The sequence below is a fragment of the Pangasianodon hypophthalmus genome, chromosome 14 (genome assembly GCF_027358585.1).
Source record: "Pangasianodon hypophthalmus isolate fPanHyp1 chromosome 14, fPanHyp1.pri, whole genome shotgun sequence".
NCBI lineage: Eukaryota > Metazoa > Chordata > Actinopteri > Siluriformes > Pangasiidae > Pangasianodon > Pangasianodon hypophthalmus.
This window is the reverse complement of record NC_069723.1, coordinates 5,120,778-5,191,676: the sequence shown is the minus strand read 5'-3', so window position 1 is coordinate 5,191,676 and position 70,899 is coordinate 5,120,778. Positions and strand designations below refer to the sequence as shown.

Here is a 70,899-nt window from a genome sequence, read left to right as displayed (position 1 = left end):
AAGAACCAAATTCAGGTGTCTACAGAAACTAACCTTGACGTACCTTAAGATATGCCTTAAGATACAAGACTGTTTGCAGCTTGAGCCGAACTGATCTTCGCTGTTTTTTTATGCCCTCTTGACTTTGGGGAGAGAAGATGCAACAGCAAGAGAATTGATGACATTTCACCATCCCATCCTAGGGACAAACTGTATAGGTTAGCCAAATAAAAGTAGGATTAAAATGCAAGAATACATCAATTTCTGAAATTAAGTTTTAAAACAGACCACAGCTGGTCTCAGGTTCAGGCTGAAGTGCTGAGAGCAGCTCTTCAACATATGCATTTGGGGGGAGAGTCCTGCAGTCAGCAACTACTTTGGGCTTGAAATATGTAGGCCACTTCGCCAGGAATTTTCCAGACATCTCATCTCCAAACATCATGGAGAAATTCCAGTCAATCTTTAAAGAAGAACACACAGAATTCTCACATATTTCAATATATAGATTCCTTTCAGCTTCATATTAGGTAGGATTTAGAAAGAACAAAAAGCTAATGTTTTCTCACCAATCCAGGCACATCTAAGAAGTGAGGAAACACATCCAAGATTGAAAATGAAGCATCCTCATCATGAACCAGTTTCTATCTATGCTCAAAAGTTGCTCTCCTTCTTCCTTTGATCGAGGCATCATCATCAGAGTGAGTCATTGTAGATAATGCCTTTCTGCATTCTTCACAGAAGAGCAGTTCATCAGTTAAAAGAGATTCTTGATGGCTCTTTGGGCTATCCAGATGAATAGGCCTGGAATGACACTGGGAGACAACTGATGTGTTTCGCTGTACTGCCTTGATCTTCCATGCAAGATAGCCTGTATTACCCTGCGGGTCATAAAAGTGTTCCTGTATCACACCATGAAACATACACATGCCTAAATAGTAATGATTCAGAACCCAAGTTATCTACAAATAATAGCAATTTATACACACATTTTGCAAAAACTTTATAGCCTGACATCATGTAGGCAAAATAGAAAATAGAGAAAAGACTGAAAACTGTCAGAAAATCCATTCTGCACTCTAATGCATGAGAATGAATTAATAAAAACTCACATATCCATTTTTAGAATATAGATCTTGTAGATATGGAAAAAGAGTCACGATTCACAATGCATGATTACTTTGCACACTTGATGGTGGAATCCTCTGTCACTGCTTGAATCTGTAATCATTTTAGATGAAGTGCAGGTTTTAAATAATGTTTAAGTGCAGATTTTTATGAATTCTTACCCATGTGACTCTATCATATCTGCTACCAGAATGTTAACCATCAGTTTCTGTTTTGCTTCTGTTAGTGTTTTGGTTTTATCATACTCCATGAAGATTTCTTCACTCTTTGGATTATCATTCAGAACAGTATCAACCATCTGCAGAATAATACAACATAATGGCATGGAGACAGAAAACATTTCTTTGACCCTTCTATGTCAGGAGACATCTCAAAACAAGATGAGGAGTCTGAATGTGGTTTAGAACCCCATTTTTCAGACAAGAAAAACAGGATGCGGAGTCTCAGAAGATGTGTCTGGGTAACAAGTCAACAAGGCTGGGTAACTGGACATTAAGGGGAAATTCTAAGAAGACAGACGATGACAAAAGGTCAGTAGGAGGAGAAAAGTCAGAGGATAATGGTAAATAGTGGGAGTGTATGTAAATTAGGATAGGACGAGTCAAAATGGTTTAAACTGAAGATAATGGGAAATTATTGACATAGGCGGACCAAAAGGGGGTGGCGCCAGCAGGCGTCTAGGTATGTATGCAAGGGAATTTGGAGGACTTGGGGCACTCAACTCTCCTGCGTGAGATTGTGGTGTCACCGCTGCGGCAGTTCACCTTCTTTGAGCTCATTGGAACGTGCTGTGTTGGTACTGCAATAAAGAAGTTTGCTTCTCCTCATCCAAAGACTGAAGACTCTTCATTAAGTTTTATTTTTCAGTGAGTAACAATAAGTGAAATATAGGGAATTGGCAGAGAGTACAGTCCACCCTTGAGTGTGTCCACTCAGAGAGGGACTCTGAGTTCTGACACCCTCCCGAAGAAAGAGAACACAACTGCTAAAACCATTCAAGGTGATTTAAAAAAAAAGACCAATATTTACCATATTTTACTTTAGAATTAGTTAATTAAGAATGTCAATATATTTACTCAAAGTTTACCTGCCTTGCTTCATCTCGATCCATAGAGGCATAGAGGCTGTTGGACTCCTTTTCCTTCTGGTTGATTCCAGGATAACTGTAAAATCTGATCAATTTGATGAAACTAAGGACAGTAGAGTGCTGAAGATGATGATTCATCAGTTAACAGTTCAACATGCAAATCTACAAAATATCATCCAAGAACCAGGACAGCTCACATTATTTTTTTTCCATTTAAATCAGAACAAAAGCCATAAAATGGATTAAAGATGATAATCTCTAAATTAGTAAATGAAAACAGATTGTAAGTTTAAATGCACTGTTTTTGAAATGATTTCATAATGACCATGACATTTATATAAAAATTCTAAATCTATCAAACGTCCTTGTTTTCCTGAATATTCTTACCTATTACAAGCTGTCCAGTAGAGACCTTGAAGATCAGGGCACCTGATTTTACAAGCTCATCAAAGATATCTCCATCTATTTCTGCTCTGGACTCATCAGTTAAGGAGCTCTGACCCTCCGTCACACGTTCAGGCTGCAGACTAAATTTTGCTCTAAATTTTGGAGTAAGAAAGCAAATAGATGTTGATAACAGCACTGCTGGAGTTGATTTTGAAACAAAAGCTGTAACACTCCGTTTGGACGCCAACTTTTTATTCACAGAGACTGAAATAAAACAATTTAAACTCAATCCAGATTTATAGATTAACTCCAATTTGAGTTGGATTAACTCTGTACACGCAGACTTTTCAACAGCACCGCAATTTTAACTCTGCTTAGCATTTTCAGACCCTGAAGAGCACACGTGTTTTAACATAGACATGTGAAAAATGTCATGGAAAAGCAATTCATGCATGTGCATATATGCATTTGTTAGAAAAACTACCCTGGCAAGCTCCTGCCGCCCTGAAATTCTCTAAATAGCGTTTTCAGTGCCTGATGCGCACACTTGAGTTAGCACATAGTGGCTTGAGAAGAAAACAGTGTGTTAGTGCATATTTGGTGAATAATGACTTTCTAAGTATTATTTTCACAATTTTGACTTTTTCCACGCATCAAATTATGCATGACCCTGAAAGAGGTACATCAACAGTAACATTTTAATAAAACATTCCCTTCAAAAAAAAAAAAAAAAAAGTAAAATTCATTGAGAATTCATCAGATACAAAAAGCTGATGATCTCAAAGTCAGCAGTGCTATGTGAACCAGGTCAAGATAACAGGATAATACGATCCCAACAACTGGTAATGCAGGTGACATGACTTATAAACTTACATAACATTTTCAAAAAAATACTTCAATAGTTAAGTCCAGTTCTTTAAGAACAGTGCAATACAATGAGTTGATGATCAGAAACATCAGTGCTCTTCTAAATGAACCATACTGACACAATGTAGAAACACAATAACAACAATGGTAATGCAGCTACTGAGTTAAACTTACAGTATAAAATTAAAATATTTGGACTAAAAAATATTGCTCATGTCGTGGAAATCCACCTATAAGAATTTGAAGAGACAGAACTCAGGCAAAAGACATATTACTGTATTAGTATGATTCTTGAGAACTGACAAGCACTCTGTGACAAGTCAAGAGCACTTCTGCCAAAGCTTCATTACAGAGGCTATTTATTGGGTTTATTAGGCATTAGTCAACATCATAATCACTTATGTGCCTTTTAGACAAAAGCAGGACATCATGTATCTAACAATGCTTACTTGACTATATATAATCACAAATAGAAGAAGAAACAGAAAAGAGAAGTCTGAGAAGTCTGGGTAATTTTGTTCCCAATGTATCAGAGGGTTAAAATAGCAGGAACAAGGCAGCACTTACGGCCTTTGATTCAAACAATAGTACATTCATGAGGTGGATATATGTTCAACTACTAGTAACAATAATCACTTACATAATCAAAGAATTCCACGGTAAATTTTATCATCACATTCCTCCCTTTGGTAAGTATTCTCTGGAGGATCATAATCACCAGGGAATGGAAATAGATCAGTATATTCTTCATCTTCAGGACAGACACGAGAACGGATATGTACATACTGAGAATTCAAAGATTTTATGATGATTCGTTAATCAGGGCTTGAATACATTGTACGATACATGGTCCACAAAGGAATATCAGCAAAAACACAACAGTAGGAATAATTATAGACATGTAAGGTGAGAACCAGCCAAACAACCAAAGAAACCTGGCCAAGCGTTATCTCCATGTTCATCGTTACGTAACTCATCGGTTAGTGAACGTAGTTGAGTAAGTGCAATAGTGATATTACTATGAGCATCATCATTAGGAGGTATGTAGCTACAGCATCTATCACCTACCTACAAGATGGCATACCCCTCCTTCTTCAGCTAACAGGATGTCTAGAGCCATACTTTTCTGTAATGCAGTTAAACGAAGGGCTGTCAGTTCCTTTTAATACCATAGATGACCTGGGAAGTTACGTTTGGAAAAACGACCAGACAATAATGAATTTTTTCATTACCGTTCTACCGTGCCACATGATGAGAATAATGAAGTCCAGAAACGGTGCCACTTAGTAGTTAATCTATGTTCTGGAGGAACAACATCTATGAAAAGTTTACTGTGAGATCGTTTTGGAGCTATAAACTCAAAAGGTGCTAACAGCTTAACTAAAGAGCGATGCCCTGACCAGTCATATGGCAGGGAAGCGAAAGCTCTAGTGCCACAGACCCAATACCAATCTGTAACAGAATTAGTTCCATTTCTCCCAGGATGAGACCATGAACAGTTTGCATTTTTTGTACAAATACAGTTAACTCAAGAGGCCTTTCGGTCACACTCAAAATATGTAGTTATACAATTACTGGTAAATGTCCCACTTTATGTGTCCCTTTTTGTTCAAAGCAGTAATGATATTTTATTTTGCTAGGTCGCACCAGCTGCAAAAGGGACATGGGATACATAGTGAAGTTATCATATGTAAGCATCTGTATCAAAGGTACCTTGCCGAGTCATATTGAATCGCTCCTTACCTCTTAAATAAGGGTTACGGGTCCAACCTAAAGGAGTTTCATATTTATCCAATGATCCTTCACTTATTAAAGCCACAGTGCAAATGGAATAATTAAGTGAAGGCTCAGCAGGCACCAAGGCAAAAGAAATCTCTGCATTTGCAGGAAGATGTACACAGATGTAGCATTCTTCAGAAATCAGATGTTGTTTAACTGTGAAATTAACAAATTGCCAGAAAGTATTGTGAGCATAAAACTGGTTAGATGCCATGGATCTCATAGGCAGAACAGCGTTGTTAACATGTAGAGATTCATTGTACCAATAAGGGTTGTGTTTCTTTGTTCGGGTCACAGCAACGACAGTTAGGAGAATGGCCAAACAATCTACAAAACCAATTTTTTGGAGTGTTTTTAGTTTTGATGATACACACTTTTCCAGCCTTCCATGGAAGGATTTCACCTTAAACAACAAAACAATGCCACAACTTCTCTAAAACATTGACATCACAAATGCATGGTATGTGCATGTGGAATGTCAAATATAAGTTCTGAATTCAAACTAAGAAAGATTATCCAGTTCATTGGTCCCTCTAAGGGATTTTTATTTCTTCAGCAGTGGAACCTCCACTAGTTCACTGTCCAGAAGAGGAAGGGAAGCCTTTTTGCAATGTGTGAATCCAGGTGTCCTTCTCTGCCACTTGCATAGCGGTAGTTGTTTGTCCTTTATTTCTGTAGTGCAAGTTGTCACTTGAGGCCTGATTTCTTTGTCTGAATCTGGGTCCACAAGCACAAAGTTGTCTGTCGTAATGAAGTCATCTTCATATGGCTTACGCAGGAAGGCTGGACCTGTAAGCCAATTAGATTTCATGAGCTGAGAAGCTTGGATAGACCTAGAAGTCACAGTAGAAAGTAATAGCATCGGGCTGGAAATCAATCTCTTGAACAATGAGTTCTGCTATCTCCACTGCTTAAACCGCCACACAAAGCTCTAATCTGGGTGTGGTAGGCTCATTTTGTGGTATTAGTTTCGCTTTTTCAAGAATGAAGCCAGTGCTGATTTGATTTCATCTGCTGTCCTGAGATATGCTACAGCTCCTATGGCTTTAGTTGAAGCATCTGGGAAAAGGCATATTTCCTTGTGCTTTGCTTTTGAAAGAGAGCTGGGTGTGTAATAACGAGGGATGTGAAGGTGTTGCAAGTCCTTCAGTGAATCTCTACACGATTCCCACTCACAACGTTTCTTTTCTGGAAGTGGTGTGTCCCAGTCTGTTCCTTTGATTAATAGCCCTCAAAGTAGAAACCTTCCTTGCATAGTGCAGGTTCCACAAGACCAAGAGGGTCAAAGAGACTGTTTATTACAGAAAGGACACCACAGCGTGTGAATGGTTTGTCTTTGACTGATACTTGAAAGGTAAACGTATCTGTTGCAGTGTCCCAACTCAGACCAAGGGTGCGCTGTGTAGGCATGGTTGTTCTACTGAGATCTAGGTCTTTGATGCCTTTCACGTGATCTTCAGCGATTCAGTGATTTCGTGTGATCTTCAGATTGCTACTGCCGGGGAAGGGCTGTTACCAAACACGTGGGCTTTCCTGTACTCAACCACTTCTTTGTTAAGGTCATTATCACGGTGCCACAGAAAATGCAAGTAGTCTCTATGGTCTTCCCTCACAACAAAACAGTAAAACATTTGTTGTATGTCTGCCATCACAGCCACACACTGTTTCCTGAAATGCATCGGGCACCAAGGGGCCATTATTACTGTAAGATCTTGTCCCATGAGGAGTACACTATTGAGAGAGATACCTTCGTGTTGTGCGCTGGAGTCAAATATTACTCTGATCTGATCTGGCTTTTTGGGATGATAGACTCCAAATAATGGTAGGTACCATCACTCAGTTCCTTTTGGTAGTGTAGCTGCAGGTTTTGCATGGTTGTTGTCGAAGAGTTTCTGCATGAAGGTCACAAACTGTTCTTTCATATCTGGTTTCCGCTCTAAGGTACGTCGCAGGGAAGAGAGACGGTTTAAAGCCTGTTCTCTGTTGTTTAGAAGAACTGGTCGTGGAGACTTAAAGGGCAGAGGTACCACCCAACTGTTGGAATCATCCTGAAAAACCTCTCCATTGTCTTCAAAAAGACTTCATCTTCGACGGAGGGTGCAAGCTTACTGTCATTCTCCGCTCTTTTAAAAAGAGTACAGCCAAGATTATCTTTGCTCATGTTCCAATGGGTTGTACAGTTATGAGGAGTATGCAGGGCCATTGAACTGATGGTGATTTTTTTCTTTAATGTATATGTGACTTGTACAAGGATTAAACAGTGAGGGTCTTCCATTTTCTAAGATATTTGTCTTGAAACTGGAAACACTAGGCTTGTGCACATCCCCTATGCACCAACCAGAATCCATCCTAAGTCCAGTTTCTGGCCAAAGGGTGTGTTGTGTGGGCCATTAATTTGTTTTCTCACCTTATGAACTCTGATTATGTCTCACCCAAGCAGCAGGAGGATGTGGGCTTCAGAGTCCAGAGCTGGAATTTCAGATGCAATATGCTTGAGGTGAGGTTGATGGAGGGCAGCTTCTGGCATTGGAATTTCATCACAGTTGTTGGGTATTTCATCATATTCGATTAATGTTGGAAGCTTGAGACTAATTCCACAATTAGCTGCTTCAATCTGATAGCCACTTGCTTGAACTTGCCTCTTTCCTGAACACTCAATCAATCCAGCACGTTTTTAGGCTGTAAGGGGATGCTTTGCTGTTGATGTTGAATAAGTCAAAAAATTCTGACCTGACTAGAGACCTGTTGCTTTTGATCATCGAGCACAGCATACATCTTTACTGCATTTTCTGGAAGCCCCTCAGGAAACAGTTTAACAAGACATATCTTGGTGCATGAGTTCATAGAAAGACCACGCTGCAATAGGGGATTTGGGGTTTTGGTTGCCCATGAGGGCAGAGCAGGATGCAGAGCTGAGTTTTGACTTTCAGTGTTGCACTCATCACACTTTAGAATGACTTTCCAATCATGAACAAAATGTGATGATGAAGAGCAGCACCTGAAGCAGATCCCTTGCTCTTTCAGGTAAGCTTTCATTCATTGATGGTCTTCAGTCTTAAGCCTCGACATTTCCTTAATGGGTGGGGTTTATTAGGGATGGGACAATATTTGGCTGGATCGTGTTTAGATGGTATTTTGTCTTGAGATGCGCCATGAGAGATTTCAGTTTTGTGTACTGACACTGGTGTCTTAAAGTTGCATCTTAGAGGAGGTTCTTCATACTGTTGACAGTAACTACTGGAAAAGGCAAAGCTGGGATCATTACGAGTTTTGGCATGGTTACAAATGAACTGAGTAAAGAAGGAGAAAGAAGGGTAAGGGACACCAATCTCTTCTTTGAACTTCGAGCCTTGAGAAATCCATTTCTCTTGTAAGGTGTAAGGCAATTTTTAAACTATGGGCCTGATGCCACGAGCAGTGTCTAAATAAGCTAAGCCTGGTACATAACCATCTTCTTTTGCTGAGAGAAGTCCCATTAAAAGATCTGCAAGCTATCTTAAATTAAGGCTGAACAGCCCTGAGACGTCTCACATATTCTGAAGATTCTTTGCCGAGCCACTTTGACAACAAGTCTAGCTCTTCACTGGCTGTAAGACCTAAGTCTTTGATTGTGTTACTGAAAGAGGACCTCCAGGCTCTGTAACTTTCAGGGCGATCATCAAATTGTGTTAAGGCACTGCTCAACTAGCTCTCGACGCGCTACATACTTCACTAGATCCATCGTGCCAGAACTTTCTGAGTGTTGAGCCAAAGGACTTATTATACCCAGACCCCACCAGTACTGTTTACTGCTGAACATCCAACACTGCAAAGCACAAACCAAGCAACAAGTACCGTGTTAGGACATCCTATACCATTGAACTTGGACGGTTGCTGCCATCTACTGGTCAACTTCTTTTTTATGTCTCCTGGGAATTTTACCTTTTGTATTTTTGACTGTCTTGGAGATGAAGGCAAAGGCCATGCATCAAGTGCAACATACTGGGTATCGTTTACCTGTACTGTATTCTGTTCACTTTGAGAGGTAAACTGGTTCAAATCTGTATCTTGGTCTAGTTTGGATTTGCAATCCTGAGATCGATTGGTGGGTAAGTCAACCTGCTCACTGATGTATGTGGCTTGGTCCCTGACCTGCTCGTTTGTGCCTTGTGCTGTTGAAGAGTGACTTTTTCTGTCATACAGCTCTTCACCCTCGAGCTCTGCTTCTGCTTCTAATATATCTGCTACCATGCTAGCCGCTGCAGCCTCTTTTTCAAGATGCAGAGCTTCCAAGTTGGCTTCTAGTCTAGCTTTGTCTACCGTAATTTCAATTTCTCTGTCCGCAAAAGTAGCTCGTGCAGCTTCCGCCTTAGCTCTTGCCCTTGCTGCAGCAACACCAACTGAAGATCGTGAGGATCCTGACGTCCTTGTGGAACTTTAACTTCTAGGAAATGCGTCAGATGTTCTGCTACCCTTTCTCTGTTTTTTCTCTGGGGCGGTGTCTTTCGGATACTTTTCGGCCATGATGCTTGCTACGTTCCGCTATGTGCTTCTAAAAGGATGTTCAGCCAGCTGAGTTTATGTCATTTCACTATACTGCTCTCTTTGTGTGTTTCCTTATGTGTGAACACAATTCAGCAGCAAGCCAAACTCCATTCAAATAAAGACTGGAGCCAGGGTATAGTTTCCAAAACTCCTGATGTTTACTCCAAAATGCTTTGAATGAGAGTGAAATGACAATGCTTTTGAAGGCTTGAACATTACAAAATAACTGGAGCAGCAGTCACATGGAGCTTAATGCTTCAGAGAGCTAAGCAAACTGAACTGAAATGGCTGCTCTTTTGCTTAATCAGATAATTTTCAAAATAAGAGTCCCCAGCCAGAAGCTTAAAATACTTATTCAATGGGAAGTTTTTTTTTTTTTTTTTTTTTTTTTTTTTAATGACCACACTGCAAAAGCAAATACACATCAGCAGCTCGTTTTTAACCTTAAAATTATGTAACAGCAGTGGGTTTCTACACAGCCTTGGACAAAACAGTCGCAAAACGAACACATTTTTGGCAGAAACACTACCTCATAGACACACTTTTAAAATATACCCAGACCCCACCAGTACTGTTTACACCAGCTGAACATCCAACACTGCAATAGCAAAGCACAAACCAAGCAACAAGTACCATGTTAGGACATCCTCAGACCACAGCGACAGTTCTCAGCCATTATGACAAAACGGCATCGCGCCTCAGACTAAAAGGCTTCGGGACTCAGGAAAAACTGAGGTGTCAGGTGTCGTACAGTTAGGCCTCGGCCAAAGCAGTGTCATATGGTTGAGAACTGACGCTGAGGTCTGATGATGTCCAAAACAAATCATTCTCTCTCTCTCTCTCTCTCTCTCGCTCTCTCTTTCTCTCTTACACACACACACACACACACACACACTTAAAAATTCAAATAAAAAATAAAGGCATTTACACATATTTGCACTCTGTATGAAACAGCGCTCATAAACAAATAAAGTTTGTTTTGAAAAAAAAAAAAACTTTTCGAAATACACACGCTACAGTAAGAAAGAGAGGTTCAAATAAACAAAGCGATGTGATTGGACTGGCAGTTAGCGTATTCCAAATCATGTAACTAATCTGACACATCCCACTGGTTAGAATAACTCCCAGGCTCTGTACAGTTAATAGAAATGATTAGTTCCCTACCCGAGTCTCTTCTCCGGTCCGAGTCTTTCGTTCATTTGTCATGTGACGTGACAGCCACATATAATATATTCTGTATTGGATACAGAAATTAGTTCCCAGCCTTCCTTACAAACAAGCTGGAGTCGCATTTTAATTTTATTCTTACAGTTACACGACGCGTTTCTGGTCTAAAATTTTAGCTTTTTCATTTCTTACAGTTTATAAATTTGTGAATTTCTGTCATGGCGGTTCTTTTCCATAACATTGAATTAAGTAGACGTCTTGGGGGAATTTGGCTATTGGGGGAAATGACTTAGATAAAGATTCGTTCATTTTGCTGAACGCGATTCAAAGATCCAAGTCAGTAAAATGATCCGACCTTTCCATCTCACTATTCTGCAGTGTTCCGCTGGCTCACAGTGACGTCAGCGCCCTGGCCCACCTGCTTAGCGGCAGTTTCGCCCCTGAGTCTGACGTCATTTCCTAACTCGGCAGTCCGCACGCGCGCCAGCCCGGCTAAGAGACCGCTGTCTGTGGTGCTGAAACGGTAATGACGAGCTGTTCTTTGAAACGTCAACATTTTTCCTTTATATGTAAAACAATATTTGCTTGAGTAAAAAATGTACTGCTCTGTGTTGAGACGCTGAAGGTTTGCTTGAACAAATTAAAGGGGAAAAGCTCCTCACTGTTCCGCAGTTCTGTAACAGAAAGGTCGCTTTTTCCGCTCCACGCTTTCCCACAGTTACCGAGCAGCTGCTCGATGTTTAATAACCTAAGCTTTTATTTGCCTGAGAATGATGGTGAACTTAGAGGAAAAGTCTTTCCTAAGCACTGCGACTTTATCATATAGACGCTGTATGTACTGATTTCTGCAAGATCGCTTGCTAAAGACTAATATATATCCCACATGATTGAAGTATTATATTTAAGTTATAATTTGGCAGTAACATTGTACGTGGGTGTAATGGAGTGTAGACAGGATAGAACTTACACAGCACGATTTATGAGACTAATTTTACTTCCCATGATGGAACAAATATGTGTGAGGTTAACACTCATTCATTAAAGCAACAGTTCGACCAAAAATTAAATGTACACAAAACTACAGCCTAGACATGCATGGTGCCTTTCATTTTGGTCATGTTGCCATCAAATAAAGGATGCTTATAGCCTCCAATTTAGCATCATGCACTTCCAAAGACATTGTTTTGAGGTAACATTTGCACACAGTTTCCAAAGAACAAAATAAGTCTACTAAAAATAATATCTAATTAAAAATAATTATACCAATAAAATAAATACAAATAAAATTATATTATAATCTGAATCACTTCTAACACAAGCTCTGCATTCTGACAACCCTACCCAAGACTAGGTGCTGAGGAAGAAAGTGATTTTCAGCGTGAGTGTTTTTCTCTCTCTGACTTCTGTCCATGTTTGTAGTCATCTGTGTGTTATACAGAGTTAGACACACATCACCGAGTCTGTCTGAGACACTAAACACCACTGTGGGAGGAATTACATACTCATATGTAATGCTCCATACTCCATGCACTTCTTGTTAGTAACATTAGCCTTTCCTAAGCACTGGAGAACTAAAGAAGTGCATCCAGTGCAGAACTAAAGAAGTGAACTAGACATATAACAGTCTACATATGATTAAACTAAACAATTTAGGTATTGAAGCAAAATTAGGAAATGGTGCAATGTAAAATCTATTTTTCTCTTTTTCCTCCATCTCTTTCCTCAGAGTCTCCATGCTGATGGATGAAGAGTGTGTGTCAGGTGCGGTCCGACCGATCTGTAACAGTGGCTCAGAACCGAGTTCAGTGCTGCTGGTGTGTGAAGGTCATGGTGATCAGATCCTCAGTGTTCTACGCGCATTCCGTGACAAAGGCACGCTCTTTGACTTCCGCATCCACGTTCAGGATGAGATCCTGCCGTGCCATCGCTGTGTCCTCGCCGCTTGCAGTGACTTCTTCAGGTTAGAAACTTCTGCAGAACCTGTTAATAGAAACATCTTACAATCAGCCAATAGTGATTATTTGCTATCCAAAATGTGGTGGTTTATAGCTAGGTTAGAGTTAGAAATGCCTCATATTTAGAGTCGTTTATCAGCTTTTATTGCTGTAGAACGTGTTCAAAACACAAATAATAATCCTGTAAATATCATTAAATGGAGATTTAGTAAGTATGCACTCAATTGCTTTATATTGCATCCAAGTGACAAGACATGATTATTAGTCAACAGCACTTGGTTTATCGTCAAATATACAATGATAATTGTGCCATTTTTCCATCACAGGACCATGTTTGAGGTGAACATGCGAGAGCGTGATGGTGGCTCGGTCACACTGAGTAATCTCTCCCCGCAGGCTGTACGCAGCTTTCTGGACTTTGCGTACTTGGGCCAGATGGAAATCATGGAGGAAAACGTCGATATGCTTTTCCAGATGGCGTCTTTTCTACAGGTGACACTTTATAAAGTACAGTGTTGTGTGAAAGAGTAACTATCCAATCCCACTCAGCTAGTTTAGCGGTGCATGCCTGCTCAAAGAGACCAATCTAGATGATCCATTTTTCGGACACTACTGAGGTCTCCATTCGTCCTTAAGCTATAAGGAGTTTCCACACTGTTCTCAGTTAATCAGCAACTTCAGCTGAGCCGCCAGCTTGTCCACGAGTGCAATTTTTAAGAATCATCTTTAAATAGTGTAATATGATATACAGATTTATTATTTTGCACATTTATTGCACTGATTTATTTACTTTCATTTTTAAGAGCATCAGAGCATTGAAGCTGGAAATGTAATAAGTAGCCTGTGTGTAGCTGTTAACTGATGCGCGGTTTGACATTTTATGTACAAATAAACCAGCCTAAACATTTTTTGCTTTAACTATGGAAAAGATGTCTTGTCGACTGCTTTCTTTCTTTGTTTGTATAATTAAATCTTCAGCATTGCCATTTGACCTTTTCTGATTTTTATGTGCAATATCAATAGCACTTTCTATTAATATTATTCTATATAAAAACTACCTGTAGCTGTATGTTTGAGCGACAGTTTAACTGATGAGGAACTTCGGCAGGTGTCACGATTTTCATGAAAAAAAAATGTATCTTAGATCATTTACAACCACTGATAAGATTTTTTTAAACTCCCTGGGCAGTAAATGAATATAATCACACAGAGAAAAACAGATTTTTCAGGAAATTCATATGTAAAAATGTCAAGGTCACTTTAAGATGTGATTTGTTGTGTCTAGCTCAGCATTGTTTTATTTTGTAGTATGTTCCTATTTTGATTCCAACTGATTAAGATGCAATTTTATAAGACTGATTATTTAATGAGATTTACATGGAAACATATTCATGCTGTCTTCATTCCTCTGTTCTTCAGTTTCATTAATTCTCCACTATGTGAGAACCCTAACAGTCAGATTGGATTTATTAATTGAAAAGCTTACTGTCTATGAAGTCATCATTCTACATAGACTTAAGTTGTTAAAATTTTTAATGTATGAAATGTTTCATCTCTAGAAAACAAAACCGTGCCATAACACACAACTATTTTTATCCATTAATAACATTATGTCCCAAAGGTTATTTATTGGCCAAAATGCTGAAGCTATTTGTAGAGATAAATAAAAATCTTTCATGAGTATTTTGTGTTACTTAGTGCAGTTTGTTAAAGTTTCATTATTTAATCATTAATATTTGTTTGCAGGTGAGTGCACTCTCCCAGGCCTGCAGTGATTTTTTAATCCAGACACTTGACCTCTCCAACTGCCTTCACATGTTGGCCATCGCTGAGGGATATGGCTCGTCTCACCTTCTGCACTGCGCTGCTGAGTTTGTGATGGCCAACTTCCATGCACTTTCCTCTAGTCCAGACTTCCTGGAGATGCCTGCAGGAATCCTGCGTCGCTGCCTAGCTTCAGATTCACTCAATGTCCCAGACGAAGAAAGTGCACTGCGATCTCTGATCCTGTGGACTGAGCATGACCTGCAATTTCGGCGTAGTTTACTTCCTGAGCTTCTCTCGCACATCCGACTGCACCATCTTCCCCCTGCCAGGCTGGAGGAAATGGGCCAGTCCGAAGCACTGATACTGAATAGTGAAGAATGTTCAAGAGCAGTGATGACAGCATTGGCACAAGTGACAGAGTATAGTGGCCTTTTTCCAAACGCCCGTCCATCCACAATATCCAGCTACATATATGTGCATAAAACGGAGGAAAACGGCGAGAAGCACCACACATTCTGCTATGATGTGGCAGCCAACCACTGGCACCAGCTGCCATCCTCTGAGCTTGCTGACCTCCCTGGCTCATCTATTACCAGTTTTGGAGAGAAGCTGTTTGTCTTTGGAGGATGCCGAGGCAAATGTTGCAGGACGGTGCGACTTCACATTGCAGAGCCTGAGCATGAGGCTACGAGGGAAGCATGGTGCTACTGTCCTGTCACTGGAAAATTTGTAGAAATCCAGGCAATGCATTTCCCACGAACCATGCATGTCTCTGTCTCCACCCTGCACCATATTTACGTCATTGGTGGTAAAACTCTTGGAATGCATGGCCTCTTAGATGTGGAGTGCTATGACCCATTAGGGCACACATGGAAGTCTGTGAGTCCATTACCACGCCGGATCTACTTCCCAGAGGCAGCAGTGTGTGGCACCATCATCTACACTCTAGGTTCCGAGCTGGAGACCTCTGATGCCTTCAATCCATCACTGGACTGTTTTTTCCGCTACGATACTGAAGCTAATCAGTGGTGCCAGCTGGTAGCAGAGTTTGGCCAATTCTTTCACGCCACTCTTGTTAAAGCTGTGTCTATTGGAACGACACTCTACCTGTGTGATCTGTCCACATATAAGGTGTACAGATTCTGTCCAGAGACCTGTGTGTGGAAGAGCGAGGGAACTTTTGAGTGTGCAGGCTTTAATGCAGGCGCAATAGGTGTGCAGGGAAAAATCTACATCCTGGGAGGGGATTATTCTCCCGATGAGATCACAGATGAGGTGCAGGTTTATGACAGCAGGCACAGCAAGTGGCAGGAGGTGGCACCGATGCCGTGTGCATTAACTGAGTTTCACTGCCAGGTGATCAGCTTTAACCACTACCGAGATCCATGGAGATGCGAACCTGCTGAGAAACAATAAACACACAATAAATGATACACTTACTAATACACGGACACTCATATTCTTACAGTATGCATTTATGTTTCCAAAAACACATTTCCACACAGACTTGTATTTCCAATCTCACACTTAGGCTAAAATAATAATGTAAAAATGTTGTAGCCTTTAATAGAAGTTAGTAAAATCTTTATACATGTTTGCTTTAAGACTCTAGTATTTGCAGCCCTTGCTTTTTTGTGTGTAGGCTCATGCTTCTGCCATGACTCAAATAAAAAAAATCTAAAAGGCATTTGCGGCAGCAGTCAAGCTCCTCAGTGGTGAACTCCATGGCTGCTGCAAATGGTTGTCAGATATTTTTTAAGGATTCACATACTTTATTTACTTTTCCATGCATTTTATTTTCACTGGCTGTTATACATGCACTTTTATAATCATTCATTTTATATTTATTTATTCAGTACTTTATCCTTGTCAGGGTGGCAATGGATCCTATCCCAAAAACCCGAGGCAGGAATACTCTACTCCATCATAGGGCACCATGTGCACACAACTGCACACACTCACTTTTATATACAATATAAACTTATTGCATGTTACAACTTTTTTCACTTTTTAATCCTTAAGCAAGGCCCTTAAACCTCCCTGCTCTGCATCACAACCGACTCTGCGCTTTGACCCCAGATTAGCATTTTTTATTTATTTATAGGCACCTTTCAGCTTGTACATGCCACTCATTCGGTGCACCTCTTTGCTGGTGGTATGATTGTAAATTAAATTATATTTGTCAGATGTTTGGTGGATGTTACATGTCATAAGATAAGAGCAAGCAGATTGTTAGAGCTTTAAAACTGTCAGGTCAACTCCTTCCATGAACTCAGTTTCCCAGAACACACTGCTGCCTACAGACATGGCCGCACTGGACTATGATTCCCAGGAACCATCACCTCTAATATGTTCTCCATCCCCGGACTTCTGATTACTCTCACCTGTTTCCAATCATATATATATATATGTATATATATATATACACACACACACACACACACACACTCACTATAAAAAGGACTCTCACTCACTACACATTGTGAAGTAATGCTCGGTTTGTGTTTGCATCTGAACTTACTAAACCATGGCTTCTGTCTGAGATTTTGATAGCATGTGTTGTAGTCTGTACATCTTTTCAAATAAAGATGCTTGGCCTTAAAAAGAACAGTGCCCAAAAATGGTGATGGAAATAAAACATAAACCATCATTGTTGGTTAAAAAAAAAAGGATTGAAGGAATGATGGTTATCATGATAGTATGTATATAACTGACTAATATTAATGATTAAATATTAGATATAATTCATTTTAAATGCTGCTGTGCCTGAGACACATTAACACTTACACATCAGTTCTTTTCCTTTTCTTTATTGGAAGCACAACTTTAAAAGTTAGATCAATTTAAGCTTAAATTTATAAAGTTAACACATTCTTTGGAAATGCAAATGGTTCACAAGTTGTGCAAAAGTACATAAACGCAAGAAAAGGTGTCAAGAGTCACAGTCGAATTATTCTTCATATTACATGGTTAATGTAAGCAAATCATAACCACAACATTTGGCACTGAATCAGCACGTGCCGATCACGGCGGCCAGCTCTTCCACATTCTCTCATTCCAGGCCGAAATGTTCATGCCTCCTGATAGGATCTGACGAGCAACCACATGAGCAGAACTGTGATCAGCACGATCATGAAGTTCAGAAAGAGCTCCTGTGTGGATCGGTCCATCTCTCCCAGACGAGGGGGGCACAGCCAGGAAGGGCTGGGACGGTTCTAAAAGAGAAAGCAGGGAGAAGATGAAGTATTTTATCTGACTCAAATTGAAGATGAAGAAAGAGCAGGATGTGAGTATGAGATGCAAGTGAGTATGAACTTTAACCCAGAGTGAATCTGGTAAAAGTGCAAACATTTAAATAATTTCTGACAGTTAATGTCCAAAAGATTTTTTGTGCAATTTCCAAACATTTTTTAGAATTTGTAGATCAGAGAGAATTTGTGTCACAAGAAAAGAGCCACACCCACATTTAAATCCACCAATCATCCTTAAGTTTTAAATTCTCTTCTCTCATCTGTCCAACTGTTTCACACTGACAGCTCTCTGGCCTTGATTCACATTTATATAAAGCAGACAAGCACACATACATGCCTGAACAATGCAGCTGTTATAATAATAGTACTTGTTAAGGCCATATAATAATAAGCAATAAATAATACTGAATAGCTGACATTCATAAAGACTCATAGTGAACATACAACATTATTGTATATTTAAAGAATAATAGTAAGTATTATTATTAAAGTGTGAATACTCACACACCAAACATCTCAATATAGTTGCTGATTAACATGCTTTAAAATAAATAACTGAACAATAATAATAATAATAAGCGTTTAAGAGGTTATAAACAGTTCTTGGAAGTGGATTCAAACTTTTAGGCCTGATTTTGGTCCAGATTTTTACAAACAGTATAATAGTTAGAAAGCATGCAGATTTTTTTTAATCACAGACAGAACTTTGTGTAAATAATGACTGAGACATGAAAATCCATCAGCAAGATGACAAACCTAGACAGGTGACTGCTTACCTGCCAAGAGGCTTCTTGGGTCAAAGAGTCCTAAAGAAACAGAAATCGTCCTCTCTTTTCTTTGGTTCTTTTGTTTTCTCTTATCTCTTATCTTGTGCAGAACTCTGTGTCGCACTGCGCTCTGCAAAACATCTCTCCCTAAAAGTACTCTGATGATGAAGCACCTCCCAGATCCTCATGTCACTGAGAAATTGTCAAAGACTACTGCCAAGAGGAATTAGGTTCTGTGTGTGTGTATGTGCTTACATATTTATAGTGTTATATGTGGACATAATTAAACTGATGAAATCATTCTATTTGTGATTTCCATTATTTTTTTTCCTGATGAACTAACGGCAGTGGCAGAGTGATGCAGTTTATTATGCAGTCTTCATTAAAAACACAGTGACGTTACCACTGAATTTGGCATAACAGCAACATAAAGCCATTTAAATAAATAATACAATAATACAAGCACAGGAACACAAGAGGTTTGGACAGAAATACAGACAAAAATATGCATTCAAATCTATTTTATTCCCATAAATGGATTTCTATAAAGTCCAAAACCTTTTCCTGTTAAGGAAAGCTGCACTAGTGGCGTGTGAGGGCTTCATTTTCTACATTTCATTATACATTTTTCATCACAACCGCTTTGTCTTCATTTTTAATATTTAACTACATTTTGTTCGTCTGATAAATATCAGTAACAAATCTGAGTTATGACTGAACATGTAACCGGACAGTGTTATTGCATAATAAAAGCAGATCAGGCAACAGAAGAACAGTGTGGGGCATGTAGGGTTGGGGGTGTTTCCAATTTGCATATCCAAATAATCTGAATTATTTAAACCAGTAAGAAATTTTGTCATTTCTCTGTTGTTTTTGTCTATTGATGTGTTTTGTAGAATGTGAAGCCATTTCATTATTTAATATAAAAGTTTTATGTATTGAAACCAGTTATAGATTACTGTAAAAATTCATTCTAAAAATTATTATTATTATTCAATGACCTAGACATTAAAAGTTGCTCATGAAATGTTGTAATGTTGCTTTCAGAGATGTCCTGTGGTGTTTATTGGTAGGTGAAATGCATCAGGCTAAATCTTTATCATCTCCTGTTTCTCTGTTCTATATTTAACAGTTCTATTTGTTGTGTCATGTCTGAGCTCAGAAAAATATTTGCCTTCATGAGAGATCTTAAATTTACAACATGATTCACTTAGCACTGAAATATTAACCATAATTTAGGTTTTAAAAAACATCTCTGATGGGAAGACAAGTGTCACCAGGACATATCAAACAAAGCAGATTATTAACATTTTCCTTCAAGTAAGATCTCTAAACATAAAATAGATCCATCTATAGAAAAAAAAAATTATAAACAAATGTAGAAATGATCAATCCAGAATTTCTTGTCATAAGAAATCCTCCTGGTATGGCACGTAAACTACAGTCTTTAGAATGATCCAGAAGGTCTGGCAGCTTTGCTAACAGCTGTTCACATCACTGACCCAGATAAAGACTGAAAATAGACTTTACATGATTCCTCACTGTCAAACTCCAAACAGAGCTCATGCAAATGTTCACCAGTTTTATGTTTATATGTTTTATTCTGTCTTGTGGTCAGGTTGTTTCTGTTGTGTTATTGTTCAAGGATGTTGTTGATGTTGTTTTCTGATTGGATCTTTAAAATTATGACCCTCTTCATATTTCCATATTTGGATGTGAATATGTCATATGTGCATGTTGTTTCCATCTCTGAAGACAATGTCGGACAGTGAGGAAGATTAAACACACACACGCACACATACACAGACACACACACACACACACACACACACACACACACTCACACACGCTGGTAACAGTACAGATCTCATCACGTCCTCACTGTAATCTCACGTACACAGTCTGGCACTCAGGCAGATGCAGAAGTGGCACGTAGTTCCTGTAACATTAGTCAGCAACAGAAAAAGTTTGTGTGGGATAAAATCTGGAGACACAGGAAGAGGAAACACAGACGGTATAAAATTCCACACATATTGCACTCTTGTGACAGTGTTTCCATATGTACAGTGTAATATTTGTACAGATTACAAATATAAAATATAAATGAATAAATTAAATTATTCTTTATTACTGCAAGGAGACAATGTGTCCAGATATCAGATATTCTGGGAGGTGGATGCAAGTGCAGGTGGTTTCTTTATTAAGTGTAATACAAACGAAACAACCAAAGCAACAACAAGAAGCATAAACATGAACTAACAGAACAAGAAAAGGAGTAACTATGAAACTAAATGCAATCAAAGCTACACACAACACTATAAATGACAAAACACACATACACACACAGAAACCAGAACTTAAGTAGGGCTGCTAACTGGGTGCAACAGGAAACCGGTATGCATGATCTGTGAGGTGTATGACATGGTGATGTGCTAGGGCTGATGGGTAATATAGTTCTTGTCAGCCATTTTGTGGCCAAAACTAGCAATGATGGGACACCAGATAGCAGAGCACTTCAGGCCTGTTTCAGTTTCAGACTTTACATACTTCAACATCACACAGTGAGTGTTAAAACCCATCTTTAAGGATTTTAGTGCATTTGGAATCTGGCATTTAGAACCAAAATGAAACAAATTCAATCAAAGCTTTCACACCAGTTAGCCCATTTATAAAGTCTGAATCAGAGTGAAAATTATTCTTTTGGTTCGGTTGCTATTTAGTTTAGTTTCACACTGCACATAATTAAAACAAACCAAAAAGCAGAAAAAAAAGTTGACAGAAAAAGATTAAAAAAACCTTTACCACGTGTGCAAAGAAATCACAAAAATCACCCAGTCAGGAAGAATGATATAAGTAATATAAATAATATATAAATATGTTTAAAGCATTTTGTGTCTCATCCAGAATTTGCTCTGTTTGTTCATTGGTCCAAATCTCCAGAACACATGACTATAGCTCCATAAAAAAAAAAATCACAATACACAGTTCTAGCAGTGAATTACAGAAGAATGAAGAGAACATCCAGCTGATCTGGTTTCACACAGGATGTGTCGGAATCTTAAAAAGTGAAAGACGTTTCACAGTATAATTCATAAGCAAAACTATGACTGCTAAACCCATCTATCACTATAACTAACCATTCATAATATTTTATACAAGTGGACTGGTAAAATGTTTTGAATTCTTTCTATTGATGTGCCAGGAGACGGAATGAGGGGACGAGGGGGCCATGTGGAGTGAATATGACTTGTGGCATGAAGTTCAAGGTCATCCTGTTCACGTGCCAGGAAACACTTTCGAAATGTTTCGACGCCTGCTATTGTCGTGGCAAAACTCCTCAGTTCAGAATAAGAAAAATAACTTTCCAAAGTCAAAGGGTTTTGGATGCCAAAAATCAAACTTTACTGAATCAACCAACAAAGCCGAGACGTCTGCAGATCATATGATGTACATAGTCGTGGCTTGTGTTTTTATATAATTCTAAAAATAATGATCTCATTAGAGTTTTCTCTTTTTTTCTTTTAATCACACCCCTGCCTCTCACCGCAATTATTTCATTGTCCATCTATCTTAGTTTTAACTGTGGCGTGAGCTCAGTCAATTTATTAAAAAAAAAAAAAAAAAAAACATTCATTGCAACCTCAACAATGCACTTCAGTATTCTGGTAGTGAAAAAAAAAAAACACCTTCCCATGAGATATGACAGAGCAAGCCTGGACTGAAAAATATACAATTTATGAATGAGAACTGTGTGCCTATTGTTTTCCCACAAGCAGGGTCCACCTGCAAGGTCACACCAGTTTATTTTAGGTTTCTTGATTCACATACAGAAGTATTCTCATACAGAAATATTCTTGTAAAATCATATGCATAAAGTCACTCTCTTCATGAGTAGGATGTACTAAATGTACTAAAACTCTTGTCATTTCTAAGTGTTTTATCTCTTGATTAGACTTCATGGATTATATGATAATGATACTTGAAACATACTCTGATTAAGAAAATTCTTCTATACTATCAACACACTCACAGCTATATATGTGACCTCCACATCAGACCACCCAGAAACATGACTCCATTGTGAGATCCACTGCTTTCAACACACACACAAACCAGCCTTTGACACTCAAAAGCTTTTACTGTAGGATACAGTTACGATCCCTAAAAGAAGTGAAAAAACTTTCTTTCAAATCTTTTTTTACTCCTTGAATAACTGTCTTTTAAAAGGATGTGGACAGAAAAGAAATCAATATGTACTTTGTGAACATAAAATCGATTTGTGTAACCTGGAGCTGAAGAGAGTTTCAGGATAAAAACAGTTTGACATACAGTTACAGACTCACAGTTCATATTCTAATTTGGTCTTGGCCGTTTCCCACCTACCAGCCAGCTTTTCCCTACCATACAACAGCTACCAACCCTTCAGGACACATGCTGTATCTTTTCAAACTGCTGCTAATGCTGCATCACAGGGTGGCATAACACACTCAGAAGAAAGTGCCATCTACTCTCTTCCACATACAGTACATGAGCTCACAGACTCCCATGATTGCCTAGTGTCACTCTGATTGACAGGGGAGAGAGAGTTTGTCCCTCCCACCCAGAGAGCAGGGAGCTCCTGGGAGCAGCATTGTTCACACACTCGCCTGCATACTTTATGTACAATACTGTGAAAGGTCAAAGACAACCCTTTTGTTTTAAATCAAATGGCCAGTCATTACTTGTTAATTATTTGGTAGCTAACAATAACAATGGGAAAATATACAGGACATTAATTACTTTTTTAATCAAACAGCCATACAGTATTTATTTATGCAGGCCAATATTAAAGTTCAATATTACAAAAAAAAAAAAAATTATAAATTAAAAATAAATAAATAAATAAACTTTTAAGATTTCATACTGCTTTTACTGTTGAAGACCTTTCTGTGATTTTCTGTTAAATACATTTTCTTGTCATTATTGTTCCTTATTGTTATTGTTCATAAATTTATTTTTACTATATTTAAAAAACAGGATTTTGCACTGATTGATAAAAATGTATAAATAATTTAGCTGCAGGCTGTAGAACAAGTAAAAAGTAAACCATGCCTTTGAAGTATGCTAATGGAGGAATTTTTGACCTGCACTAAACTGGTGAGAATTACACACTCCTGATTTCACAGGATGCCCTAAGGCATAACGACACCTAATAAGTGAGCAGGCTAGCTTTCCATCTTTCATTTCCTGCATCCTGAGCAAAAGAATATCCAGAAGGGTTCTTTTCTTTATAGAAATATTCTGGGTTAGGGTCAACACTTGTGTGTGTTTTTCTTCACATGTTAATTTCTCACATGGTTCATTTATTTTATTTTATTTATTTTTACGTATGATCACATTGTTCACAAGATGTCACATGTTTACTCAGGTTAACTTGTGCAGTTTCAGTGTATAACATGGTGAAACGTACCTTCACGTTTTTCACATGATCACAAATTACTCACAAAATCACATGGGATATGTGTGATGTTGCATCTACTAAGAATTCGACTTGGTAGAACTGGTACACATAGATGCACAACATATAACAGTGCAGATGAAAATACAAAATACAAACAACAGTGAGGACACAGTACAAGCAACGCAAACTATACAAATTACGTACTCTGGTGGACGGGGCAGAGGGGTGCCAATACTTTGTGCAGCACAGCAGATGGACTACAGTCAGTAATTAAACTCCTATAAAGTGTATTTAATAACCCATTCAACTGATTGGTCCACACACGAACTCCAGCTATGACGTAGTCTGAAGCTATTGGACAGCCTCGGGGTGAACTTAAATTAATCTTAAATTAATTCCACTATCTTAAATTAATTCCAGTTATCTGTCACTGCCCTTGTCTGTACATAACTGCTCTTAACGGGACATTCTGTTTATTTACTACTGTTTATACATACTGTTTATACTGTACATACTGCACTTGTTGCTTTTTGCACTTCTGATTAGACGCTAAACTGCATTTCGTTACTCTGTATTTATACATGTGTAATGACAATAAAGTTGAATTTAATCTAATCTAATCTAAAAACTTGAAACCTGAAAAGAAGGAAATGGAAACGCCTGAAGATCACAGATGAACAAACGTGCTGTGCCATTCTTCTCGCTCGCGCTGCTGCTTGGCATTTCCGCCGGTTAAACAGAGGATATTAAATTAGACAAAGTAACATCGGTGGAGTTTGGCAGCGCGCGCTCCGTGTGCAGGCCCGTACCGAGTGCCATGACTCTGTGCTGCAGGCTGGGGTACGTGCACATGCGGCTTCCCACGCTGCTAGGCCACGAGAGCACACGGGAAGCGCAGCAGCAATCGGGCGCGTGGCTGCCTCTGGTCCAAAGACCACGACGCCTCCTCGCCCCCGCCCGTTACGAACGCTTTTGGCTTCAGGTGTGTTTCTCTCCTGTGTGCAGGTGCGGTGTTGTGTGACGCCTGCAGCCCAGAATCCGAGGCACATCAGGAGATTGAGTAAAACTTCTACAGAAGTCAGTTTGGTGAGTGTGTGAGATCTGTGTGAATTCAGCATTCAGGTGTTGTTTCCAGTGGAAAAGTGAAAAGCAATTCTTCAGGCATCTCTTTAGGATTCTAAATGTAAATCATAAATCTGTTCTAAATGTAAATCATAAAGTCCACGCAGGTGAACGAGGCGATAACTAGAGCAGCACCGGAGCAACAACAGTTCTTATACCTGTTCTATTTCAGAGTCAATTTGCCTACATTCTCTGTAAGTACACACAAAGTGGCTGAAGAGTGTCAGTAACTGCACCCTGCCCCTTGACCCTGCCCCTCACAAACCACAAGTATCTTACTAGTGATGAGCATCTATGGTGAAGATTCCATGTTAGATAGAAAAGCAATAACAATGTGGGGAAAACGTGAAATACGCAATACACTCTCAGTATTTTTTTTTTCATTACTGACACGACAACGTCCCACACTGAAAAGCAAAACCTTCACTGCATTGTTTTTGCATCGCTTTATCTTTTCAGTGAAAAATAGTTAGGTTTACTTTTAAAGATGGTTTGCGGTTTGAAATTCAGATTTCATTTTGGCTGTAAATCTGCAGTTGTGCTATCGTAGACATGTAAACATTATCACTTGTTATTCTTCATAATTTTCATAAATGCAATCCTCTGGTCCAACATCCTCATTTTTGTTTATTCTGACTATTTATTTTATAATGCATAAAACTCACAAAGTTAAACACATAGAAGACTTTACACTTTACTGAGTGTTTACTTTTTAAGAATTAAATGCCGAAATCATGTCAGAAATTAATGTAAATCCCGGATGCACTTCATTTCACTTTCCTCTGTGCATTGCAGTTGTGCCACAGTGAAACACAATCACTGTCCAATCACAGCCCTACACTGCACTCAGGGGCATGGCTATAATCAGAGAAGGGTGAAAAGCAGCGCCATTGAAATAGTGTTTCAACACTGCCATAGACTTCTCTTGTAATCGGAGCATGTGGCAGTGACTCGTGTCTTGGGGCAGCCGATAGTTCCAAACACTGAATGGTTCCAGCACTGTACCCCATTAACTTCAGTGTTTCCCAAACACATTCGCTGGTAAGTTGATGAAATTGACATTTTAACGCATTAGCTGACCTTTCATGAATCTAGTCAATAGTGGTATTATATAGTCAGCTTTAGTTAATGTTTATCGTTAGATAATAGCTAATTAGATTCTTAGATTCAGTTGCAGTTAGATTCTTAGATGCAGTTAGCTAGCGTGAGCAACAATTCACTAGCTACCATAACTTTAGGTTACTTACGTAACCCTGGTTCTCTGATGACAGGAGTGAGGTATCTCACTATGGGAAACTCCTCGGGTGTGAACGATCCTGGAAGCACCAATAACACCACACCTGTCAGCTGAGGGAGTGCCGACCTCCCTAACATATAAGACGCTGCCAAAGGTCCCTTCTTCATTCTCAGCATATCTCTTCTCCATGCAACTGCAAGGAGGGAAGTGCGGTGAGATACCTCACTCCTGTTATCAGAGAACCAGGGTTACATAAGTAACTTAAAGTTCTCTTTCAAACATTCATTCAGTATCTCACTATGGGATATACTCCCGTATTGCAGATATGCTGTCCGAAGCAGACCACCCAACTGACTCAATGATGTAAATACAGGCACATAGGAGGGGGAAAAAACACTGTGAGAGTGGTTTTTGTTTTGTTTTGTTTATTTTTTTTAAAACTCACACTAAGGACAGAATGGGCCATTGACGGCTCTGTAACATCCAGCCGATAAAATTGGACAAAAGTGTGAAGCGATGCCCAATTCACCACTGCACATGTCCTGGACTGAAATACCCTTGAACAGCGGTCAAGAAATGGCCATGCCTCTGGTAGAATGGGCCCTCAGGCCCTCTGGAGGTTCAAGTCCCATGTTATTATAACATAATATGATGGCTTCCACCACCCATTGAGACAGACACTGGCATGAAATAGGTTTACCCCTATGAGAATCAGCCCATGAGACAAAAAGTTGTTTACCTTTCCTCAGTGCTTTAGTTTTGTCCACGTAATGACGTAAAGCACGAACCGGGCAATGAAGTTGATCCCTCTCCAATGAAGAAAAAGGTGGCAGGTGAAAAGCGCTCACCTTTGGCATGAACGCTGGATTGGTCTTGAGAGTCACTCTCGAGAAATCCAAAGCAAAAGGAATGAACAAGTCATGTACCGACAAAGCATGAAGTCGCTTCACAGTCAAAAGAGCGAGTAACAAAGCAGCCTTCAGCAAAGGCTCAAAAGGGGCCTGGGAAAGTGCACACAGGACCAGAGACAGATCCCACTGCAGAATCACTGGTTTAGAAACCCTGTTTAAAACTTTCATAAACCTGCATACAAGTGGGTGGTGACTCATTGTATTAGTATCAACCCCCACATAACACGCAGATATCGCAGCAAGATAGCAATCTCTACCGTTAAGGTTTCTGCCTTTATCCAAAAGTTCCAGGAGAAGACATAACACATCCGTGACAGAACAAAGGAAAGGAATGATGCATCTTCACGCACACCGTTGCTCAAATATATTCCATTTCCCGTCGTATTCAGAGCGTGCTGAAGTCGCTCTTGCGCTCTTGATCGTTTCAATCACCCTCAGAGACAAGCCTGAAATGCTTAAGTTTAACCTCTCATGAGCCAGGCTCAGAGAGCTACTTTGTCTGAAAAATCTCCCCTCATGCTTGTGAGAGAAGATCCCTGAGCAATGGGAGAGGCCAGGGCTGGTTGTACAAGAGCTGAATTATCTCTGTCAGCCATAACTTCCCTGGCCAATTCGGGGTGATCAGTATTACTGAGTGACCGCATTCCCTTACCATTCTTAGAGTTGGTACAATCAGACTGAGTGGAGGAGGGGAGGGCAACCATTATACATTCCAGACCCTTTTTAATTTGTTGTTCCTTTGGCTGCTCCTATTAGGGGTCGCCACAGTGGATCACAGGTTCGTGTATTTGATTTGGCACAGTTTTTACACCAGATGCCCTTCCTGACACAACCCTCTCCAATTTTATCCGGGCTTGAGACCGGCACTGAGAGCGCATTGCTGCATGCAGCCCCAGTGGCTGGGGTTGGTTCCCTAGCCGGGAATCGAATCCGGGGAGTGGTGGTGAGAGAGCTTGGAAGCACACAATTGTATAGAATGTTTTTGTAGGCTATAACATTACAATTTCCCTTCACTGGAACTAAGAGGCACAAACCTGTTCCAGCATGACAATGCACCTGTGCACATTGTCATTATCACATGAAGACATTTTGCCAAGGTTGGGAGTGGTAGAACTTGAGTGGCTTGTACAGAGCCCTGACCTCAACCCCACTGAACACCTTTGGCATGAAATGGAACAGTGACATCCCCACAGGCCTCCTCGCCCAACATCAGTACCTGACCTCACTAATGTTCTTGTGGCTCAGTAGGCAAATCCCCACAGCCACACTCCAAAATGTAGTGGAAAGTGGAGGATAACAGCAAATTGGAACTAAATCTGGAATGGGATGTTCAACAAGCTCATGCTGTATAAATGTTATGGTCCTGTGTCCGCAAACTTTTGGCCAGGAATTTATGAACAAGAACAACACAATTTCCATAAATCACATGAAAAACAATTAATTGACAAAGAAAAAAATAAGAAAAATAAAATAAAAGCTAGTGAATTAACATTATTGACCTTGCTACATGAAGAGATCTACAGCAGCTCGGCCGAAGCTCTCCCACAACTGGCTCACCATCTCAGGGTGGAGTGCCCACTCTCCATGCAGAGAGTTCCCTCCGGACAGAAGGTCCACTCTCACATTCAATGAATGAAAATGCCTCATGCCCCACACAATCAGTTACCATGCCTGGTTGTGGAGCTGAGCAGAGCATGAGCCCCCCCCCCCCCCGGACAATTTATATAAGCCACCACCATTGTGTATTCTGATCTGATCAAAATGTGGTGGTTCCACAGAAACTGCACAAAACGTTTCAATGCCAGAAACTCTGTTAACAGTTCTTGGAAGTTTTTGTGCATTCTCAAGCTAGATGGGCCATTTCCCTTTCGCCATTCTCCCCTTGCACACTGCACCCTATCCTGTGAGTGATGCATCTGTTGTCACTACCTTTCATAGAGAAACTGCCCCCACAGAGTCCCTGGTTCGAGAAACAAGCAATCTCTCCAGTAACGGAGAGCACACGTGCAAAGTCACGATACAATCACATTGCAGTTGAGGTGGCATTTTGGACCCAAGCACTGTGCAGCAGTCCAGTGTTGAAACACTCTCATTTGCAGCAGTCCCAATGGAATGACCAAGACTGTCGAGGCCATCAGCCCCAGAAGACATAAAGATAGTCTGAAAAATGGATAAACAGCCGTGAATTGACCTGATGCGCTCCTCTGACAGAAACGCATGGTACAGATCTGAGTTCAGTCTAGGCTTTTTGTCTAGTTTATTTTGAAGCCTAAGCTCACCACAACCCTTGTACCTATCTTTGCCTGTTTCCATGAGCATTTTGAACTTCACATGAATTTTCTTAATGTATCCCAAGCAAATAATAGGCTATTCACCATAAAAGTGAATACACCCGATAGCAAAAACAGCTGCATTCAGCCACATACCTTGAGGGCTCGTCTATGAAGTGTTGAGCAAATATCTTTAGCAGGTCTTGCTGAGGATAGCTTCCAGCTTGATCTTCATGGGGAAGAGAACATGAATGAAGAAGGGACCTTCGGCAGTGTCTTATGTTAGATAGGCAGGACACCCTCATCACTGTCATGATCAGTCTGTCAGCTGACAGACGTGGTGTTATTGGTGCTTCCAGGATCAGTCACGCACGAGTTGTTTCCCGTAGTGAGATGCTGAACAAATATTTGAAAGAGAACCAGATGTCAGTTGGCCTACATTTATCTCAAATTAATTACATTTATTGCCTTTTGTTAACATATAAAGTTTATCTTCGGTGACTAGATTTGTTGTTACTTAGCAACACTTAGTACAAGACCATCTTTCTCTCCCTGTAGGAGGTCGAATGAGTTTCTATGAAGACTGCCCATTCAAGAAAAAAACTCATCTACACTCTCCCTGGATGTATTATATAATAAAATGTTTTGTTCAATGCAATTGGTTGTTTATTTTGCACGATTGACCAAACTTCTTTCTTGGGTAAATTGAACAGTTGCTTGCATTTATTGATATTCACTTGTTGTGCATGCTTATGTGAATGCCTTAACATAAGATAACATTAGGATGTGAGTAATTATGACCATAGAAGCACAAGAAAAATATTAATGCATACATACTGTAAATGTATTCTATGTTATGGGAGCAATGACTTCCCTCCAAAATTAAACACAGAAAAAATGATTAATGCTAAATGTAGTCAATGTAGTAATCAACGCACATTATGCATTAATATTTACTGAAAATTGCCGCAAATATAGTTGCTGCTGCGGTCAACAGGTTGACAGTGCGAATTTTTTTGATTGCGAGGCGGTGAGAACAAAGAGTGTGTCAACTCTTTTAATGGTGCTAAGGAAAAGGGCCTGAAAGCATCATTTTCCAGGTGGTGTTGTCGTCCATGTAAAGGAATGCACTTTATAGTATTGTTTCTTCGTTTGTACTGCACTGAACCCTTAATCATCACACTTTCAGAATTATTACTAAAACATTATAAAAGTGTTCATAAGAGTAAAAATACTCACGTCACAACACCACTTTAGATTTATCACGTTTCTTATTTATACAGTCAGGGCAATGACAGAGTTTTTGTGATTTTGCCTTTATACACCACCACAATGGATTTGAAATAGAACAATCAAGATATGATCGAAGTGTAAGCTTTCAGCTTTATTTTAAGAGGTTCCACAAAAATATGGCATTTACCATTTAGGAATTACAGCCATTTTCAACAAAGTACCTCCATTTTCAGGGGCTCAAAGGTATTTGGACAAAGTGACATAATTGTAAATATAACCATAATTTTAATACTTGGATGAAAATCCTTTGCAGTCAATGACTGCCTGAACCTTCAGTTGCTGCTTGTCTTTCTGCCTTCAGTCTTGTCTTCAGTAAGTGAAAAGCATGCTCTGTTGGGTTGAGATCAGGCGACTGACTTGGCCATTGAAGAATATTCCATTTCTTTGCCTTCAAAAAGTCTTGAGTTGCTTTCGCAGTATGTTTAGGGTCATTATCCACCTGCACTGTGAAGTGGCGTCCTATCAGTTTTGTAGCATTTGGCTGAATGTGAGCAGAGAGTATACACTATACACTATATACTGTACAGAGCTCTATACACCTCAGAATTCATCTTGCTACTTCTGTCAGCAGTCACATCATCAATAAACACCAGTGAGCCCGTTCCATTGGCAGCCATACATGCCCATGTCATAACACTTCCTCCACCATGTTTGACACATGATGTGGTATACTTTGGATCATGAGCTGTTCCTTTCTTTCACCATACTTTTCTCTTCCCATCATTCTGGTACAAGTTAATCTTGGTTTCATCAGTCCAAAGAATCTTATTCCAGGACATGGGAGGCTTTTTTAGATGTTTTCTGTCAAAGTCTAATCTGGCTTTCCTGTTCTTGAATGTTACCAGTGGTTTGCACCTTGTTGTAAACCCTCTGTATTTACATTCATGAAGGCGTCTCTTGATTGTAGATTTTGACAATGATATGCCTACCTTCTCCAGAGTATCCTTGACTTCTGTTGATGTTGAGAAGGGGTTTTTGTTCACCAAGGAAAGGACTGTGATCCACCACTTTAGTTGTCTTCCGTGGTCTTCCAGGCCTTTCGATGTTGTTGAGCTCACCAGTGCTTTCTTTCTTTTTAAGAATGTACCCAGCTGTTGATTTGGCCACACCTAAGGTTTTTGCTATCTCTCTTATAGATTTATGTTGTTTTATCAGCCTAATGATGGCCTCCTTCACTTGCATTGAGATCTCCTTGGACTTCATATTGGTAGCTCCAGTCGAACAGCTGCCAAATGCCAACTCAATACCTGATATCAACTCCAGATCTTTTATCGGCTTCATTTGTCTTGAAGTAACGAGGGAATGGACCAATGGTTAACTTCTTGTCAGTCAATTGTCCAAATAGCTTTGAGCCCCTGAAAATGGAAGTGCTTTGCTTGAAATGGCTGTAATTCCTAAATGGTAAATGCCATATTTTTGTGGAACCTTTTAAAATAAAGCTGAAAGTCTACACTTCAATCACATCTTGATTGTTTTATTTCAAATCCATTGTGGTGGTGTATAAAGGCAAAATCACAAAAACTCTGTCATCGTCCAAATACTTCCGGACCTGACTGTACATTTCTGCCACTTTTTTGTGCAGCTGCATTCAGCAAAATGACAGGAAGTCAGTTTTGTTTCATAAATTTAAATGAGATACAATTATTTAAAAATATATTCAACATCAACCATTATTGTGCCACTGATTTTCATTGATACCGTAGCTAATCTCTTTATTTCCACCCTGTTAATAAGCTGAAAAAGGGAATGTTCTTCTCACATCTCGGATGCCAATCCCCTCATACAAACCGGTACAGAAACGTGAGAAACCAACCACCAAGAACATCAAAGTTTGGCCAGAGGAGGCAAGCTCAGCTCTTCAAGACTGCTTTGACTGTACTGACTGGAACGTGTTCAAGGAGGATGCTACAATGGCCACACTGACCTAGATGAATACACAGCATCCATCACTGGATTCATCAGTGAGTGTGTGGATGATGTACTCACTAAGAAAATCACTAAACATCCCAACCAGAGGCCCTGGCTAAATACTAAAGTCCACTCACTGCTCAAAGCTCCATGATAAAGCCTTCAGATCGTGTGACAGAGTGGCACTCAGAGCAGCCAGGATTAATCTCACCCATGGCATCAAAGAAGCCAAAAACACATGCCTCCAGAATAAAAGAGCACTTCAATAACAACGACCCACAGGGGATGTGGAGAGGCATTCAATGTGTCACTGACTACAGGCAGAAAAATCACCTCACCTGTACGAATGACACCTCTCTACCAGACAAGCTGAATGAATTCTATGCATGATTTGAAGCAACTAACTCCAGGAGGATGGTCAAGTCTACCCCTCCACCAGGTGACCTCCACAAGTCTACCCCTCCACAAGTGCTATCTTTTTCTATGAGCGATGTTAGGAGGACCCTCCTCAGGGAGAACCCCCACAAACCCATTGGACCAGATGGTATCCCAAGCCACATACTCAAGGAATGTGCCCACCAACTAAAAGATGTTTTTATGGACATCTTCAACATTTCCCTTGAGCAGGCGGTCATCCCTGTGTGCTTCAACTCCACATCCATCACCCCGGTGCCTAAGAAATCTACAGTGTCGTCTCAATTACTACCGCCCTGTTGACTCACCCCTGTGATCATGAAGTGTTTTGAAAAACTGGTCATGGCTCACCTCAAAGCACTCACCCCACCCACACTGGACCCTCAACAGAATATGCATAAGGACATAACCACTCTACAGATGATGTAATCGCATTCACAATTCACCTGGCCCTCTCACACTTGGAAAACAAAGATTCATATTTTAGAATGCTGTCCACTGACTTCAGCTCAGCATTCAATACAATCATCCTACAGACACTAATTAAAAAAATGTCAGCACTTGTACTAAACACGCCAATGTGCAATTGGATACTTGACTTCCTGAGCAACAGACCACAGGTTGTCAGAATCAACACACAGACGTCCCAACCCATCACACTGAGCACTAGGGCACAACAGGGCTGTGTACTGAATCCACTGTTATACTGTACACCCTACTGACTCATGATTGCATTGCAAAATACCAAAGCAATAGCATCATAAAGTTCGCAGATGACACCACAATTGTGGGGCTCATAAGCAAAAATGATGAGACAGCATACAGGGATGAGGTGAACCAACTCGTAGCCTGGTGTGATTCCAACAATCTTTCCCTGAATGTCAACAAGACAAAAGAGATTATTGTTGACTTCAGACGCACCAAAGCTCCTAATCAGTCACTATTCATCAATGGCACAGAAGTTAAAACAATGCAGATTTTCAAATTCCTGGGCCTGCATATCTCCAGTATACCTAATATGGTCACTGGACACCTCCTCCTTAGTAAACAAGGCCCAGTAGTGCCTGTATTTTCTAAGGAGGTGGAAGAGTGCTGGCATGCCCCCCTCCATCTTCACTGGTTTCTACAGATGTCATTGAGAGTGTACTCACCAGCTGTATCACTGTCTGGTATGGAAATAGCACAGCATCTGACAGGAAAACTCTGTAGCGGGTAGTGAAGATGGCACAGTGCATCACTGATACCAACCTTCCTGGCATTAAGCACATTTACACCACAAGGAGTGTGAGGAAGGCAACCTCCATCAGGAAGGACCCGTCTCACCCATCCTACAACTGGTTTAAGCCCCTCCCGTCTGGGAGGAGGCCAAGAAGTATTCAGGCCAGAGCCTACAGACTTGGGAACAGTTTCTTCCCGTAAGCAGTCAGACTTCCGAATAGCCATTTCTAACTTTATATACATTTCATATATTTCATATTTATGTGACTTGTTTAATTTTGTGTGATTCTGTGTACCTTATGGTATTATTGTCTGTATTTGTCTGTATTTATTGTTGTCTTTTAGTCCTTTTTATTTTAATTTAGTCCTTTTTAGATGTGCTAAAAATGACAATAAAGCTGACTTTGACTGTACACCTGCACATTCATTCAGTTACCTATTAATTGAAGAAAAAAAAGTCACCTGTTCTTTTCCCAGTCTTCAACAGTCGAGTTTGGGTGAGTCTGTGCACATGATGCCTGTTCTACAGTCACTTCCTGTTTTCACGTTTCTGCTCCTCCCGAATCAGCATTCAGGCTTCAGATTGGCTCCTCCTCCCTGGAAGGGGCAGACCTGCAAGTGGAGCCTCAGTGGCAGAGTTGGGTCCTGCGTTGGGAAGGCGGAGAGCAGGAGGAACAGGTGGCAATGCAGTGGAGCGCCCTCTGGCGACAGACACTGGTAACTGCTCATGTTAAGCACTGGATGGGTGTAGCTTATGTCCACTACTGGCATTGGGAAACATGGAGGACAGACGCTTTGTTCTCTCCCGACTCGTGAAATGAACATGGCAAATGGTTTTAATTATAGATTATAGTAACTAGCCTAATTTTAACTAGCTTCCTAGTGCTTGGATTTACTTACAAAACATTAAAAAAAAACATTTACTTACTGAGCTAACTACACAGCAGTGTTGACTTAGCACATGTGCACTTCAGCTTTTTTATGTGTGTTTAAATGTGTTAATAGCTGCACTTTACTAATTATGCTAATTTTACTTGGTCTATTTTACTATTTTTAGAAAGTGCTTAATCAAAGACATGTATTTTTAAAGTAAATTAATTGTGATATTTTCTTTATTTTTAAGAAGGAACAGTTTATATTCTATTTTCAATTATATACCAGAATTAAAAAAAATCATGTGATTCTTTTTTTTCAAGCGATCTTTCCATTTTGTTACAATTTTTGTAACCACGGCTAAAGGTAAGGTGCGCACTCGCTGTTTTCCTGGTGCTCGTGTTCTCGATGTCGCTGCACAGGTACCCGCGACCCTGAATGGGAAGAACATCGGAGCTGTGGTCCTCCATGCTGGCACGAACGACACCAGGCTGAGGCAGACGGAGATCCTGAAGAAGGACTTCAGAAGCCTGATTGAGAAGGTACGCAGCACATCGCCCACGACGAGGATCATCGTGTCAGGACCGCTTCCCACGTTCCAGCGAGGAATTGAGAGGTTCAGTAGGCTATTTGCTTTTAATGAATGGTTACAGTCATGGTGTCAAGACAAGAAATTACCCTTTATTGATAACTGGAATATTTTCTGGGAGCGTCCTAGGCTCTACCACACTGACGGCCTGCACCCAAGCAGAGCTGGAGCAGCGGTCCTCTCGGACAACATCTCTAGGACACTACGCACCATCTGACTGGTAAGCCATACCTTAGATTGCAATTATAATAGCTACTGTTCAACTCACCAGACTGATACAATTGGCTTAACCCAACCGTCTGCTAGCTGCCTAGAGTCGTCACCTAGGGTACATAGCATTGAGACTGTGTCTGTTCCCCGTGCTGTATTAAAATTAAGAAAGACTAAAGTCTGTTTTAGCAATTTAATAAACATACCTACATTAGATAATAATACTGAGAGTGCAGCCTGCACCTCTACTCTAAAGCTAGGTTTGATAAATATCAGATCTCTTGAGTCTAAAACGCTCTTAGTTAATGAACTGATCACGGATCAGGAGTATGACGCGTTATGTTTAACAGAAACATGGATTAGGCAGAACAATTATGTTGCATTAAATGAAGCTAGTCCGCCCGCTTATAGCTACATACATCAGCCTCGTTTTACCGGTAGAGGAGGAGGCGTTGCAGTTATTCATAAGGATAATCTGACCATCGTACAGAAACTAGGACAAAACTTTAATTCATTTGAAGCACTTTATAGTAACATAAGTGCAGTCGCTAATGATAAGTCATCACAGTCCCTTCCGTTAGTTATTATCTACAGACCCCCAGGACCGTACTCTGAATTTCTTAGTGAATTTACAGATTTCCTATCAAACCTAGTTGTTTCTGTGTACCGAGCGTTAATTACCGGAGACTTTAACATTCATTTTGAGAATATAGGCAACCCGCTGAAGATAGCGTTTACATCCATACTTGACTCATTGGGAGTCAATCAGTGTGTTGTAGGATCCACACATAAAGCAGGTCATACGTTAGACTTAATATTATCTTTTGGAGTTAATATAACCGATGTAGTGATAATCCCGCAGTCTGAGGCAATATCAGATCACAGTCTGATTTCGTTTTGTGTGCGTCACAGTAGCATTGTACACACAGAACCGCGCTACCGAATTAGCCGTACAATAACACCTGCGACCGCGCAGAGCTTTATTAATCACCTACCAGAATTATCCGCTAGTATAGGGTCACCATCAGACCCTTTAGAACTCGAACAGGCGACAGAATTTTTAGAGTCGACATTCCGCTGTACCTTAGATAATGTAGCCCCACTTAGAAGAAAAACAATTAAAGATAAGAAACTCGCTCCGTGGTATAGTGACCACACCCGCTCTCTAAAACAGAACGCCCGAAAGCTAGAGCGTAAATGGCACCAGACCAAACTCCTAGCATTTAAAATAGCATGGAAAGACAGTATTTTAGCCTATAAAAAAAGCTCTAAGGCAAGCTAGGTCCACTTACTTATCAACGCTTATAGAAAATAATAAAAGTAATCCTAAATTCTTATTTAACACCATAGCAGAATTAACTAGGAATAAGACATCGACAGAAATCTCCACAATAACAGCATACAAAAGTAACGATTTCATGAAATTCTTTGATAGCAAAATTAAAAACATTAGGCAGAAGATACAGGCCCAAAGTCCAAATTATACAATAGACTAGGAGGATAGACTAACCATAGATCAGAGCTTAGAAAGTTTTACTCCTCTTGAAGAGAATGATTTAATCTCGCTCATCTCTTCTGCTAAATCATCAACCTGTCTATTAGATCCGGTACCAACACGTCTTCTTAAGCAAATAGTTGGAACCGTAAGTGAACCCCTGCTTAAAATAGTTAACGCCTCACTGAGCAATGGGTACGTTCCAAAATCACTTAAATTAGCTGTTATTAAACCACTAGTGAAGAAACCAGACCTTGACCCTAACGACTTAACTAACTATAGGCCGATTTCAAACCTTCCCTTTCTATCTAAAATATTAGAGAAAGTAGTAGCGCATCAGCTAATTTCATATCTACAAAGTAATAATATCTATGAACTTTATCAGTCAGGTTTCAGGCCCCACCACAGCACAGAGACAGCATTAGTTAAAGTAGTCAATGACTTGCTATTAGCCTCTGATGGGGGTTGCATTAGTCTATTAATTTTACTCGACCTTAGCGCAGCGTTCGGCACTATCGACCATACTATCCTCCTTCACAGACTAGAAAAGGTCGTAGGAATTAAGGGCTCAGCCCTCGACTGGTTTAGATCTTATTTAACTGATCGTTATCAGTTTGTAGATGTAAACGGTGACCACTCAGCACGTTATCGAGTAGAATATGGCGTTCCGCAGGGTTCAGTCTTAGGCCCACTGCTTTTCACGTTATACATGCTCCCTTTAGGTAACATAATCCGTAAACATAATATTAGCTTCCATTGTTATGCTGATGACACACAGTTATACGTCTCAGCTAGGCCAGATGAGAACAGCCAGTTAAAGAAAGTTGAGGCATGTGCGATAGACATAAGAGACTGGATGCTAAGCAACTTTCTCCTGCTAAACCCAGAAAAAACAGAGGTTCTGGTACTGGGACCGCAAGCCGCTAGAAGTAAGTTTAGAGATCACACTGTTACTTTAGATGGTCTCTCTGTTTCAAGTAGTCTAACAGTAAAAGATCTCGGTGTGATTATAGACTCTAATCTCTCATTTGAGGCGCATGTAGATAATGTAAGCAGGTTAGCATTTTTCCACCTCAGAAATATCGCTAAGATTAGAAATATAATTTCGCTAAGTGATGCTGAAAAACTAGTCCATGCATTTATCACGTCCAGATTAGATTACTGTAATGCTTTACTATCTGGATGTTCGTCTAGATGCATAAATAAGCTTCAGATAGTTCAGAACGCAGCAGCGAGGGTCCTTACTAGGACTAGGAAGTATGAGCATATCACGCCAGTCTTATCTACATTACACTGGCTCCCAGTAAGATTCCGCATCGATTTTAAAATATTACTCCTAACCTATAAAGCATTAAACGGTCTCGCTCCGCTGTATTTAAGCGATATGTTAGTACCTTACGTTCCGCCGCGCCTACTTCGCTCTAAAGATGCAGGCTGTCTATCAGTACCACGCATTGCCAAAACCACGGCAGGGGGCAGAGCTTTCTCTTACCAAGCCCCAAAATTATGGAATAGTCTCCCAGTTAATGTACGTGAAGCAGACACGGTCTCAGTGTTTAAGTCGAGGTTGAAGACTTATTTATTTAACCTAGCATTTAGCGACTAGTGTTTTTATCAAAGGAGTAGATCTGGGGGACTCGTGGATGTTGAGTTTTATCTCCACACGGTGACTGTGAGTGTACCTAACCACTTTCCTTCTCTTTCTGCCGTGCTACACTCCTGAGCTACCGGTGATACAGACCCCCCTACGCTCTGGACCAGATGAGCATCACTCCTGAGCTGCTGGTGATCCAGACCTCCCCCCCCTTCACTCTGGACCTGTCCACCGGCAATGCTTCACACTGCCACGAAAACGCTTCAGCTGTTTTCCATGGACTACACCAACACACATTGTGCTCACACACACGTGCACTACAGTGTAAACCCATATGAGGATGGGTTCTCTGTTGAGCCTGGTTCCTCTCAAGGTTTCTTCCTATCACCATCTCAGGGAGTTTTTCCTTGCCACCGTCGCCCTGCTTGCTCATCAGAGACGGCACACACACACACTTCACTTTACTTTTGTTTGTGTAAAGCTGCTTTGAGACAATGACCTTTGTAAAAAGCGCTATACAAATAAAAATGAATTGAATTGAATTGAATTGTAATATCTCCATGTAACCTGATACACTGTTGTTCTTGATGTAAAACTAAAAATGTTTAATGCATTTCCTCGTGTGATGTTGACTTGTGAAATTTTGTGCTAACGTGAATGCTCCATTAAAGGCAGAATGTTTTCCTCATTAATGTCTCTAATGAAGTTAAAATAACAACTTCATCTTCCTCAACACTGGGCAATGACAGTGGGAATACACCCTGGTTGGCATGCAGGACACCACACACACATACATACATACATACATACATACATACAGCACACTCACACTCACGCACACACATTCACACAGGGGCAATTTATTTTAGCCAGTCCTCCTTCTCGCATGTTACTGGGAGGTAGGAGGAAACCAACATGGACATGGGGAGAAGCTTTGTGGTGATGAAACCCACTGCACTTCCTGGACTGTGTTTAAGGAGAGAAATATTCAGAACTGCACCTGATTTATCTTTTTTTTCTGTCTAATCAATTCAGTGACATGGTGTGATAAATTCGAAGTTGTGTGTGTGTGTGTGTGTGTGTGTGTGTGTGTTCTCAGAGCTGCTCAGTGTAAGAGGAGCACACAGGGGTTAATTAATAATTCAGAGCAGGGAGCTGATTGGCTATACTGTCACCAGTCCACCACACATACAGAAATGAAATACAGTCTCCTTCTGATCAGTTCACCTCAGTTCGACTTCTCTTCTGAAAGGTAGAAGAAACTCACACAGGAACCGTAAGTGACATCATCAAGGTGAGTTGGACTGCAGATGTGTGTGTGTGTGTGTGTGTGTGTGCGTGCTGTGTACCTCTGATGAGCATTAGCAGTGTTCATTTGTGTTTCAGTGATAACTGTGTACAGTTCAGTCAGGTCTTAGTGTTCATTAGTGTTCAGTGAAGTCAACTGTTCTGAGGTCTGTTCCTACATCATTCCTCAGGAGCTGTGTATTTTACTCACCATATCTCTAATAACATTTTCCTGTTGAGTGGTCAGCGTTGATGGACTGACTTGAGATGTCAGTGTGTATTTGATAACAGTGTCTGGTTACTGGGGTATAGAACGTTCTGAAAAAAAAACTTATACATAGAAGAACTAAAGCAGTACTAAGTCTGTTTAAAGTAAAACCTCTTCGCACACACAGTGTGTGTGTGTGTGTCTCACTAACATAAGCGACACAAACTGAGCCACAGGACAAGAATTTGAATTTGTGGCTTATTAATGTATTTAATGAATGAATCCAGTCACGTGTTCTGTTTATTCATGTCTTATTTAAGGTAGGAAATCCGTTCTAATAAAAAGTTTTATTTACGTCCTAATCAATAGAATCACACATAAAATAAATGAGTAACTCAGTAGCTGAATAAAATATTAGTTACTTTAAACTTAAGCTGAAGCTCACAGGAACCAAAAATTCATAACAAAACATGTATTCAGATATTGTGGTAGAATCTTGGTCAGATGACATGAATTAGTATGATGTTCCAGTTTTGCTGTTCGATCAAATCACATTTCATTCATTTATATTTATGTACAAAATATTAATTTACATTTCTGTAAAACTTCTCTCTTTATTTGATCAGTTGTTTATTTAGGACGCTACATCCTCTCTGACACACAAACACTACATAGTGTGAGCTGGACCATGAGTAGATCTAAATGATTACAGGAATGTGTAGTCTGAGGAATCTTCCTTTATTAGCATGCTAGCATTTTTTACACATGAAATGTCAGCATCCAGTCAAAATAAATAGAGAAAAATATCTCAGCCAATCAAATGATTTAGAATGATTTCACTTAAGTGTGTTTAGAGAAAGAAACAGCCGGAGCCTAGAGGTTTTACAATAAGGTATGTGTTGTGTTTTGTGTGTGTGGAGATAGTGAGCTGCAGGTTCACTAAATAATAAATAATATTTCATGATGTCATTATTGTCATGGAGGATGAGAAGGGGGGGGACAACCTTTTCTTGCAAGTGCTAACTACTCATGCTATTTGCTGTAACACATGTGAAGAAGAATGTGAACATCTCTTGATATTAAACTGCAGCAGTGCATTGTGGGAAATGGTGTCTGCAGCCATTGCTCTGGCCTTCGTGCCGTTGTTGCTCACGCTGATCATCCGGTACCGGTTCTACTTCGTGCTGTTCTATCGGGCCGTGCTGCTCCGCTGGGTTCAGGACTTTATGACAGGCATCAGCAGGGAGGAGAGAGTGTACCAGTATGTCCTCACACACGCCACACCAGGAGATCCTGACAGCATCCTCGATACCTTTGACCTCTGGTGCAGCAATGTCGAGTTCATCAGCCATATAGGACCTAAAAAAGGTATAGATCTCACACACACAATCGAGTTCATCAGCCCTATATGACCTAAAAAAGGTATAGATTACACACACAGTGTAAAGTTGGAGTAAACTTCTTGCAATGTCTCAGGTTTGATTCTGGACCGTCTGCTGAAGGAGCTTTGTCCTCTGACGGTGTTAGAACTGGGGACTCACTGCGGCTACACCACAGTGAGAATCGCTCGCTCACTGCCTCTCGGTGCTCGGCTCTACTCGGTGGAGATGGATGAGAGGAATGCACGTGTGGCCGAGAAGATCATCCGACTGGCTGGGTTTGATGATGACACGGTGAGAGATTGATAAAATTCAGCAGTGTTAATTCTCCTGCTAAATGTCATTTCTGTAGTGTTTAGAACGATCAGCGACGCAGTCTGGCAAAATTAAAAATATTTCAGTCAGCATGTCTGAGCCCTGTAATAAGAAATTAAAAATTCTAAATGAAAATGGTAGAAGGAAAAATTGTGTACATGGACATGTAATTAAGTGTTAATCATGCTATAGCGTTCAGGATGAGTTTAAACAGTACTCTGTAGAGTTCAGGAAATGTTTAAATACCATAGCGTAGAGGTCAGGATAAATTTAAACACCACACCATAGAGGTCAGGAGAAGTTTAAACACCAGAATGTAGAGATCAGGAGAAGTTTAAATACCACGCTGTAGAGTTCAGAAGTTTAAACACTATATGGTAGAGATCAGGAGAAGTTTAACCACCACACTGTTTAGTTCTAGTTCTGAATTTTCTTGACCTATGACCCCTCACCCTTGTCCTGGTGCAGGTGGAGCTGATTGTGCGACCCTCTGATGAGGTGATTCCCCGTTTGCGTGAGGATTTCGGTATTGAGCGTCTGGACTTTGTGTTCATGGACCACTGGAAGCGGTGTTATCTGCCGGACCTGCAGGCTCTGGAGGACAGTGGGCTGCTGGGCGACGGCTCCATGGTGTTGGCCGATAACGTGGTGTTTCCTGGCGCTCCCAGCTTCCTGCGCCATGTGCGTCGCTCTGGCCTCTATGAACACCGCGTGCACCGTGCTGCGCTGGAGTACATCCGGGGAATCCGTGACGGCATGGCCGAACTCGTGTACCGCGGCATTAAGTGAAGGATATGTGAGAGCCAGTTAGCTTATTTATTTTAAAATAAAGATACTGAGGATGAGCTCAGTAAACAAAATGTTCATGGAAAAACCCAGAAACAAGTAAAATTAAACTGCACAAAATGTAACATGCAATTTAAAAAAGTTTTGGGTACAGAATGTTAAAAATGTCAGTAAAATTCACTTTTGAATAAAATAAAGCTATTATACAGTAAGATCCAATGGCAGACTTTAACAGATTTGTGCCTTTGTCACAAAAATAATGATTTAAAATGAGCTGAATTTTTGTGAAACAAAATTATGCAATGAAAGTAAAATCTCTATTGAATTTATTTTCACCAACAAACTTTCATCTCATGTCAATGTTAGCAACCTTCTAAGCCAGCTAGCTAATATTAGCTACTATTAACCAAAAAACGAGTTGTACTTTACAAACAGTATTTCATGGAAATAAAATAGATAGTTTATCAGATCATCAAAGTTTTACATAAAATTCATGTTAACGAAACTCTAACATTCAAACTTAAATATTCACAATCTGGATTCATACAACTGTTTTTCAAATTATTCCATTATATTTAACCTTTGACCTTTATAGACAGGAAGTGGTTAAAAAGACCTTTTTATTTGAAAGAGGCCTGTTTCTATAACATCACAGATACAAAAATGAATAAAATGCAGTTTTAAATTATGTTTCCAGTGAAACTGTTTTACATTCTCAGAGTCCAAGCAGAAAATAAATTTATTGATAAATGTTTTATCTTGGAGCAAAAACACAGCAGCTCTGTGGGCCCACATGGTGACCTTTATTGTTTACACATTAAACAAAATATATCTGAGGGAAAAAGAACCAATGCCTACATGTCTCTATAGTGTGTATGGATTTAATGAATATATTTTTGAGTTAATGAGAGATAAGTGTTTGTAATTAGTTATAAAATGGAGGACAGAATTTAAAACCATGGTTGTAGAATAAATCAGTTCAAAGAAAGAATCAAAGAAGTGAAGTTGCAAAATTCAACATATAAATGAAATTCTCAAAAACAAATTCTACATTTAAATGAAAAGGCTCAAAAACAAAAATAAAATGATTAGAGAGAAAAATGGGGATTTTCATTTATTGTCTCAATAAATCTCATTAAATGTCTCATTTGACTCTAGTTCCTCAATTTCCACACATCCATGAAAAATTAAATACATTTTTAATTTTTTTTATTTAATACATAACGCTAGAATTAAGGTTTAGTTAATCATAGAAAATAATTAATTAATAATAGTTAATCAGTCATTTAAATAAACACACCAAACAGCAGAACACGTCATCTGTCTTAATTATATTCACATTATTTGTTCATATGATGAAGTTTCAGTATCAGGGTTAAATGTGTTACCCATAATCCACTGTACACAAATCTCTGTCTGTGTAAAACCCTGTGTAATAAATAATAAAGTGTAACGTTCTCTTAGTGTTAGACATTTTAATATAAATTATAATGGGGTTTTTGTAAGAGAAAATAATCTATTTGCACAATGCATCCACTTGGGGGCGCAAACACATTACGTTACATAAATACATATTCATTACACAGTATTCTGCATCAGGACTGAAAGACTTCTCCTAAAACACACGCAAAAGATTTCAGTACGATAAATATTCAAATAATATTTTTATTTACAAACACTGTTTATATAAATGTAAAACCTAGTCATTACACTCACACACTAACACTGAGCTGGAACTCAACACACACACACCTTTATAAGCTCTTTGTTTCTACTGTCACATGCCAGGCAGTAGAAGAATTGAACCCTGTGTGTTTGGGCTCACACTCCTACAGTTGTCCTTGATGACGGTGTAATAGACTAAATACAAGACACTGGCACTTGGCACAGTGTCAGCACTCACTCTCTCTCTCTCCCTCACACACACACACACACAGAGAGCAGTGTGGGCATACAAGCAAGTGTTCCTCTGCTGTGCTGAGATGAGGTTATGAGGTTCAGATCATCCACTGGTCCTGGTCCTGATCTGCTCCCTCCATATCCACCTAAACACACACATATGCGCACACGCACATGCACCCACACACACACAAACACACGCACACACACAATATCCTTCAGTATGCACTATGTTTGATCACGTATGCTTTAACAGATCACACACTAATCGCACACTAATCACACGCTTAACATGTGCTGTTGCTCTGCCTCCTGTCGCTGTAGACGAGTGTGTCAGAATGAAACAGGATCAGAGGATATTCTTCTCAAAGGAGATGCAGTATTATTATAAATCATGAAAAAAATGTTCTCATACTTCTAATGCCAGGTCTCTAAACACCTCAGTTACATTGGCCTGTTTACATTTACCTCATCCTTTATCAGTGATGTGTTTATATAAAATATATACATTTATACATGATTTATATACAATTTCCATACATTTATATTGCAATTATATTTCAGAAGGTGTTAATTTCCCTCTGTACTACATCACACTTTATTAGAAATTAATCAGTAAAGAGGAGGTGAAGAAAGGGAGTTTTAATTTCTGAACATCCTGTACAGGAAGAAAAGCAATTTTCTCTCTCTCTCACACACACACACACACACACACACACACACACACACACACACACACACACACACACAAGTAAACGCTCTCAAACTAAAACGTGTCAATGTCAAGTATTCTGCAGTACAGGGACAACACACCCTCGACTTTGTGTGTGTGTTTTTGTACTGTAGGTGACCTGATGCTGTATTCGACTAAAGGTCATACAATCTTCATTTCTGACCTCAGACTACGACAAATCAAAGAATATGCCCCCTCAATTCAGGAATTCAGGACGGTCTCCTCAGCATGGCCACTCACAGCATCAACAGTAAACAGCAGAAATTCTTACTCTTAAATGAGGTATACTTTATATACACATATTAGCTTTAGCTCAGTCAACATACAGACATGTTATCCTGTTAAATCTACAACACTGACCATACAAGCTCATTGTTCTGAGGAAAATATACATCATTCAGCACAGTTAGCTGCCTAGCAGGGAGCTAACAAAAGACATGGACATGGACCACAGAGATTTTTATGGTTTTGCCCCCACTTTGTAGCTTGAACACACAGAAGTGAAAATGACGTTATTATGAGATCTTTCCCATCAAATGCAGCATAACACACACTCAAAACAGAAATCTGACCTCGTTTATCTCGCCATCATCAGGAAACTCATTATAAATGTTCATGTCATCCATGTCCTGCATGTCCTCATCCTCCTCCGAGTCCTCCTCACTGTCTTCCTCATCTTCATCATCCTCCTCTTCCTCCTCATCAAACGTCTGCAAGTGATAACAGGAAGTAGTGAACTGCTCTCATGTGAATAGTGTCTTTTTTTTTTTTTTACTTTAAAGAATCAACGTGGTTATAATACCAGCTGCTTAAGCATCACATCTTCATCATCATGATCAACACACAACACAGTTAAACAATTTTACAGCGTTAAACGTCCCCTCAACATGTCATCTTAAAATATTAGAAACATTCTGTGCACAACAATAAATTCTGAAATTGCGTTTTTAACACCCATGAAAGATTAAAAAGACGCTCAGGAACTTCTCTACACCTTTACAGCTCTACGTAATATGTAAATCAGCACTGCTGAGAGTCACGTCACAGTGTTCATCTTTCTAAACATTTAACATCCTACTGATCAGCCTACGAGAGAATTGAGATCTAAGAACACAGAACTGAGAACACAGAACTGAGAACGCAGAGCTGAGTACTGGGTACTGAGAACGCAGAGCTGAGTACTGGGTACTGAGAACGCTGAGCTGAGTACTGGGTACTGAGAACGCTGAGCTGAGTACTGGGTACTGAGAACGCTGAGCTGAGTACTGAGAACGCAGAGCTGAGTACTGGGTACTGAGAACGCAGAGCTGAGTACTGAGAATGCAGAGCTGAGTACTGGGTACTGAGAACGCTGAGCTGAGTACTGAGAACGCAGAGCTGAGTACTGGGTACTGAGAACGCAGAGCTGAGTACTGAGAATGCAGAGCTGAGTACTGGGTACTGAGAACGCTGAGCTGAGTACTGGGTACTGAGAACACAGAGCTGAGTACTGGGTACTGAGAATGCAGAGCTGAGTACTGAGAACGCAGAGCTGAGTACTGGGTACTGAGAACGCAGAGCTGAGTACTGAGAACGCAGAGCTGAGTACTGAGAACGCAGAGCTGAGTACTGAGTACGCAGAGCTGAGTACTGGGTACTGAGAACGCAGAGCTGAGAACTGAGAACTGAAAGGGAAAGCTGAGTACTAAGAACTGAAAAAGCAGAAAAGCAGAAAGCTGAGTACTAAGAACTGAAAAAGCAGAATTGAGTACGCAGAACTGAGTACTGAGAACGCAGAACGCTCACTGCGCTGTGGATTTACCTCAAACACCGGCCGACCGATGGGCATCAGGTTACTGTCCTTCTCTGCAATGTTCTGTAACTGAGAAAACACACAGGTTTCACACATACACTACACAACACAAAACTACACTACACTAAACATACACACACACACACACTACACACACACCACTAAACTACACTACACACACTACACTAAAGTACACAACACATATGCTACACTAAACTACACACACTACAGTAAAATACATACGCACTGAACTACACACAGCATTCTGCTCAGCATCTCACCCAGGTCTGGTGCTGCTGCTCCTGCTGCTGAAGTTCTGTTTCGTCCACACACGGCCGGTCCAGATTAAACCACAGAGACTCTGTCATCCTCGGGAACAAAGAGGGGAACAGTGTGGACATGTCTAATCACACACACAATATGATTATTAGTACAGAACAAATTCTGACATCATGAAACAGTAACAAACTGGAACTCCGCTCAGACATCTTCATGCTGAGATTAGACATTAAACAATTTTAGAAAGAAGAGCCCAACACATTAGTATAAACAATATTTTTATTTTTTATCCTTCATTTGACAACACTATACATCAAATGCTGAGAAAAATAATATATTTAAAATTACCTCTCTCAAAATAATCTTTAAATGAAAATAGATTTAAAACAGAAAATCAATAAATAAATCACCACATGTCACAGACTAGTTCATTTTAATAACATTAATGTTATTATGAAATGTTATGTACGACACCTGTGAGAATTAATGAGCAGTTAATAAAATATAATATGTAATTATTTCTAACATAACGCAGTGAAAGGCTAGACTGACTCACTCTCTCTCTCTCTCTCTCTCTCTCTCTCTCTCTCACACACACACACACACACACACACACACACACACACACACACACACACAAGCACAATTACTAAGCGCATATTTCACTGTGTATATCTGCTTTAAAATTGGGCTGAGTCCCAAATGATTCCCGAATATACTCACTAGTGCACTACAATGGGTGTAAGTGGCATTATCTCATACCACATGTAGGGCACCTTTATAGAGAGCAGGTCATAATTTAGGATCAAACCCAAAGAGATGGTTAGCGACTTACCTTTAGCTCCTGAACTTTAAGCTAATATCGCCCACTGAATTAAAGCCATAAAGTGATTAAACATACTGCCCCTGCGTCATTACACACTCTACAACAAACCGAGCTCACAGATCATCTATTTTTACTCCACATTCTTACCTGAAGGACGAGTTTCACCCTAGACAATACAAAATTTTAAATTCTCCAGCTGAGCGGAAGTCGGTGTTCTGTTGAAAGTCTTCCCGCCCGAAAAAGAACTCTAATGATAATCGGTTCCACGTTTCTCCCGCCAGTGTGGTCATGACTGACCTGAGAACAGTTTTACAGTTTTTCTTATGAGAGTTAAACATTTAATGGCTAAATTTAGACACAGGGCTTGAGGATAATTAAACTTGTGCAAGAGTCACCTTCTATTCTTCCTCACATTCCTACACCCACAAACACACACACCTTCTTACACACAGCACAAGCTGTTGAAAGACAATTTCAGTAATCTACTAAGTTTACTAATCATGCACTATATCTATTTATTATACATGTAAATATTAAACATTTCCCCACAGGGTCTGGTGCATGACTGGTCAGAGGGTTTTCCTGCTTAGAAAATGTCCTTTATCCCAAATTTACTCAACTTAGCTGAGAAGTGTGTAAAGGTTACTACCTTAGTTTTGCACTGGGGTTAGGAGGCTAATATAGCTAAAACATAATGGTTCAATTTAGCATTGTGACCTAAATCTGCATGTCAAAACCATTACTCTGTTGCCTCAAAAGCTTTAAAGTTAGGAAACATGTTTGTAGTATGTCTGTGGTACTAAAAAAAAAAAAAAAAAAAACTGGTGAAAACGTTCTGTCACACACAGATCATATATTCATTTTATATATAAATATATTCTAAAATTTTAATTCTTAAATATAAATCCTGCCTATAAATTAGGTCAGAAGGGGAGCGGAGTCAGACGTGATGCTGTTTTAATTGCAGATGTAATTCACTTGACAGGCAGCAGGGGGCTCTGAACCTTACACACTGCTCCTTTAATAATGTCTTGAAACGTTTTAAGAATAATGCTGAAAAGAAGTACAACGGTCCTAATGGAACATTACCCAGAATTTATAGGTCTGGTGTTACCTAGAAATGAACACAAATGATAAAACGCTGATTTATAGAACAACTCAGCTGGGATGAAATATTAACTTTAGAAATTACTTTATTTGATAAAGGTAGTAGTTTAAGTAATATAACTTTTTCAAAATAGATATAATGGATATGTTTTAGGCCCAGTGTTTGTGATCGTTTTTTAAAATAAGCGCAATAAAGCTATAAAAGTGCTTTTGTGTGGTAGAGACAGAATAAAAATAAAAAGAGAGATGTGATGAAGCTTTTATATCCTCAGAATTTATGCAAAGAAGCACACAGACAGTTGTGCTGTGTAATAATATAGTAATTAATCACTGATAAAATGAAAGAACACTAAAATGTACAAATGTGAAGTGCACAGCTCTAAAAGTTTAATATCATTTAGAAGATCACCTTGATAAACTCTTACAGCAATCATTCACGCAATTCATCTTCACTCAGCTCATGTGTTCACAACTTCCTGCTCAACAGGAAGAAAAGATCATTAGTATGGAAGTAAGCTTGGTTAAATAAGTTTGTGCACCCCTACTAAATATGATGAAAAACGTAAACGCTTTTCATGAAAGTTAGGATTCAAGAGCTTTTATAAAAATAGTCACATACAGTCTGTTTAATTCTTTTTTGTTAAATAAATAAAATTAAATTTAAAGGGGGGGAGGGCACAATGTAATGCACAACAGGATGGATAAATTATAATTCAAACATGGGTCTAATCAATCATCCTTTGAAGCGACAATCTTAATGAAGTTCTCCCACATGTCAATGTGTGTGTGTGATTTCCATTCAGTTTTGCTAACATTTTTTCATATGATGCATTCTCAATCATATCCAATTCAATCCACATTTTAAGTGTAGGACATTGGATATCTTTCCAATATCTAAGTATCAGTTGTGCTGCTGTGACTACACCCACAGTAACAAGGGAGGACTCATTGTTTTTAATCTGAAACCAATATCCCCAAAACAGGTGCTTTTTTCCTACTTTAACATGAGGGTTATTCCATACTGAAGAATAATATTGACACATGTGAGAAATCTGACGCTTTTTGTGGACAGCTTTCCAAACTTCCCTAGCATGAAGCAATATTCGGTTAGTTAAATTATGATATAATTCTCCTTTTGGGTTTTGTGAAAAAGCCTCTATTGACCGAAAAAGGGATGTAAGTTGTTGTTCTATTAGCACCCAGTCTAGATCTAAATCACACTCACCCCAGTGTCTAGTGAGCTTAGACATTTCAAATGCTATTTTATAGAGTTCTACATTCAGCAATGCTAAACCACCCCTATCTCTAGGCAAACATAATTTGTTTACTCTAATCCTGGGTCTTTTACCTTCCCATAAAAAGTCCTTAATCATAGCATTATATCGTTTATATATCTGGTGAGGCATGGATACAGGGACCATCCCGATATGTAATTAAACTGCGGCGCAACCATCATCTTTATTATATTAACCTTTCCCCATGAAGTTAAATTAATTTTTTTCCAGCTATCTAATTTTATCTGTAGTTTCTGCAACAAAGGTTCCATATTCAAATTTAATATGTTCTCTATCAGGGCTAAGGTGGATACCCAAATATCTGATTCCTTTATGCATCCATTTAAAGTTAAATGCACTAATTGAGGAAGAAAAACACGCTCCTGATACCGGCATAGCCTCTGACTTATGCCAATTGATTTTATATCCTGAAAATTTAGAATAAGATTCAATCACATTGAGGAGTACTGGTAAAGAATATACAGGTCTTTAACTAATAACAATATGTCATCAGCATATAACAGTTGTATGTGTTCTCTTTCCCCTGCAAATACACCTTTACTTCTTGGGTCCTCTCTAATCATTGAAGCAAGCGGCTCCAGAACTAATGTAATAAGTAATGGACTAAGAGGGCAACCTTGACGGGTAGACCTAGATAGATTAAAAAAAAGATGACGTTATTCCATTAGTTATTACTGCTTTAAGATTGGAGTAAAGAATTTTAACCCACTTCACAAAACCTGGGCCAAAGCCATATTTATCTAAGGCTGCAAAAAGAAACCCCCACTCCACCCTATCAAAGGCTTTTTCCGCATCAAGCGATATTGCAGCAATAGGATCTAGATTAGAATGGTTCATCCACATAAGATGCAATAGCCTTCTTAAATTATCAGACGAGGATCTGTTTTTAATAAAGCCCACCTGATCTCTATGTATAATATTAGGTAAAATGCCCTGTAATCGTGAGGCCAACAACTTTGTTAGCACTTTTAGGTCTACATTTATCTACAATAAACTTATTGGACGGTAATTAGCAGGACCCACCGTGTCTCTTTCAGGTTTTGGTATATGTGATATTAAGGCTTCATTAAAACTGTCAGGCAACATATTATCCTCAAGTACCTCTGAATATACCTCAGTTAATATTGGGGTCAACTCAACAACAAAGTTTTTATAATATTCCACTGGGAATCCATCAGAGCCTGGTGATTTTCCAGATTTCAAAGACATTATAATTGCTCAGTGCATCCAGTGAGTCTCGTTCCTCAGGGGATAAACTAGATAATATAATACTGGATTAAAAGCATTTCAACTCATTCTGACTATAAATGGAATCTGATGTATATAATTTGGGATAGAACTGGTTAAAAACCCTATCAATTTCTTTGTCAGAAGTGAGCACCTTATTTCCTTCCTTAACTGCAGTTATGACATGAAATGCATTATGTGGCTTTATCTGCCTAGCAAGGAGTGTCCCAGCTTTTTCCCAACTCTCATAATAATTGGTCTTCAATCTAAATAATGCATATTCCGCTTTCTTATTAAAGAATCCGTGCATATCAAATTTTAATCGACAAAACTGTTTAAATTTCAAATCTGTAAAACCTTGCACTAATTCCTTTTCTAAGTCACTGATTTCTTTTTCTAAGAAGTTTCACTTTTTCAACACTTTCTTTTTTCTTTCTACTGGCATAAGGTGTAATGCATTTTCCCCTGATATATGCTTTAGAGGCCTCCCATACTGTTGCTAATCTCTGAGTTGACCCAATATTAAGTTCAAAAAACATCTTAATATCTTCCTGCCAGTAATCTACAAAGACCTTATCTTCCAACATAAATGTATTGAGTTTCCACCTCCCTCTTTTCCTATGATCTGCCTTCACTTCTAATTTCAACTCCACCTGTGCATGATCTGTCAATTTGTCAATCTGTCAGTCTGTCAATCTATAAAGTTGTACAGTCAACAACAGAGTCAATTAATGAGCTGGAGATCAGAAAATAATCAATTCTTGAGAAAGACTTATGACAGTTTGAAAAGAGTGTGTATTCCTTTTCTCGTGGATCTCCAAATATCTGTTAGGCCATTATCATCCTTGAGAATATGAATAGTGGCCCTGCCTCTATAGGACTTGACCTGATGTTGTTTTGACTTCTGCCCAGGATACCATCCATAGTCCGATTAAAGTCTCCTCCAAGTATGACATATCCCTTGAGGTTGGCCAATATTTTGTTTACATCATGGAAGAATTCAGGCTCCTCCTTATTTGGTGCATATATATTAAACAGCACTAATTTAACATCGTTGAGCTTTGCTTCTATGCAGATTAGACGACCTTCCTTGTCCTTATGTTGATTCATCAATACAAAATGTATTTTCTTCCTCACCGGAATAGCTACTCCGCTCCTTTTGCTTGATACAGAGTTATGAAAAACATGCCCGACCCAATCATGTATCAAGGCTTCAAGTTTCAAGGCTTCTTTTTCATCTTTAAAATGAGTCTCTTGTAAACAATATCAGCTTTCCTGATTTTGAGATATGTAAGTATTTTTTTTTCTTTTGACAGGTGACCCACAGCCATTTATATTCCAACTTATGATATTTACGCATTGTCTAGCCATCATACACAAACAAAATGTAACACTTCGCACTTGTTGTGCTCCGATGTAACTCCCTTTTTATGTTCCAGAAAGAAATAAAACAAGTTAAAGTAAATAAACCTTTAACATATAAACTGGTATTGTACCCAGTCATTTCTGATAGAAAACCAACAACATAACTTCCAACACTTTTGTGAACAATGAAACCTTGAAAAACATACAGAAAACAAAACAAATAAAAGAGAAAAAAGAGAACTCACAGCACTGCCCTTAAGGGGCAGTCAGCCCACTTCTGGGTCACACATTTTGGCCCGTAATGCTCGCAGTCAGCGCGCACTCACTGACTCGGGAAGACAGACCCCAAAGCTTTCCTCGCCCCCCATTTGAACCATATATCATAATGCTTCGACTTACATATTTGCATTGATTTACTCGTCACCTCTTTGTGGATGAATGTGCTCCTTTATATAACTCTCCGCTTCCATGTGATCAGTAAAACTCTGCTTTTTCCCCCTCCAGGTAAACGTCAGTGTTGCTGGATGAGCCAGGGTATGTCCAATCTCGCGGTCCCAAAGTAACTTTTTCACTGCGGAGAATTTTTCCTCATCATTGCTCTCTCCTTCGACATGTCCTGGAAAATGGAAAGTTTGCAATCCTCCCATTCAAATCCCCTGCTCTTTTTCGCTACCGCCAAGAGTTTCTCCCTTGCAGTATAACGCAGAAATTTCACCAACACTACCCGGAAACGCTGACCATCGTTAGGTCCAGGTCCGAAGCTCCGGTGACTCCGCTCTGTCTTTTTAATTCTGTTTATTCTGTTTATTCATTAACTGCATCATCTGGCCTCTCTCAGTGTTTTATTGAATTTTTTAGTGTATTAAACCATGAGACCCCTAATCAGACAAATTCTTTAAAAAAAACGAAGTCACGTGTATCCTTCACACAGCTTTACACAGCTAACTAAATTCATTAAATAGCATTTTCTACTTTTTTGCAGTATGGTGTGGGTGTTGTAAGTGTGGATGTCTGTGTGCATCCGTGTTTTATCTTGGTGAGGAAAACATGTCACCAAAAAGATACCTGACAGTGTTGCCTTTGTAGCTGGTCCTCACAAAGAAAACTTTTTTTTTTTTTTTTTTTTTAATTTTTTTTTTTTTACACAAAAACTGCAGATTTTGTTTAAAAAAAAGAAAAGCAAACCTAAAAGATGAAAAATTTTCTTGTTAGTGAGGTTAAGGTTAGGGTTAGATTTAGGTGTAGAGTGTGTGTGTGTGTGTGTGTGTGTGTGTGTGTGTGTGTGTGTGTGTTTGTGCGCGCACTAATTCATAACCCATGATAAGATAATGACTCGAGCACGTGTCTATGAGAGCAGGTCATAGTGACACGGAAAAAAAAATCTTACAGAGAAAAACTGCAAGATCGCCTTCTCATTTTCTCCAGGACTCCTCCTCAGAGGTGTGCTAAACACACACTCTCTCTCTCTCACACACACACACACACAGCTGGATTGAAAACAGAACGAAGAGAACGAGATTAATTTCAGACCTTGTTTCTGAGACGTCATTCTGTATTAAGTAAATATCAACAGAAAGGAATGGAGCGACCATCGAGGTAAGAGGCTTCAACATATTAATTTTAATAATAATGAAATAAATTACTGTTTTTTTTTATGATAACATTTCAGAAATATGTGAAAGATGAAGACTGTGATATACACAGAGTTTGCTGAGATTATTCATGCCTTGGTTTAATCAGTTCACACTGTTTCACACACACACACACACACACACACAGTGAGTCCTTTATATTTTTTTTTATTTTTTGTCTGTAGGGTTTGGCTGGTGTTCACCATGCTGTTATCTTTTCCACTTTGTTCTTTTGCTCTGGACAAACTGAACATGTGCATGGACGCTAAACATCACAAAATTGAGCCGGGACCAGAAGGAGAACTTTATCTGCAGGTAACACACACACACACAGTGCAGGACACACACATTCAGGTGTGTTCTGCTGAGCTTGGTCAAAGTTCAGCAAGTCTTCTCCAGCACACTTAGCTAATCATTTCTCTTGAGGTGAAAAGTTGTTCTCATTTTACATTATCGTCACAAACACCAAATCACAAAAAAAAAACACAAAAATGACAACACATTTTAAATCCAACATATTACTGCAGCCACAAAATATAATTTTATATAATTTAAAACATTTCTTCATTTTGGTTTCATGGTCATTGCTGAGGATTTCTGTTTTCAGTAAGTTTCTCTATGTTCACTGTTTGACACGTGTTCTGAGAACATGTAAAATACCATGTTTGTTTTACATATTTAACAGTTTTTCAACTGTGTAGATTTTATAAGATGTGGTGAGGTCTGAGACAATTTCTCAGCTCCAGTCTTGTTTTATAAAAATCCTGATTCAACTCAACCCTATACTGAAATGTCAAAGATTCTGCTTTCACACGTGTTGTGAGAACATCATGGCTCATATTTAAATGTTAGCTAAATATTTTCAGAAACAGGATCGGTCAGAAGCATGATCAGGAGAGGATGAAGACTACAGCCACAGGAATTTCACTCACTCACACTCTGTCTAGTAAAGCTCTATCGCTAGTCACAGGCTCTATCGCCAATGCACATAACAGACTCATTATTCTTTATTAAATTGCTTTATACCACGCTTGAATTCTGTATCCTGATTGGTCAGAAGGTGTTGATTAAATTTCTATAAAAGCAGCTCTGACAGTAGTGCAGCTGCAAATCACAGGTTTATATTAATGCACTCATTCTAATACGTTATCGTTTCTATAGTAACAGCTCATAAGATGAAGTTTTCTGTAAGGAGACATTTATGTGTTATGTAATATTTATGGAAAGAGTCTCCAGTGTCAGCACTTTGTAACAGTCAGAGGTAAAGCTGTAACTTTAAGTTTTCCGACATCTTCAGGACAGAGGAGTTTACGCTTTGTGTAAGTGCAGGAGATATTATTGGTGTTCCTCAGGGCTCTGTACATGGAACACTGTTTTTTTTATGGTGTATTCTGCTGTTAGCTTTATTAATGTTCACTTCACATCTGTGAGCTGATCTGAGACATGCCCGAAGTCTCTCATTAATGTTTAATGTCTAAAACACTGATAGCAATAAAATGTTTTGTTAATAAATACAGCATTACATAATATTAGCAAAAATCTAATACCTAAAAACATTCTTATTAAGGAGGGACAATATGATCTCTCCCTGTCTCTTTCTCTCCCCCCCCCCTCTCTCTCTTGCTCTCTCTCTCACCCTGTATATCTCTCTGTCTTGCTCTCTTTCTCTGTGTCTAACTGTCCCTCTCTGTCTGTCTGTCTCTCTGTCTGTCTCTCGCTCTGTCTATCTCACTCTCAGTGTGCTCCTTGGCGTGAGAATGCATGTTGCACTGCGAACACGTCAACTGAAGCTCATGAAGATAACTCGTACCTATACAACTTTAACTGGAATCACTGTGGGATCATGAGCGAAAAATGTAAACAGCATTTCATCCAGGACACGTGTTTCTATGAGTGTTCTCCTCACCTGGGGCCGTGGATCCAGCCGGTATGCCCACATCACACTGCACAACTAAACCATGTCTCTGTGGCCGTGAAGCTCCTCATTCTCCCACTCCTTTATTCTCTTTATAATAAAGACACCAGAAACGGTTCTTTACAGTGAGGCCACAGAAGAACCATTTGATTTATGGATTTTAAACCATTTTTGTTGATGCCACAGAAAACTAAAAAAATTCTCATGGTAAATGTGTTCGTTATGTAGAAGAATGTTTGTGGTGGAAAAGAATTATTGAGGGTTTTTTTTGTTTTGTTTTGTTTTAATTAAAGCAAAGACGCTCTTTTATGGCATCACTTTAAAGAACTTTTTCTGTAAAAACACCATTAAGAGACACAGTCAGTCCAAGCAGCGAGTCTCGTGAGGTTTCTCCACTCATCCAAGATTTCTTCCTGAAACCTGTGACATCACAGAGATTGTCCTGAAGTTCACATTACACTCTGGAAGTGTGAAGGCATTTCACTGAAACAGAAACACCCTGGTTTAGGGTTCTATACAGAACAACTTTTAAAAAATTCTTATTCCATTTCACCATCTATTTGTTATGGAAGTATTTTCCGGACAAATTTCAAAAGCAACTGCAAATTGCATTTGCAATTGCGTTTTCTATTTGTGGACGCATAAATTGTGACATAATTCAAATGCAAATCATGTATTACTGTCACTCATCTTGTTTTCTGACCCGAAACTAAAGATGATCTTTCCACCACACTACTGCGAGTAGTGCAAATACAAAGGGAATTACGATTGCATTTGAATTTTGGCAGGGTCCATACACGGCGCCGAGGAAGTGAAACAGCAAACAGGGTAATTGCTATTGCTACTTCAATATGACAGGGTCATAAATCGTAAGACATGGGAAATGCAATTGCAAATGGACTTTACTTTTCCATTTGAAATTTGGCATACATTATACGTTCATGTAAACGAAAATGTTAATGATAATACGCATTTGCATTTGAACTATGTCACAGTTTATGCGTCCACAAACAGAAAACGCAATTGCGAATGCAATTTTCAATTACTTTTGAAATTTGTCCGGAAAATACTTCCATACCTTGTGTTTGCGGATGAAGTTACAGATTTTTTAAAAAAAGAAGTAATTCACTTCAGTTATTTTTAGACATATCAACATCCCCCCACCTCCCAAAAACCTCCCTTGTGTGTGTGTGTGTGTAGGCGGACAACACTTGGCGGAGGGAGCGCATATTGGACGTGCCATTGTGTTTGGAGGACTGTGACTCATGGTACAATGACTGCAAAAATGACATCACTTGCAAAGAAAACTGGCACAAGGGCTGGAACTGGACTTCAGGTGTGTCTGTGTGTGTGTGTAAGGGGTGATTTGTAGAAAGAACTGATAATCCGACTGAATTTAAGGCCATGGTTTATGGTATAAGTGATGGTGTGGATTAAGGATAAAACTCCTCTGGAATAATTCTCAGGAATAATATCTTTTTTCTTACTTGCCAGCTGAAAGTGTTTTGTGTGTGTGTGTGTGTGTGTTCACAGGTACAAACCGCTGTCCTGCTGGAGCTAAGTGCGAGAAGTGGACAGACATTTTCCCCACCGCTCAGAGCATGTGTGAGAAAATCTGGTCAAACTCCTACAAGTACACCACGTACACCAAGGACAGCGGCCGCTGCATGCAGATGTGGTTCACGGGCCAGAACCCTAACCGAAAAGTGGCAGAGTTCTACCTGAACCACGGCTCTCGAACAGAGGTGGCCATGATGACGAGCCTCACCCTCTCACTTGCTGTCCTTCTCTCAATGCTTTGAAATGCTAATGAAAAGAAAACCTAAGAAAAAACATTTTTTGTTGTCGTTGTTTTTTAAACTCTATTACGCGTGTTTTTCTATTGTAATTCACCTTGCAGGCACCAGAGGGCGCTAAATTTAAGTACTAACTATACTAATATATTAAATAATGTGGAAGGATATGGGGTGGTCTTTATATTTGCATATTCATGATGTTTATATTGAGGGTAGTGCAGTTCCTAGGTCCTGTTCCTGCTTAATTTTGAGTGACAAAACATACTGAACAAATTATTATTCAACACAGATTTTTAAATGGTTTAAAATTACAAGCAAGGGTGTCAAACACATTCTGCCTGGGCCACATCAGCATTTTTGTGTAACCCAGAACAGCCGTAATCAAAGTCTATCTTTTTTTTTTGACTTATTAAACATATGTTGACTAACACCAATAACGTTTGAGCTGAAATTAGAAAAGAAAGTTTCTAGGAATGAGAGGGCTAACAGAAATGTAAAATGTAAGCACTGTTACTGTAGGTAATAACATTTATTATACTGATTATAATAAAACATTTTTATTAATATATTCCTTTGCTTAATCCCATTTTATCGAATAGCAGCTGCTGTAATGAGAAACAGACTTAGCTAATCGGGTTGATGCATTTTTCCTGTTTCTGTTTGAAAGCTATTAGGCAGATCGCTAAACTATAAGCACAGAGATACGGAGGTGAGGTCCAGTGAAGCAGTTTACTGCAGAAGAAAAGTGGATCATGACTTATCATGATATAAGATGTAATTTTTCTGTATTACTAACATTACTTTAATCTTTTCAGTGGAACTGTCATAAACTGTTTTTTGACAAGAGTGTGATTACATCAAGCGCAGCACAGCCGTGGCTGAAACCAGAGCACACATGTACATGTCGGTTCACGGTAACTTCCCACCTGATACAAAGTGAAAAATGGCTGCCACTCGTCGGTTTTAGTTAAGCACTGTGAGACTGTACAATAGCGGTAGCTACGCTACGAGTCTGATGTGAATTCTGGACAGTGTGAAAATGTATTATTGCATGTATTATTTTTTTCCAAGTTCATGCGGGCCAAGTGAAACGAGGCTGCAGGCCAGATTTGGCTCACGGACCTTGTGATTGACAAATGTGCTTTAAGGTGTACTTTTACTGCTCATTTATATATTTATATACAGAATATACTCTGAGCTGAAACACTAACAAAGAACAATAATTTATGCAATATAGCGTTATACAGTACTGTGTGATGGCCAGTAGGGGACAGTACTGCTCAAAATGTCCTGTTCCTGTACTGGAGCTCAGATGAGGGGTGCTGGAGGTGTTAGAGGTGTGACGATTCAGTCAGTATCACTGTAAACCTAAGTAGCAGAAATTACAGCAGCAGTTTGTGACCATAGATTTTGGATTCGCAGGAAGAGTGGAGAGAATATAACACTTGACTTAGGCTATACGCTACTATCTAATGAATTTTTAGAGTAACTCCGTAATAGGCAGTTAAGGGTCAGCAACATACAGTCACCTAGCATATGGTCTTGCAGCACATTTTTTAAGCTGTACCTTTGTTTAACTATGTTCCATACAGCAGGTATTTTTCCACACAAGAAGAGCTAATTTCATTAACTGGGGTTGCTAGGTTTCAGCAAAATTTCCAGACTCCATCTAAAAAAACAAAACAAAACACACACACACACAAAAAGAAAAAAAAAAAAGAAAAAAAAAAAACAACACAAAAAAAAACCTGGACTAGTTCAAAACACTTGGGCAGTGGAAAGGGGAGACATGTTTTTCTTCTTTTTCTCAGCCTTTATGTGGGAAACAAGGTCACCGTGGTCATAGATATGGTCATCATAGACACACATTCCTAAACAGTGCACATAGTTAGAGTGATAGTCATAATATCATCAGCTGATCTTGGCTTTTAATAGACTGCAGATGTAGCATCTTCCTGGAGTGCTTGCACCCACACAAGCCCTTTCTGAATAACATTGGACACCACTGCCCTACACAGTGCATTTCAAATCCACTAGACATTCAGCACTACAGAGGCACACTACAGACAAGCTACAGACACATTACTTAAACACTACAGTCACACTACAGACATGCTACAGACACGGTACAGTCACGCTACGGACAAGCTAAAGACATGCTACAAACGTGATATAGACACGGTACAGACACACTACAGATAAGCTAGACACGCTACAGTCATGCTACAGATAAGTTACAGATAACCTACAGACATGCCACAGAACGCAACAGACATGCTACAGATAACCTACAGACACGCCACAGACACGCTACAGTCATGCTACAGATAAGCTACAGACACGCTACAGTCATGCTAAAGATAAGCTACAGACATGCCACAGACACGCTACAGTCATGCTACAGATAAGCTACAGATATCCTACAGACACGCTACAGTCATGCTACAGATAAGCTACAGACAAGCTACAGACATGCTACAGATAGCCTACAGACACGCTACAGTCATGCTACAGATAACCTACAGACACGCTACAGATAAGTTACAGACATGCCACAGACACGCTACAGATAACCTACAGACACGCTACAGTCATGCTACAGACATGCCACAGACACGCTACAGTCATGCTACAGATAACCTACAGACACGCTACAGTCATGCTACAGATAAGCTACAGACAAGTTACAGACATGCCACAGACACGCTACAGATAACCTACAGACACGCTACAGTCATGCTACAGATAACCTACAGACACGCTACAGTCATGCTACAGTCATGCTACAGATAACCTACAGACACGCTACAGTCATGCTACAGTCATGCTACAGATAACCTACAGACACGCTACAGTCATGCTACAGATAAGCTACAGACACGCTACAGTCATGCTACAGACATGCCACAGACACGCTACAGTCATGCTACAGATAACCTACAGACACGCTACAGTCATGCTACAGATAAGCTACAGACAAGTTACAGACATGCCACAGACACGCTACAGATAACCTACAGACACGCTACAGTCATGCTACAGATAAGCTACAGACACGCTACAGTCATGCTACAGATAACCTACAGACACGCTACAGTCATGCTACAGATAACCTACAGACACGCTACAGTCATGCTACAGATAACCTACAGACACGCTACAGTCATGCTACAGATAAGCTACAGACACGCTACAGTCATGCTACAGACATGCCACAGACACGCTACAGTCATGCTACAGATAACCTACAGACACGCTACAGTCATGCTACAGATAAGCTACAGACAAGTTACAGACATGCCACAGACACGCTACAGATAACCTACAGACACGCTACAGTCATGCTACAGATAACCTACAGACACGCTACAGTCATGCTACAGATAACCTACAGACACGCTACAGTCATGCTACAGATAAGCTACAGATAACCTACAGACACGCTACAGTCATGCTACAGATAACCTACAGACAAGTTACAGACATGCCACAGACACACTACAGATAACCTACAGACACGCTACAGTCATGCTACAGATAACCTACAGACACGCTACAGTCCTGCTACAGATACGCTACAGTCATGCTACAGATAACCTACAGACACGCTACAGTCATGCTACAGATACGCTACAGATAAGACACAGTCATGCTACAGATACGCTACAGATAAGATACAGTCATGCTACAGTCAATGTACAGAAAAGCTACAAACACGTTACAGACTCACTGCAGTCATGCTACAGAGCTGCAACCTCAAGCCACTCATGTGGCCACGCCCCTGCATGACGCAAGCGTTTTTCACTTGATGTTAGCTGGTGTGTGGATGGAGGTGAAATATGACAGCGTTTTTATTGTTTAATATTATTTTAGCACTATGTGTGTGTGTGTGTTCGCGTAGGCAATAATTAGAATATATTTAGAGTCACTGCGTTTAAATAAACGATCATAGAAAAAGAAGAATTTGTCCTTTAAGTTATTAATACTGCTGATTTCTCCACAAGGTGAAGAGGTCAGGTCTTATTGTATGTACAAGTGTTAGCAAATGTGCATTTATTTATTTATTTAGTCTTGCTTTATTCCACTCTTTAACTTTTGTTTGTTTGGTGGATTAAACTGAAGTTCATATCTGTATGAGAATATCAGTTCTCTGATCAGTTTGTAAAATCGAGTCAATGGGCGTGCTCATGTAGAAGCCCCGCCCCGGAAGTGGTAGGAACCGACTGCGGTGTCGATATGCACAAAAAATTCTAAACAGGAAGTTTATTAATAACCGCAGATTCACACATTACAGTGTTAGCGGATTCAGTGGACTGAGTTACAGTCATATTTAACTCAGCTGCTGTTCTAAACATTAATTTACAATTTGCTGGACTGAAAGGAAACATGTATAGCTGCTTTTTTTGGGAGAGAAAACTTTTTTTTAGCTGAGACTGAAAATTTTAATTTTAGAGAAAGTTTTTGGTTTTAACATTAATAATATTTTATGATTTTTACACAGACATACATTTCTGAATGAAGTTCCATCGGTGGTCATGTAAAAGTTTGTCTTTTTTTTTTTTTTTTTGATCCGTGTGTGTGTTAGTTAGCTTAGCTGCTAGCTGGTTCTTAGATTGATGTGTACATGTGTGTAAATGCGGTGTGTTTTCCAGCTGTGAAGTCATACCGAAGATCCTCAAAAGTTTTTGTAGGTCGCTCTTAAAAGTTATTTAAAGTCGATGTTTTTAATCCAGCAGCAGTAGTGTGATTTCTGTAACAGTGTGTGTGTGTGTCTGAGTGAGAGAGAGGCTTGCTAAAGCGTGTGTTTCAGCTCTGTGGTTGTGATTTCTTTTTTTTTATTTCTGTGAGAGAAAGTGAGGAGAGATTAGCTCAGTGCTAACCGACTCACCGAGGACCTGACTGTAGTGAAAAAGGAAGAGTTAAAAAGTTTTTGGTTGGATTCACAACTTTAATTGATGATCAAGGACACTGAAATATTACCTCAGCTTTGGTGTGTGTATGTTTGAGCTGGAACATTTCCACAGGGATATAAACTCAGGAGCAGATTAGCGGAAGGCTGATGGGAGACTGTGAGGCAGAGCTGGAGCCGAGTCTGCGCTCACTGCTCGGGTTCAGCCACTAAACCAGGACAAGGACCGAAAAGAAAAAAGACAAAGCGGATAAAGAAATATACTTATTTTCTTCCCGTGGTATTTTGTCGTCAGCACGGTTCACCATGGCAGGTGGGGGAGGAGCGGCCCCTCCACTGTGGTATCACCGGGACCTGAGCCGCGCCGCCGCCGAGGAGCTGCTGGCCCGAGCCGGCCGAGATGGGAGCTTCCTGGTCCGGGACAGTGAGAGCGTGAGCGGCGCCTACGCCCTGTGTGTGCTGTGAGTTATCTATATCTGTACTTTATTTACCTCTCTGTATTACTACACTCTGTTAGGGCTTCCCGGTGATAAAGTGTTGTGTTTTCGCGGAGAAAACCACACGGAACTGAGAGCGAACTTCTGATCTGAACTCTCAGGGTTAAGGCGATGTGTTTATTTAGTTCTGAGGTGTTTATTTTACTGTTTCTGCTAGTTTCTTTTAGTTTCTGTTAGTTTTTTTTTGTAAGTGTTTGCAGTGTTTAACTGAAAACTGACCTTTTTACTTAAGATGGACGCTTGAAATATTATTTCCTGTGTCCAAACACATTCTAAACATTTTACCAGCTGTGACATTGGGCAGATTTGACGCAGTAAAACACTTTCTTCTTCATCTAGGATTTATACCGTTTATAGTGTGGCGTTACTAAGACATTTAGTAACATTTAGGCACTCACAGGGGCGGAGCTAGACGGGGTCACGTGACTCAGACGAGTTGACGTCATCGAGAATTAAAAAGAAATTAACACATGCTGCGTCCCAATTCGCGTACTATCCGTCCTAAATAGTATCCGAGATTAGAATACGTGTATCCCAAATCGTAGTATTTTGAAATGAGTATCCTAAAGGTACCCGGATGGTCTACTATTTCCGGTAGATTTTGGAAGTGTGCAGCCGTGGACACTTTTTCAGCTGAAATTACCCACAACTCCTTGCGCGATGGAGGAGGAGTTTTGCGACGGTTTGTTTCGCCGAAATCAGTGGCGCATTTTAGAGAGGTGGAAATGAAATATGGGAAAAATAAATCAAGGGAATGGTAAATTAAATTATGTAGTATAAATTATACAAGGAATAATAAATGAAGAAAAGATTAAATGTAGCGAGTAGTTTGTTTACGGTGACCGTGTGTGTAACTAGGCAACAACATTCTCTTCCATTAAAAGACAGATAACATACAAAATTACATTAGGTAAAAAGTTTATATATATTTAAATAAATAAATAAAAAACACAGATAACGCACACCACTGCATCACCACACACCACGCAGCTTACAGCTAGGCCAAAGAGAAAAGATGTTTTTTTTTAAACGGAGCTTAAATGTGCTGGTATTTGGGGTAAACAATTCTACAGTTTTGGGGCTGTAATTGAAAAGGCACGGTCACTCTGACCGTAAGCGGGATCGTGAGACATTCAGGAGAGCCTGACCAGCTGATGTAAGAGAACTTGATGTTATGTAGGGGCAGATTAATTCTGAAATGTGAAGTGGTGCTAATCCATGCAATGCCTTAAAAACAAACAGTATAACCTTAAAATAATACTGAAATTTAACTGGAGGTTAAACTGAAATTTAACTCTAAGGTTAGATATGAGTACAGGAGTTATACATGTCTCTCTTTCTAGTACCCGTTAAGAGGCGTACAGCAGAGTTTTGAACCAGTTGAAGGTATGAGAGGGATGACTGACTGACTGACCGCTAAATAAAGAGAATTACGGTAGTTAAAACGGGATGAAATGAAGGCATGGATGACTCTCCAGGTTTTAAAATGTGAGGAAAGATTTCATCTTGTTAATGGTTCTAAATTGGAAAAAGCTTGCACAACAGAATTAATTTTTTGTCAAATTTTAAGTCAGAATTAAAGATATCGCCAAGATTATTTATATGGTTATGTACATTTGCAGACAAGGGGTTCAAACCTCTGTCTTGCTCTTATTTAGCTGAAGGAAGTTCATTGTCATCCAACTTTTGATATCCCTCAGGAAGTCATAGAGAGACATGTTTAAAGCAAGATCGCATGGTACCACTAAATTGCTATTTACAGTAGACAAAATGTTAGTACCAGCAGTGCCTACCACAGTTTGGAGAAGCTGTGAAGGAAAGGTATCTAGAGAACACATGTCCGACAGGGTGGACTGCCGTGTGGGGCGTGTCAGACGGTTCCAAATGATGCTGGATTTTACTGATGTAGAGTTCATCATGTTAAAGGGTGCAAAAGAAAAACAACACATCTGCATGTTTACTTTACTGTATTGTGCAGTCCAGAACCTCAAACAAACAGAGAATGCAGTGCTTCACTTCGCTGTTCTTTGCATGCAAATGATTTACAGGGATGAGTGTACATGGAAATACACCAAACTGAAAATTCTCATCTGAAACCATGAGCTGGATTTATTATTATTATTATTATTATTATTATTATTATTATTATTATTGTTGTTGTTGTTGCAGCTCACTGATGCCTCTGATTTATAAAATAATGAAATATCCATTATGTTTTAGAAAAATCCTGTAATTTTTCTTTTGCCTCGATATTATACTCATGTTGTAATAATAATCTTTAAATTATTTAAAAAACAGCTCTTTAACCCACACAGTGTTTGTTCTTAAAAAAAAAAAAAAACGTGCAAAAAAGCAAAACACTGTGGTGGATGTTGTGTCCCGATGTTGGTACCACAGAGACACGTCAGGACTCGTCTCAATCCAGCGACTCGGCATTTCTGCTGCTCAGAGCTGTTTACTGCATATCTGAGGGCTTAATGAAGGGTTTATAAAGCTTCACAGAGCTGTTAGTGCAGGAGGTGGCTCTCGCTTTACACACACACACACACACTTGTACACAATCACACATGTTTTTACACACACTTTTACACACACTTTTGCACACACACACTTGCACACACTCGCACACACTCTCACGCTTACAAATTCACACACTTGCTATAGAAACAATAACGTGTTAGAACAAGTGCATTAATATAAAACCGTGATTTGCAGCTGTGCTACTGTCAGAGCTGCTGTTATAGAAAATTAATAAACACCTTCTGACCAATCAGGGTACAGAATTAAACTAAATAAAGTGCAGTGTTGCTCTGAGATCTGGAGTCTGAGTGTGTTTCAGGCTGAAGGATGAGGAATCGGAGTGTGTGGAAACTACAGAAACCACATCAGTGCTCGGACTCCTGACCACAGCGCTGATATTCTGTTATTACTGGGTTCTGCTGCGAGGCCTTGGATCAGAATAGCAGCACCACTTTAAACACTTCACATGGTTTTTCTCTCAGCAGCAGTTTTATTTGCCTGCTCAGGATCTTGGCGATGCCTGAATGTAGAACTGTTCTCTGTGAACAGTTCTAAATGAACATTTATGTAATATTCTCTGAAGAACCTCAAAAATACTCACTTAAGAAATTTGTACAAATAAAAATAAGTATGTTTTAGTGAAGCTTCTACTTGTGTCTGTTACAACAGCCACAAAATGAAATATTGAAAAATCTAAACAATGTAAATGTGAACAAATGTAATGAGGTAACAGTTCAATAAATAAGTTTTAGTGCATTTTAAAGCAACTTTGTGTTTGTCCACTTTCTTGGTTTACACACAAACAAATATTTTACAAAACAAACAAAATGAATAGAGTGCACACAGTCCCATTAGTTAGTCCCATTAGTTAATTTAACAGTGGCAAGTTGTAATGCAGCAAACAAAGTTTCTCTGCATTTTCTGCAGTGGGCCTGTTCCTCTCATCATAAATGGCCCCAACCTCACTAAATACTCTCTCACTTGGAACAGTAGAGGGTGGAGGACAGAGATATTTTCTTGCCAATGGTGCAGTGAGGCTCAGCTGAGTTTGATTCTATTTCCAACATTCCAGTGATAGACCACTCTTTCTGTTAGTTACTGGCTCCTTGAGGCAAAAGTTCAGCTCCTCATAAAAGTTCACTCACTCTTCAGCAGGAGTTTGAGCTCCAAGAATGTTGCAAATGCAAATTTGATCAACAAGACCAATGGCTTCCTCTGCCTCTCTCCTTGCTTGTTCAGGAGGACTTGTTGGTCCTTGGCCTTCATGTGTGGTAGTGGCTACTGGTTGTGCTGAGGCTGTTCCTCCACTATCCATTGTTTGACTTTATCCAGTATGCCTGCTGCTGTAAACATATGGCCTTCATATGGAGGATCCAGCAGTGTTGCACCAAACATTTGTTGTCTTCAATTTTGGCAAGTCTTTTTTCCAAACTCTGTAACATTGTCTGCCCCAGTGTTTTAATTCCTCTGCTTGTGGGACCCTCGACTTGAAGAAGCATCTTCAGCAAGACAATACTGGGAATAATGCAAGTAGAAGATGCTTCTGCTTTGTTTCATCCTCAACTTAGCAACGATATCCCCAAGTGCTCTCTGGCTGCTGATGCCATCATTCACAACAAGCTGCAGTATATGAGCACTACAGCTGAGGACTGGCATTTCTGCAAGTCTCATGCCTTTAACAACATTTGCACTGTCATCTCTGAGCACAAGCACTACCCTTTCTTGTGTAATATGCCACTGGTCAATCAGGTCAAGAAAGATCTATTCCCTGGTATGGGAGCCAAACATGGCCTTGACATTCAAGACAATTTGTTTTTTTTCCTAATTATTGTCAATAAAATGGCACGTGAGACTCATCAGAGACTCCGCATCCCCTGTGGTGAAAGGCAAATGGGGGCCAGCATTATCAGGTGCAATCAATGTTCTGAACTTATCTGTTGCTTTTTTCGTTCTTCAGGGTATACCTCAGTTCAAAAACTGTTGAAAGCCACCTGAATGGGTGTTTTTTTAGCCAGATTAAGGAAGAATGCGCTTATGTGCTATATGGCAACAGTGGTCTGCCTTGTCACATATCGGCTGAATGGAAAGATTCCAATAATTAAAAAATGGCATCGGCTGATGCCGATAATTAAAAAATGGCAAATATTGGAAGGCCGATATATTGGTCGACCACTTGTATGGTGTTAATGTTGTGTAGCGCTGATGTGTAAATAGTATAGACTTTTATTATTTGTGATTTGTGACATGGACAAATAGTGCAGTTGCGTAACCAGGACATTCATTACAATTTTCACATGAAGTCTGTTGTTTGTATATTTGAGAATATCAAGTTTAAACATGGTTAGTAAAAAAGACACTGAGATAGGGCCATAAAACACATACTATAATATATTTTCAGAAGACTTTTGAGTACTGGATTATGTGAACCGGAGTCATTGTTACCACAGGTTGTCAGAAGCATCCTGTTCATTCATTCACATAAAACAATGAATTGATTTAACTTTTGGGTGATACTTTTTGTTTTATAAAGGCTGTATGCGAGAGAGTGTCAATGGCCATGAATACTGATGTCTTTCAAACCTGGGGAGATAATGACCCACACCCTAATGAGTCTATCAAGGTGGAATGCCACTGTGGAAACTAAAAGAAAGAATGTTTTTGTTTGTTTGTTTGCAACATAGCGCACAATAAAACAAAATATAAAAAATAAGGGGCAAAGGCACATTTTTTGAGCACAGTAGTTTAGCATGGTAGTTTTGTGTGTGCAGTATGTCTTTAAGGCAGTTGTGTGTGTTTTGGGTACAGTTAATACAGTTGTGTGTGGGTACAGTGTGCCTTTAAGTGAAGTGATGTGTAGCCAAATATGGTGGCCCATACTCGGAATTTGTGCTCTGCATTTAACCCATCCAAGTGCACACACCTTTTTTTTTTTTTTTTGCTGCAGCGCCCAGGGAGCAGTTGGGGGTTCGGTGCCTTGCTCAAGGGTCTCACCTCAGTCGTGGTATTGAGGGTGGGAGGGAGCACTGGTCATTCACTCCCCCCACCTACAATCCCTGCCGGACCTGAGACTCGAACCCACAACCTTCGGGTTACAAGTCCGAGACTCTAACCATTAGGCCACGACTGACAGATGTGGATGTGGATGTGGATGTGGATGTGCATGTGCATGTGCAGTGTGCCTTTAAGGCAGTTGTGTGGTCTGTTCTGGGTGCAGTGTGCCTTTAAGGCTGTCGTGTGTGTGTGTTGTGGGTGCAGTGTGCCTTTAAGGCAGGTGTGTGTCGTGGGTGCAGTGTGCCTCATTGCACTGGCCAGTTGCCATAGTGACATGCCCTGTGGCATAAACGGCTGGTTAATTATAGAACACACACAAACACATGCTCACACCAAGTCCAGTGAAGTTTTGACTACCAAATATGTGTGCGCGTGTGTCTGTTTGTGTGTGTGTGCGTGTTGACCAAAGCACTGCTGATGTGTAAGTCACTCAACCACTGTGTTTGATAATGAAATGAGGTGCGTGTGTGAGTGTGTATGTGTGAGCACAGCTGGTTTGATGGAGATCAACAGGTTTATGCTTACAGACACTGTTTTTCATCCCCTCTTGCTCGCTCTCTCTCTCTCTCTCTCTCTCTCACACACACACACACACACACACACACACACACACACACTGGGCTATGGATATATGTGGATAAGAGCTCGGTAGTCTGGTGTGTGTGTGTGTGTGTGTGTGTGTGTGTGTGTGTGTGTGTGAGACTGATCAGTTTATTCTGTTCCTCTGTAGATACCAGAAGCATGTTCACACATACCGAATCCTACCTGATGAGGAGAACTTCCTAGCGGTGCAGGTAATACTGTGTGTGCGTGTGTGTTGTGGCTATAGATCATACAGCAGACTCATTGTGTC

At 39.7% G+C, this 70,899-nt stretch overlaps 6 protein-coding genes and 4 long non-coding RNA genes across 14 annotated transcripts in view; 5 read left to right on the top strand and 5 right to left on the bottom strand.

Annotated features, from left to right (window-relative positions):
- LOC128320143 (uncharacterized) overlaps positions 1-11,341 on the bottom strand; it is a 14,537-nt gene extending 3,196 nt beyond the window's left edge. Inside the window, exons 1-6 of one of the 2 annotated variants that reach the window (XR_008303598.1) lie at positions 10,913-11,341; positions 2,579-2,730; positions 2,192-2,276; positions 546-857; positions 268-439; positions 34-178 (exon numbers count right to left, since the gene is read on the bottom strand). This is a non-coding gene — a long non-coding RNA (uncharacterized LOC128320143). The remainder of the gene's footprint in view (positions 1-33; positions 179-267; positions 440-545; positions 858-2,191; positions 2,277-2,578; positions 2,731-10,912) is intronic. The other variant, XR_008303599.1, reaches the window with a different exon arrangement.
- Positions 11,342-12,648: 1,307 nt separating this feature from the next.
- On the top strand, positions 12,649-17,600 carry kbtbd3 (kelch repeat and BTB (POZ) domain containing 3). Its single transcript, XM_026943386.3, has 3 exons — positions 12,649-12,875; positions 13,197-13,362; positions 14,617-17,600. Exons 1-3 carry the CDS (start codon positions 12,649-12,651, stop codon positions 16,051-16,053), a joined length of 1,830 nt encoding a protein of 609 aa, XP_026799187.3. The 3' UTR covers positions 16,054-17,600.
- Positions 15,903-35,092, bottom strand: LOC128320142 (uncharacterized). The gene is made up of 3 exons (XR_008303597.1): positions 34,931-35,092; positions 29,792-30,031; positions 15,903-16,036 (listed from the first exon to the last, which is right to left on the bottom strand). It is a non-coding gene; the product is annotated as an uncharacterized LOC128320142 (long non-coding RNA).
- LOC113544549 (sarcolipin) lies at positions 17,432-18,825 on the bottom strand. Its single transcript, XM_026943387.3, has 2 exons — positions 18,665-18,825; positions 17,432-17,852 (listed from the first exon to the last, which is right to left on the bottom strand). The coding sequence occupies exon 2, from the start codon at positions 17,805-17,807 to the stop codon at positions 17,709-17,711; it is 99 nt and encodes a 32-aa protein (XP_026799188.1). The 5' UTR covers positions 17,808-17,852; positions 18,665-18,825; the 3' UTR covers positions 17,432-17,708.
- On the top strand, positions 25,921-30,528 carry LOC128320144 (uncharacterized). Its single transcript, XR_008303600.1, has 3 exons — positions 25,921-26,258; positions 26,489-26,666; positions 30,194-30,528. It is a non-coding gene; the product is annotated as an uncharacterized LOC128320144 (long non-coding RNA).
- A 6,354-nt stretch (positions 35,093-41,446) lies between the features above and the next one.
- LOC128320252 (uncharacterized) lies at positions 41,447-42,856 on the bottom strand. Of its 2 annotated transcripts, none has more exons than XR_008303713.1 (2): positions 42,665-42,856; positions 41,447-42,520 (listed from the first exon to the last, which is right to left on the bottom strand). It is a non-coding gene; the product is annotated as an uncharacterized LOC128320252 (long non-coding RNA). The 2 variants fall into 2 exon arrangements; XR_008303714.1 differs by having other exon boundaries at positions 41,447-42,480.
- tomt (transmembrane O-methyltransferase) lies at positions 41,831-43,418 on the top strand. The gene is made up of 3 exons (XM_026943570.3): positions 41,831-42,092; positions 42,201-42,397; positions 42,887-43,418. Exons 1-3 carry the CDS (start codon positions 41,831-41,833, stop codon positions 43,205-43,207), a joined length of 780 nt encoding a protein of 259 aa, XP_026799371.1. The 3' UTR covers positions 43,208-43,418.
- A 1,437-nt stretch (positions 43,419-44,855) lies between these two features.
- anapc15 (anaphase promoting complex subunit 15) lies at positions 44,856-49,019 on the bottom strand. 2 transcript variants are annotated; one of them, XM_026943573.3, is made up of 5 exons: positions 48,881-49,019; positions 47,910-48,031; positions 47,638-47,697; positions 46,409-46,546; positions 44,856-45,249 (listed from the first exon to the last, which is right to left on the bottom strand). In XM_026943573.3, exons 2-5 carry the CDS (start codon positions 48,027-48,029, stop codon positions 45,202-45,204), a joined length of 366 nt encoding a protein of 121 aa, XP_026799374.1. In that variant the 5' UTR covers positions 48,030-48,031; positions 48,881-49,019; the 3' UTR covers positions 44,856-45,201. The 2 variants fall into 2 exon arrangements, with proteins under 2 accessions (XP_026799374.1, XP_034166822.1); XM_034310931.2 differs by lacking the exon at positions 48,881-49,019 and adding an exon at positions 48,743-48,874.
- A 6,087-nt stretch (positions 49,020-55,106) lies between these two features.
- Positions 55,107-59,108, top strand: folr (folate receptor). The gene is made up of 5 exons (XM_026943504.3): positions 55,107-55,323; positions 55,544-55,673; positions 57,097-57,285; positions 58,474-58,609; positions 58,807-59,108. The coding sequence occupies exons 1-5, from the start codon at positions 55,307-55,309 to the stop codon at positions 59,073-59,075; spliced, it is 741 nt and encodes a 246-aa protein (XP_026799305.1). The 5' UTR covers positions 55,107-55,306; the 3' UTR covers positions 59,076-59,108.
- A 4,201-nt stretch (positions 59,109-63,309) lies between these two features.
- inppl1a (inositol polyphosphate phosphatase-like 1a) overlaps positions 63,310-70,899 on the top strand; it is a 37,750-nt gene continuing 30,160 nt past the window's right edge. For both annotated transcript variants that reach the window (XM_053239592.1, XM_026943501.3), the window contains exons 1-2: positions 63,310-64,439; positions 70,777-70,840. In XM_053239592.1, the coding sequence (XP_053095567.1) occupies positions 64,285-64,439; positions 70,777-70,840 (219 nt within the window). In that variant the 5' untranslated portion in view covers positions 63,310-64,284. The remainder of the gene's footprint in view (positions 64,440-70,776; positions 70,841-70,899) is intronic.

Coding starts and splice junctions, on each gene's coding strand:
- folr (XM_026943504.3), top strand. Junction 55,674..57,096: donor AAGGAGAACTTTATCTGCAG/GTAACACACACA, acceptor TCTCACTCTCAG/TGTGCTCCTTGGCGTGAGAA. Junction 57,286..58,473: donor TGGGGCCGTGGATCCAGCCG/GTATGCCCACAT, acceptor GTGTGTGTGTAG/GCGGACAACACTTGGCGGAG.
- kbtbd3 (XM_026943386.3), top strand. CDS start 12,649: ATGCTGATGGATGAAGAGTGTGTGTCAGGTGCGGTCCGACCGATCTGT. Junction 12,876..13,196: donor GCTTGCAGTGACTTCTTCAG/GTTAGAAACTTC, acceptor TTTCCATCACAG/GACCATGTTTGAGGTGAACA. Junction 13,363..14,616: donor AGATGGCGTCTTTTCTACAG/GTGACACTTTAT, acceptor ATTTGTTTGCAG/GTGAGTGCACTCTCCCAGGC.
- anapc15 (XM_026943573.3), bottom strand. CDS start 48,029: ATGTCCACACTGTTCCCCTCTTTGTTCCCGAGGATGACAGAGTCTCTG. Junction 46,547..47,637: donor TCGGTCGGCCGGTGTTTGAG/GTAAATCCACAG, acceptor TATCACTTGCAG/ACGTTTGATGAGGAGGAAGA. Junction 45,250..46,408: donor ATGATGGCGAGATAAACGAG/GTCAGATTTCTG, acceptor GTGTGTGTTTAG/GTGGATATGGAGGGAGCAGA.
- tomt (XM_026943570.3), top strand. CDS start 41,831: ATGGTGTCTGCAGCCATTGCTCTGGCCTTCGTGCCGTTGTTGCTCACG. Junction 42,093..42,200: donor CCATATAGGACCTAAAAAAG/GTATAGATCTCA, acceptor GCAATGTCTCAG/GTTTGATTCTGGACCGTCTG. Junction 42,398..42,886: donor CTGGGTTTGATGATGACACG/GTGAGAGATTGA, acceptor GTCCTGGTGCAG/GTGGAGCTGATTGTGCGACC.
- LOC113544549 (XM_026943387.3), bottom strand. CDS start 17,807: ATGGACCGATCCACACAGGAGCTCTTTCTGAACTTCATGATCGTGCTG.